The sequence below is a fragment of the Callospermophilus lateralis genome, chromosome 10, assembly GCF_048772815.1.
Source record: "Callospermophilus lateralis isolate mCalLat2 chromosome 10, mCalLat2.hap1, whole genome shotgun sequence".
NCBI lineage: Eukaryota > Metazoa > Chordata > Mammalia > Rodentia > Sciuridae > Callospermophilus > Callospermophilus lateralis.
The window spans coordinates 86860171-86932259 of NC_135314.1; the positions used below are offsets into that span (position 1 = coordinate 86860171).

A 72089-nucleotide genomic window follows, 5' to 3' on the forward strand; every position below is an offset into this window, starting at 1 on the left:
AAAATATTTCCAGTGTGATGACATTTGCCAAATCTTAGGTAACTTTCTTTTCACTCTTTTCAGTTTGCTGGACATGGAGTTTGAAAGTGAAAAATGAGAAATATTTTTATTTTCTGCATTTGTAGCTCAGATCTATATCCTTAATCTCAAGTTAAAATAATTGCCTGGTAATACCTAAGTAAAAGGGTGAGCACACTTACATAAATAAGGCATGTGATAATTAGAACTCAGTTTCTTGACTCTTTTCCAGGGAGAAAATAAAAGAACTTGGGTTCAGTCTCTGGCACTCTTTGAATTAGAAGTCCAATGTACCACCCATTGCACAACAGAGTCCAGTCATCCATACTCTTGAACATGGCCTTGGCATTCACCATTCTGACTCAAGTGCATGTTACATTCATGGTCTGCTTCTCTGCTGTGTCTCTCTGCATACATTTTTTTTTTTTTTGGTGTCTTTGAGCCCCTAAACCCATATGCTTACTTACTCAGCCTCTTATGCTTCTAGTTTTAAAAGGGTTTGTGGAATTTCAGATGCACTGGATAAGGTTCAACAATGAGACTGAATCCTTTCTCTTACATTGTGGGGGAGTGGACAGGTTCTTTCACAGATGTTTCTACCCTAGAGAAACTGGGAGCATGTAATTAACAGCTCATCAATTTCTTGACTTCTAACCCCATTGCTCTGTTGACAAGGGTGCTTTTAAATCTCTCTGGAACTGGGCTTAGATGGAAGACAGCACTCCATAGTGCTGAGGCTGGAATCAGTCCTAGGTAATACTGTAGGAGAGATGAGCTTATTTCAAGCATATTTTATTGCTTACACTGTGCCCTTCTTACTATTTTTGTCTCTAACTCTGTTTCCAATCTTAAGAATAGTCTCTGCTTTTATTATTCATCCATTGTAAAATAATTGCTTTCATTTCATGAGTGCTTATTGTGTGAGTGAGATATTTGCCAAGCATTTACATATCACCTCACTTTACCTTATGTTTAGATATTACTATTCCCATTTTCTAGTTGAAGAAAATGATGCAGAAATCATTTCCCCAAATGTCTCAGCTAATAAATGGCAGGACCAGGAGTCAAGCTCAGAGTTAGTGCCTGCATGCTTAGTCACTTATTTAGATTGACTAACTCTTATTGGACATTGTTTCATTCTATAAGTTTAAGACTTTGTATCCTATCATAACTTCCCTTGAAGCCCTGCTCTTAGGTTTCTGGGGTGATAGATGCCTCTAGGTACATTTCTGTGCTGAGAAATGATCAGCTGAAGGAGTCAGTGTTGCCCTGGACCATTGGCTGTTTTCTTAGCTGGCAACCGGAGACAACAGTAAAATGAATAGATCTCTAATGGTGGTCTTCCAGGTATTTTGTCTTGTGGGAAGATTCTTTAGGTCAAAATACAGAGAATCTATTATTGCCCATTTTTAAATTAATAACTCAATCATTCATTTACTCACTTACAAAACATTTATTGAGTCCCTACAATGAACCAGAATTATATTGGACTGGAAGATAGAAGCATAAAAACAAAACAAAATGAATAAACAAGTCCATACCTTTGAGAATCTTGCAAAGGTACCAGAGAAATAATTCAAAACCATGGTGTGATTTGACAATGTTTCTATAGAGAAGTGCAGTTACATATGGTGTTATTGAAGCATAGAAGATGACCAGCTAGATGGGACCTGAGAAAAAGATCAGGAATCTCCTCCTGGTTCAGATGAGGTTTGAGTTGAACCTTCAAAGAAGAGTACAAGGTTAGTCAGGTGTAGATAAGGGAGTTCAGAGAAGGGAGTCTCTGTCACAGAAGATGATAAATTCAAAAGCCTAAAGATGTGAAAGAACCTGGAACCTTGAGGTGGCCTTTGACAGGAATGACTGAAACGAAGAGATATGGGATGATGGTGGGATATGACATAAAGGGTCAATTGACCTTGTGATCCAAGTCAACTGCAGCAGCAAAATGTTCCTAGTTTTTCTTGGAGTGTAAGTCTTCCTTTATAAAGGCTGTCCCACAGTTCCTCTTTGAATGAAAATCTCCTTTGAACTTGCTTATTGCCTGCAAATGCCTGGATGTGATTATTGATATTCACCACACAGAAGCAGAATCTAGGGAATGACCACATGAAGATGGCTTTTGATTTTTCCAGAGGTTGCTGTCCTGGGGTCTGGCACTACTTTGATATGAGAGGAAAATTGCTGGCTTTTACCTGGTCTTCCAAAGAGCTCCTGTGTTCCAGTTTTCCATGGGGTTATTCTGAATTGACTTGAGTGGTAAATGTTGGTAGTTTCTGATCAACTCTTAAAATGCTTTCTTCTTAAAAAAGGAGACAGTTGCTAATTGCTAATGTTGGATAATTTGGACACGTGGCTTCTCCAACACTCCCAGTAGAATCTTCTAAATAGTCTTGGATGTTTGACAGGCTAACTTCAGGATTGTTAGCATTCAAAAGGTTATTCATTCAGCCAGATAGTATGGCATTTTCAAAGAGACGGAGAGTTGGAAAAGGGAAATCCTCTTTGTTGGTGTTAACACAAAGCTAGTCTGCTACAAGAGACCGCACATGGCCAAGCTAGACCTGGCTCCTGAGGTCTCTGCTGGCAGATACCTAGGCTGTATTTAGAGTGCTTTCTCTTTTTTTTTTTTTTTTTAGGAAAGCTTAAATTTCCCAGATAATTATGACTTTCTGGAGATGGATGTAAATGTAGCATTGGCATCAAGTTCTGCATCCGTCACAACTGTTGGAAAGGAAGGGATACATTTTATGTACATTATAATTCCCCAGTCTGAACTCCCTGCCTTCTCAGTATTGCTAAATGTTAGCTGTAGCAGCTGACTGCTTTTGGTTAGAAATACACACTGTTGATTGCTCCAAAATGATACTTCTGTCATGCTCAAGGATGGCACAGGGAGGGCCTGTTGTGTTTGCTCACCATGAGATAAGTGTCAGGGTTTGCAGCTGCCTGGTAGAAACTGCTGGCATTTTAATGCAGCAAATAAAAGGGTTGAGATTTGATGGCTCTGATTAAAAGAGGCTGATGAGTTTGAACAGATCTGAATCAAAGGTATATGGATGTTCAGGTACTGAAGTAACTATGGTGTTGCAGATGGTAGGTGATGTTGCAGATGGTCAGTTATGCTTCCTGTTGATTTATGTTTGGCAATAAACATCACTAGATTGTCTGAGGATGAATCATTTTCTTAAATGTTATGATGTGGGAAAAGCCTAAGAAGTAAGGAGAATGCATCTTTTCATTTGCTTCTTAAGCAGGGAATGGTAGCCAATTAGATATTTCGCAACCCCAAAGGATAAGAACTTGAAGAAAAAAAAAGAAAAAACTTCTTAATCTGACAAATAGCAATAGTTGTTTGAATTAAATTTTTAAAATTCTGTTTCACATGTTATCACTCTTCTCCCTTCCTTTAAACTAGTTTCTGTTTCCTATTAATTCTTTCCTTTTATCATGATATCAGGTGCCCTAACACCTTTCTCTGAACAAGCTTCTTGTCTCCTATTAAAACAAAGTATTCCCGCTTCTTCTACTTACTGCATCAGAAAAAGCTCTTTTTTCCCCTTCTAAATTATATAACTTATGAAGTCATAGAAAAATTGCAAATTAAATTCTAAGCACTGGTTTCTTTTGCCCCTTTACTCTCTCAGTGACACTTGTTTTTCTCCTCATATTGGTATTCTTTTTCCTACAGCCAAACTCTGCTGGGGAACTCTTCCAGTGTGAGCTTATCCAAGTTCCCTGTCAGGGTCATCTGCTGTTTGTAGTTGCCAGGCACCCCTTCCTCTGCTTTTCAACCATACAGTCTTCCTTTAGGGAATTATTTGATGCCCATCTAGTAGGGCTGTCAATCCCATGCCTTGACTCCAGTGTTTCAGAGGTGGGCCCTGTAGTGCTGTGCTATGAAGTGTGGCCATTAGGTGTTTACCATCCCTGGGCCATGTTTGGTGCTCCCAGTAGTGCGCAGGAAATGAAAAAAGACCTGGATTTTTTTTTTTTTTAAGACACAGTCTTGCTAATTTGCTGAAGGTTGACCTTAAATTCTATCCTCCTGGTTCAGCCTGCAAAGTAGCTGGGATTATAGGCTTGTGCCACTGCACCTGGCCTGGAGAACAGGCTTATTTGAGTTCTGATATTAATTCTGGATTTTTCTTCTGTGACTATAAACATTGGGATTTCGTGAACACATAGTTGCTGAGGTTCATTTTTGCTGGTCTGTGGAGATTAAGAATGTAACCAAGAGAAAAACAAAGTGGGCGGGGGAGAAGGAGAAAGAGAGAGATAGAGCGGGGATATTAACTTTTATGAAGAGAAATGTGTCTTCTACCTAAAGAAATTTCTGGTACTGCTAATAGTTGGTGGAATTGTGTAGAGGACTTTGAAGCCTTCTCCATGGTCCTGATAGACAACATTGATAACAAGACACAGCTTGCAAGGACTTGGGAATTAAATTTATTTAACTAGGTTGAAGAACAGTTCTAGAAACCTTGATTCAGTTAGTAAATTACTTGAGAGAACCACTTCTCTTTCTACCTAAATGGAACAATCATAAAGTCCCAGTAGAAATTTTACAGATTGACAATTTCTTCCAATTCCTTAACACAACACTGAAGGATGGTACCTAAGCTAAGATAAACACATGACAATTGTACCAACATTTTGTGAGGAGGACATCTGTACTCTTAGGTAATCTTACTTTGATTGTCATAAAGCCGAATAAGAACATGATGTAGAGTTTCGGACAATGTTACCTTTCAGAAAGCCAAAATGTACTTGAGAGGTGGTATTGGATTAAAATTCATGAAGCATCAGATTTATCTGGTTCATCAATTTAAATCATCCATGAATATTAGGTTGTGCTAGATATATCTTTAACCATTCAAAGTCGAGGTCATTTATACTACCTTCATCAATCCCCTTTGTGTCACTAATTCTGGCTGGACAGGTTTATTTTCCATGGTCTTATATTCTAAACCACTGGAAGTTGCTCTTTTTCCAAACCCTCCTTCCTTCATTTTTCAATAAAATAACACTCATAATATAAATTAGTGGCAGGAGTGTTGAGTTAATTTTGTGTAGATTTGGGAGGTAGATATTGTAGTGAGGCAGATTCCAATTTGTCATCAGTAAAATCTTCTTGCACTAAATGGTGGCCTCACCCCAAAATGGCAGGATTCAGGTTGAACTGCTATGGCTTGCGTAAGTGTCTCCCAAAGTCCTCTACTTTAGGGTTTTACCTCCAGGGTGGCCATGTGGGAAGTGCTGTGCATCTTTAAGAGGTGAGGTCTTGTGGGAGTCCTTATGTCACTGGGGGTATGCCCTGAAGGGGACTGTGGAACCCCAGGCCTGTCCTCTCTCTGCTCCCTGGCTCCTGATGTGGCAACTGAGTCTCACATGCATTCCTGCCATTGTCATTCTCTGTCATCCCTAGAGGCCCAAAGGCAATCCTGGTGCCACCAATCTTGAACTTCCAAAACCATGAGCTAAGTGAACCTTTTTAAAATAAGTAGACTGTGTCAGTTGTTTCATCATCATAACTAATAGGTGAACATCCCTATTGCTAGATTATCCCTGCTAATGATGTTGTAGAGGGGATTTAGGAATTGGTATGAGTTTTGGATAACATGATATTTTTGAACTATTTTAGCTCCAAGAAACTCTAAACTGCTAGTAGTTATGTGAATTCTATTAATACTACTTCCAAATTTTCTTACTGATAGTTATAATTACCATTTGGCAATCATCTATTATATGCTAGATACAATGCCAGGTATTTTATATTCATGTATTCCAGGTAAGCCTCATACCAAGTCTAGATATTGTCTTTATCCATGTGAAATTAGAGAACTGTTATTTTATGTATATATATATATATATATATATATATATATATATATATATCTTACCTTCTTGAACACCTTTATTATATATATATATATATATATATATATATATATATATATTAACACATTCTTTTTATTATCAAAATTGTAAATAGATAAAAAAGAACAGTGTTTTCTGTGGCTTTCATTAAAATAAAAGCATGTAGTATGCAGATTCATGGGTGTTGTTTCAACCCTTCTAGTGAATTAAAAACTCATTCTTTTTTTTAAACTTTATTTTATTTATTTTTTTAGTTGTAGTTGGACACAACACCTTTATTTTGTTTATTTATTTATTTATTTTATGTGGTGCTGAAGATCGAACCCAGTGCCTCGCACATGCTAGGCAAGTGCTCTACCGCTGAGCCACAAACCACGGCCCCCCCCAACTCATTCCTAATATAGAAGGTAGTGTGCATACTCTGTTTTATTCCTTCCAGGTGCTACAAATAGAGAAGGGTGGGACAGGTTCAATTTAGAAGTTGTCTATTCTGTCCCCATGCCCTTGTCAAGCTGGCAGAGTCTTCAGGCAGGTCCTGAAACTTTTGCAGTTCATGCCCTGGAGTGGTTATTGTGGAACTATGAGACTGTGATTGGCTGAATTTCTTTACAAGGGAAGAGGGAAATCAGTAGAAGTTGAGAGGAGAAGGATCAAGGTCTAACTTTGCGTCATCCCATTTTCCCCACCAAGATAATGAAAACTCTCTTACCTTCTGAACTTTATTCATTTCAGTATTTTGTGGAGGAACAGGGCGATTTAACTATGCTTATGCGGTAACAGATCATTCCCTTAACATTATTGTTTTGGTTCACGCTAGTTGATTACTCATCCTATTTTACTATCCTATAGGTCTCTTTGTTAATGTCAATAAAATTATTAGTGTCAAGATATTTCTCTCACAGGAATGCAGTAAGATGTTCATGGCTTGAATACTGAAAATAATATTTAGGTTTTTATAAATGCCCTGCATAAGTATTTTTTTTTTTTTGGTCTTAACAGCAAAGGGAAAAGTTAAACATGTTGGAACTCTAAATATCACATAGTCTACGTAACAAGTGTTTTATGATCACCTACACATTACCATCAGCTGGTAATGTGTAGCTTCACCAGTAGCTTTCTACAGAATCATATCTTTTTATTATAGCTATTTGCAAGCAGTCATTGGTGCATTCATCATTTCTGGGTTTTAATACAATGCCAACTCAGGGAATCTGAAATCAATAAAGTTTTAGATGGGATGTGCCAGTTGGATAATGAAAGTGATTTGGAAATATAGGCCTTCATAACATTTGGGGAAATCATTCTTGTTGAATAATGTGGAGACTCAGAACTCTGTTTTTGGCAGATGTAAATAAGGCTTTGAGCCCTAAGGAGTCAAGTGTCTTATTGGAAAGTCAGCAGGGTGGCTTTTGTAAAAATCCATAGATTAATATGTACAGAGTCTTGAGAACCAGAACTGTGCTCTGAAGATCAAAGAACAGTGTTCATTCTTCTTTCCACACTGCTGGCATGGAATGTCAGTGTTAAAAGGGACCAAAGTTCAGCCTAACTGCCCAACTTTACATGGAGGCAGTCAGCAGACTCAGAAGGTTGGTCACATATCTTGAACGATGTCTTCCAGTTCAATCTCTTTCTTCTTCATTCCTCTAATCCCTTCCAAACCTCAGAATCCCTCCATGTAATCTGAAGACCCCAAAGCTACGGAAATGCTTCCATAACGGGAAAATGAGGCGGCCAGTCTCTCTCAGAGTCTCAGCTCTTAGTATCTGTGACCTTGGGGGAGTGATTGAACATTTCTGAGTTTTAACATTCTCATCTGTAGGATGAGATAATACTAGAGCTCCCTCCAATAGGTTGTTATAAAGATTGAATCAGTTAAAACATGCAAAGCATTTAAAGCATTAAGCCCTGATCTTTCTCCTGGGTAACTATGCACACATCTAAATCACCCAAAGGGTCTGTTGCTGTATTAGGATTCAAGAAGGTACAGTTAGTATCTGTCTGGTGTCATTATTTTGAGATTCCTATAGTCTTATGTAAAATGCCAGTTGGGAATTTTAATAAAAATTCAGAGGAAAATTTTTTTAAAATCCCAACAATTTCACTCACACATATTTCACTCTTTGGATCCTTTGAAGGGAAGCCCAAGGAACACTAAAGTTTATAAATTTTCAGCCTCATTGACCCAAAGGTTTTCCTATTATCTTCACAATTAAGTTTTTAAAGTAGAGTAGGAATAAAGAGTTTTTCAAACGTTTAAAATATTGTGTACGTGTTTGTGTGTTAAAAAAAATAAAAGAAAACTTTTTAATATCTTAAAATATCTAGAATTACAAATTTTTGGACTGCCATGGATTTGCCAGCTCAGAATGCAAGAAGTATTCAATTCTTGTGATTAATGATTTTTTTTGAAAAAAACTTTAATTACACATCTGAAGTCCTGATCACACCCTAGGGATTTATTTGCTTATGAAAAGTCAAACTATGAATTACAATATTGCAGAATAATTTTCACATCATCAGATTATTTTTGCCATTCATTCCACAAGTGATTTGTAAAATTTTGCAATACCTAAAAAACTTTGATACTACATTACAAAAAGGTACTTAAATATAGATGAGAAAGATAGATGTTTGTCTTCTCCTTTTGATAGTGATATTAAATAAAAGATGGAATGTTTTTTATTTAAAACCAATCCCTCATTCCCCCACCCCCAATACAATAAGTAAATAGCAACGTGAAGAAAGGCTTCCTTTAAATCTGTTATTCAGTTCAAATGTGTGTTAAGAAAAAGGTCTATTCTGTGTATAAAATATAACAACAAAAAGGGGGAATTATAAATAGAAAAATAAAACATGTAAAGAAGACAGATATTCTGTGTACATATCTTTAAAGTTCTGACAGAGAACACTTGTTAGAGGACAGAGTACACATTCCTTAACTTAATAATAAATTCTCCAAGAACAATTCCAACATGTTAATTTACCACAGTAGATTTACCCATTGAAATCAGTCTACCAGTCTTTACCAGCAAGTTTCGTCTTAATTTGTACCACTGAACAGTTCAGTTGAGATGGAATAAAGATTTTCACACAAATACATTCCTACCACAGACGTTCCTGCATTGTACTGGAATATCTACCAACATTCACTAAGTCCAAGGGTAATGAATCCTTTGTCAATATCATCTCTTCACACAGTAGCGGGTCTTAAATGGAAAAGGGCTCTTAATTTTCTATTTGAATCATAGGAAGTAACTACAGAACTGGCTAATGAAAAAAGCTTATTTTTTTATTTTTATTTTTTGGAAATCAGTTTAAAAAATCTAAAGCTGTAAATAAAAAGTGATGAAAGAAAAGAAACTGGCTAGGTTTCCCTTCTTTTTTAGTCACATGATAAAAAGACAAGAAAAATGCTTAACACCCTTTAACTAGAAAATCCGGTCCCTTCACTTGCTACTGGGCTCAATTTTGATTAAGAGAGGGAAAAAATATTTTTGGCTCTAGCTTTAGTAAACAATAAATGATGAAAAATCTTGTCTTTATGAGATCTGATACCTCAGAACGCAGACCTTAGCACATTGATGTTGCTACATTCCTCCATATAGGTTGGCAAATAAATATCTGAGCCCTATTTTGGCAGAAGGAAGGAAGGACACACTAGTTCCAGCAACAAAACAAGATTATGAAAAGAACTGACCAACACAAAACAGTATTTCTTCTCCTGAATAATAAAGACATCATGTTTGCATATAGAACAGCTTTTGCATTATTGCTCTACATATAATAATATATTAAGGAACTCATAACAGACTGCACATTACAAACTTAAGGTTCTTTGGTGAAGAATGAAAGAAAACAGTATTTGAGCTTTAAAGAAAACAATTTCATCCATGTTTGCTTTTATCTATTGATCCGCTGGATCCTCTCACAGAGCAGGGAGAGGTACTGTGTGAGTTTCACCATGGCCACGATCACCACGCCTCCGGCCATCATACACGTGGGCCAGAAGAGTGAGTGGAACAGCACGTTGGAACTGTAGAGTTTGGTTAGGATGACGTTCTTCTGGTTTCCTTCCGGATCAAAATAGCAGGAGAAGTGTTGGTACTTCCTGAAGTTTTCCATGACGACATTCACCAGGGACATGGACTCTTCAAAGCTTTTTTCACACTTAGGTATGTAGGAGCACTGTAGAGAATGAGATAAACTGTTACTAAGATGTGTGTGTATGTGTGTGTGTGTGGGGAGACAGACAGACAGACAGTGGGAGGGGTAGAGTACAGCAACCAACTTAATTTATCAGTGAAATGACCACTGTGGTTATTCTATTTGTATGCAGACTGGTTCTTCTAGAAACCTACAGAATCCCTACACATTGCTTAAGGTGTTCCTTGATAACCCACCCATGCATTATTAAAGTATTGATTAAAATAAAATCAGGGAAATGTTAATTAGCTTGCTTTAATCATTCCATATCACATACCACACACACAAAAAGAAAATGACTGCAACTAGGCTCTTCCCCATAGCGAAGTGTGCTGGGTTGTAATTATTTCCTATTGAACATTCTTCTCCTTGGAATTAAGAGTGTAAACTTTTCTGGCTTTTGTCTGCTCATCAATTGTACCAATGTCCGATGTAGTTTGTTCTTTTGTTTGGGCATGGCTTCATTTGGTTCTGCTAAGTCACTTTGGTCACTGGTTACCATCTCTGGCCCAAAGTTTGACAAAGACACTTTCCCCAAAGCAGACCCAACCCAGTGTATCTTTCAACCATTCCTAATTTGAGAACTCACTGTGTCTTTCCTTTGATCTTTTCTCCTCTCTTACTCCTCTTGCAACCCCTTCTACACCTCTCTCCTTTCTCTTATTCGGCAGAATTCTCCCTTCGATCTTTTCCATTTGTGTCTCTTTTTCCTTCCTGACCCTCCCCCAACGTCCTCTCATCCCGACTTGATCTTTTCCTCTCTGTCCCCTCTTCCTCTCCTTCCCCTTCTCCTCTTTCTTCTCTGGATACAGAAGGAATTAAATAACTTTCTTGTAGTTTTTTGAATTGTATGTTATTTGAATACATTTTCCCGATTTAACGTGATCTCTAAAGACATGAAATCTCTGTGACCTGCTTTCTTTGTTCTGTACGTGTGCAGTGACAAAACTGATGTAAATGACGACGGTTTTTAAAAAGTTGGGGAAAAGATGATGTAAGCCACTTTTCTGGGAGATACAAGCCTCTTGGTTAACTCTTCTCCCCCTCAATGCTAAGCCCCTCTCCACAGGAAAAGATTCTCGTTTCTTGTTATATATATTATCAAATGATTAATCTTAACTTTCTGAACTAAAGTGATTTCTGACAGAATCACCACTAAACTATATAGAATTTTAGAAAACTAGGCCTCATTTTCTAAACACTGTTGTTTCAGTTGGAAAATTATCAGAATAAACTGACTTTATGAAAACCACCCATTTATTAATGGTGACCATAAATATTCACCTCCTTAACTAACAGTGAGACTGGTATCCTCAGTGTTGTGCCATGCACAACTTATACTGCTGTATTCAGAGACACGGATGAGGTGGGCTATGGGTAAATTTTGAGGTACTTTGATATGAGATTTGGGGTGAGATTCTTGAATTTCAGAATAGACCTGTACATTTCACAGGAAGAAAATATAAAAGAAATGAAAATGAAATGAAATGAGTTTCTGTGAATGGAGTATATTTGAATTACTCTTCCTCCCGACTTTGTTCGTGGGTACACAGGCATTTTACTTTGTTGGCTGAGCTGTAGTCATTGGATTGAGTATAAACAGTGGGAAGTTTCTTTGATTAGTTAAGAATGGAGCATGGCATGTCAGCATTATTATAGATCATGCTTAATGTGATGTTCTTGTAGCCAGGTTTGGCTGACACCTTGAAATTTAACCAGTGAAGAATAAGTGTGAGTATACACATCCCTGTGAGTACAGCGGAGTGCTGGTATTAGCACAGCATGAAGAGGCTGAAAGTATCCTCAAGAAACCAGAAGTTCACAGTGACTTATAACTAAAGCATGGCAATTAGCCTGTGACTGCCAGGAAGCAAATGCTCTACTAGGTGGATGCCTCTGGATCAAAAGGCTCTAAGGCACTTAAGGTGTGTGTGGGGGGGTACTGCTTTCTGTTATTCCAAGCTTCCCAGATCATGCCTTTAGTTTTAAAAATATTTTTTTGAAGAAGAGTATTAAGAAAAATAAAACCACAGAACAAATACGAAAAGCCATTTATTACTGAATTCAAACTGAGCCAATTTAGATCACAAATGCATCAGGTCTCTGTATATTTTGTGCCAATATAGTTTATAGTAGTAGTTTCAGTGGCTTAACAGTACTGAATTATTGAATTGATTTCAATAAAAATGGCATTCTATTAAAAATAGAAGTTTTTTCCCCTTTTCTTATGCTCTCATGAATTGATTTGGCTTAAGAAAAATTGTTTTTAAAAGAAACATTTTTCTGCCAAATGGCAATAACTCTGCCACTAGATGAGATTCTTCCAAATAAAACAAGATATAAACTACCATTGAGACCATCCAGCAAGGTTGTAATACAGGAGCTGCTTATTAAAGTTTAAAGATGTCAGGATCTGAAATGTGTGTGTATGTGGGCTGGCTGTTCCAAATCAGACCTGACTTGGGTCCCAGGGCCAGTGGCACATGTATGTGCAGCAGGCAGGTGCTTGGAGAGAGGACCCTCAACCCTGATGTTTTTAGCTCTTCCTGACTTCTTACCTGCCCCTTTTCAACTCACACAAAAATTGGCTTTTGCTAGACCATTAACTACCCATGAAAATTCTACCATATTTCAATCATCCATTTATTTTTCTTATTGATTTCATTTGTGATAATGAATGCATGAGGCAATGTAAAAACATCTTGACTTGTGTTTAGGAGATTTAGTTACTAGGTTACTGTTGTCAAGTTGTATGGCCCCTCAGAACCAATTTCATGTATATCTTGGGGTTGTTAGAGATTTCCTGGCAGGGAATCTGTGAGCATTAAATGATAAATATGCTATAAAGCCTTCATAAATTTTTATTATTACATTTTCTCTTGGAATATCATATATGTTCATACAGTCTTCTGAAATCTTCCATCAAGTGGCGTGTTCTAAGTTATGAAACCTCTAAGAGGGGAAAATTACTAGTTGTACAATCTCCACAGGGATAGCTCTGTTCAGTGGCTCTTGTTTCATGTTCCCATCTTTTTGTCCTGTTAGATTTGCAAAACATAGAATTCTACCTTAGGATTCTAGTTTTCTGTTTCTTTGGATTAAACTATCTTCCTGAGGCCTGTAGGAACTGGGTGTGAAGCTTTAGTTGTCTTATGATTTCATCAAATGTTAGGAAGATGCTATCATGTGGTTGGTGTAGAACATCTGGGATATATTTTAACAAATATCATTGATCAACACAGGTGGAAAATGTAATGTAGGTTGAAAAGATAAAGACCTTAGCATTTTTAAACCTTTTCATTTATTGGAAGATATGAGAATGGAAAGGTTTCACTTTTACACTGTATATGATATGTAAGAGAAAGGAACATTTTAGTAATTATTTTACATATACAAGTACATTAATATTTTCACCCTGGTCATAGGTAATTATTTCTTTTGTGCCTTAACATGTAACATAAACTTATCAAACTTCTGAAGCAGACATTCGGCAGAAGATTTAATTCACATCTCTTTTCTTAATCTTGACTTTTGTTAATCAAAACTTACTTCTCTTCCCCAATCTCTTAGATTCTTGAAAGACAGAAACTTATTTGGTATTGAAAGCCATATAGATGTCCCCTGGCATGGCCTTTCCTATCCTAGTTATGGAAACCTGTTATTGGGTGTTAAGAGTCTTCTGTGGTCAGTGAAGACCGAGCAATTATATTTTCTTTTCAGTTCTTTGGAAAATGACTGAAAATTTCCTTTTCTTAGATTCACTTCCAGAATCTTTTACATCCACAGAGTTTTGTGGGTTTTTCTTTCTCTCTCATGGTGGACAGAAGTTTTGACAAACTACCTGTTGGGGTTTTCTTATAAACACGCTTCACTGGGCATGTGTGAAGCAGAGTGACATGCCTTCATCCCAAAGATAAAAGATTCCAGGAGGGGAGGGAGCAGTGGGAGCCGGGTCTGGCTGAATAACCTCACTGTCAGGAAGGAGGGAATTATCAATTTCTCAGGACCCCTCAAGAGAGGGGTTTGTCTTTCATTGGCTTCTTTGTAAAAAAGAAAGTGTGTTATTTCACAAATGGATCAGAAGTTTAATGAAAACCAATTAATATTTATTGAGTGATAGTAAATATTGGGCCAATGTGCCTTTTAGCATGCTAAATTTAGGCATCAAAATCATAAGCAATGAGATCCCAAAAAAGGTGGGGTGATGAGATGGGACAGGAATGTACCTAAAAATGCCTTCATCAAAGCCTGTCCCCTCAGAGTAGATACAGATTGGTTCTAAACCCACCAATAGTCAGGGCATTCTAGTTCATGATGTCCTAGGTTAAACAAACATGTGAATAATGTTTTAATCATGTGAATAATATGTACTTTTCGTTCCAAAGTCATATGGGATTTTTTTCTAGTGTACTTAAACAATATACACATTCATGAAGCATATACAATTTTCCAGACTTTGTGTTCTATGCTATGGACATAACCCTAGATTCAAATCAATAAGACATAATCCTATATTCAAAAAATGAGCTCAGCAGCTGGTAGCCTTGGGTTACTCTGTCCCACAGGTATATTTTGAACTTCAGAGTTCTTTGAACATTAGTGATGAACAAATGTTGAGAGGGCAATTTGGGACTTTATTTTTCTTTCTTCTTATGAGATTTCCAGCTTTTTATCACTTTTTAAATAGTGAATCCTATCCTCCCCACTAGTTTAGACCTGATTAGTTTGCACTTGAAGTATTTGCTTGATTTTGGCAAGTGGGACTGTTGGAAGTGTTTGGTAGAGAAATGGAAAACAGAATTCATGCTCTGCTATGTAAGGTCATTTTTTCCTTTCCTATATTTTCCCAAAGTTCTTACATCTATTATGGTACTTCTATTTAATTTGGAGTAGAGAACTCGCTTAAAAGATGCAGAAATAAGAGAGAAGCTGTCTAGGGCCTTTGAATTATTCAATATCTGGAATAGCCTATGTAACAGAGCCCTAAGGTCTGCAATGCAGGGTGAGTCAGATATCTCATCTATCTTTGACCCTTTGCCATGGTCCTCTTGGTATTGGGAAGAAATAATTTCTTCTCCATGTTCAGAAACATAGGTTTATGGAAGCTCCTTACAGCATACCCTTCCTTTTATTTCTGCATGGAGGTAGGCTCAGAGGTCTCAGAATTCAGTTTTGGTGAATAGTGACTAACTTTGTCAATCACAGAAGTATCTCTGAATCACATGTAACATGTGGTTGTTATGGTTTGGATGTGAGGTGCCTCCCAAAAGCTCAAGTGTGAGACAGTGCAAGAAGGTTCAAGGAGACATGATTGGGTTGTAAGAGTCTTAACCCCATCGGGTAATTAATCCCCTGATAAGAATTAATTGAGTGGTAACTAAGATGGGTAGGGTGTGGATGGAGGAGGTGGGCTTTGAGGCATGGCTTTGGGGTATATATTTATGTCTGGCAAGTGGAGACCCCTCTCTGCTTTCTGAGCATCATGTGAGCTGCGTCCCTCTACCACACTCTTCTGCCCTGATGTCCTGCCTCACTCTGAGCTGAGGAACAGAGCCAGATGTCAATGGATTGAGACCTCTGAAACCATGAGCCCCTGATTAAACTTTTCTTCCTCTAAAATTGTTCTGTTCAGAACCAACAATAAAAATTAATTAAAAAAAAAACATAATGTACCAACCTAAGAGATGGTACTATATATATGTATGTGCATATATATGTATATATTATTGTGCATATATATGTATATATTCTTTTTATTTGCAAAATAAAAAGTATTAACAAACAAACAAAAAATAAATAAATAAAATTGTTCTGTTCAGGTCTTTTGGTCACAGCAGTGAAAAAGCTGACCCAAACAGTGGTCCCTAGCAATTTCAGCAACAATGTAATACATTTAACAGGCTAATTATGGTGATGTCAGAGATCAAATTTTAGGGAATGTTTCCCAACTTTTTTTAAACCATTTTCAGAATGAGCTTCTGTCTGTATTATATATTATATTACACTGGCTACACAACTGAATACACAACATACTTTCCCTGTGGAGCCACAGAATTATCTACACATAATTTGATTCTTTGCTTATGGTCTTTTACCTGATCCTATGAACCTCTTGGAACATGATGGAATGATGTAGATTCTCACCTACTCACCAAAATACACCAACAGAAGGATAAATATTTCATAGAATTTGGATTTTCAGAACTCTTTATTCTCTCAAGAGGATTCTCTGAAATTTTTCTCTTTAGGAGATAGTGTGATGAAGTAAAGAGACAGAGTTTTAATTCAGACCTAGTTAATTGTTAAGTGCATAACTGGGGAAATTCATTTTCTAAACCCAGCATCATTACTGTAAAGTAGGGGTAACAGTGGTGCCTACCATGTGTGATTGTTGCTACAATTAAATAAGTTAGTTTGTGTAAAATATTTAGCAATTCACAGTGCCTGGCACATTGTAAGCTCATGATAAAATTTGGCTATTATTATTTTAGGGGAAGTAAATGAGATGTTCTTAGTAAGATTTTCAGCATAGTGCTGGGTACATAATATACAGTGGGCACTTAATAAATGCTGGGTCTCTTATTTTCCATTTAGATTCTCAACTTTATTTTCTTTATTCCATATCCTAGCAATATTGTGCATCAGAACTAAGGAGCTTTGCATATAATTTCAGGATTTCATAGCATCCAAAGGCAAAGTTAAATAAAATGTAAGCAATGATTCTACCACCGTCTGGAAACATTTCTAGTTGTCACAACTAGCCTGGGGAGGCTCATCACCTAGTGGATTGAGGCTAGAGATGCTGCTACACATCTGACAATGTACTGGGCAGGTTCCTACTTCACCCTCACTGAAAACAAGGAATTATCCTACCCTAAAAGTCTATAGTGCTGAGTTGAGAAGCTTTGGATATGTACAGTCTCTGAATTTAGAGAAGCTATTAAAACTTTAAAATGGGTAGGAGCATGAGGGGTGATGCTGTTTGGAGTTATAAATAATTGGCTAATATATGAAACTTATCCCCTACTAAAATAGCTATCTTCCCTATGACAGTTATATAAAATATCATATATGGTATTATAAAATAACCAAAAAAGGTTATATTTTCATGTTTTACACCATACTGCATTTTGAATCCACCCTTAAAACAGATGGGCATTTTTTGAGAATCCCTGCTGAGCAAAAGAAGTTAAACTCCCAAAGAAGATCAGAAGGGAGGAATTCATAAGCAACAATCACAGTGAATTAATACTCAGCTACTGTTTATGATTCTAGTGACAGCCATGTGGCCAAGGGAGGCAGAGGCCCTTGAGCCCACTGCAGCTCCCAGAGACCATTAGTCAGCCAATGGCTCCATAAGAGCATCCAGCTTATCAGCTTAAGCAGCTTTCATTGTAATGTTGACAAGAGGCTGGGCACAGGGTTTAAAGGCAAAGAGAAAATATGAGAGTGTGAAAATTTAAAATTAAAATCCTTTTGAATGTCTTTCTACAAAGATACAGACAGCTTAATTGAATCATTTTGCCTCCTGGTGGCTCAGGTCAAACCTTGCCAGTAGTTCCTTATGTATCTCAATAACTGAGTTCAGAGGCTAGGGATGTAGCTCAGTGGTAGGGTGCTTGATTAGCATACAAGCATGAGGCTCTGGGTTTGATCCTTGACACCACAAACAAGATACAACACACAAATACATGCACACACACACACACGCGCACACACACACACACACACACACACACACACACACACACGGCTGTACCCATTTCTTTGTAACTGGGGAAAAGACCATTTCTGGTCAGGTTGCGGGAGGGTAACAGAAAGAGGAGGTTGACATTGAGAATGTTTTTATTTATTTAATTTTTTTTTTGCCAGAAATATCCTAAACATTCTTCATGTTGCACAAAGATGGTTAAATGACTTTGTGACATGAAGATAACTGCATTTTCAGAATGTATATTTCTGATTAAAAGGAGAGACTCTGCAGAGAATAAAGAACTGCAGGTTGAGTGTCTGGTGTCTTTCCTTCAGGAGTGTTTGCTAATTGTGGAAGGTGACTGAGTGTCTAAAATCCTAAATAGCACTTTTGAGATCCTTGCAGAGCTCTGGGTAGGAATTATTATTGAAGGCCTATCAGGTGGGGAACTTCAGGATCCCCCTATTAACTTTGGGGTTAGGTCTCTGCAAGGCTGCATCCTAGGTGCAAGCCTAGGAGCAACTTCAACCTGAAGTACACAGGTCCACACAGGGACTGCAGCTTAGATTTGAATATCTCAATTTATGAAGTTAGAATGCAGTGGTCCTAAAGGATCGGTGTCTCCAGGGGCCTACCAGAAACAAATGAAAATATTTTTTGGAAAAAATGACGTCAAGACATTGTCCCATGCTTAAACTTATTTTTGTAAATAATTTAAAAAATATCATCTCCAACAAACAAACAAAAATATCTAGAAAGCATAAGACAACATAAAAACATAAAAAGAAGAAAAAAATAGAACGATTACATAGGGACTTCAGATATTGGAATCATCAAAACAGACTTTAAAAAAACTACAATTTTACTTTTTACATAGAAATATTTAAATAGAAGAATTAGAATATTGCAGGAAACTAGAAATGATAAAATAAGTCTCAAGTGGATATTCTAGCACTGAAAATAAGAGAAATTAAGAACTTAATAGAGAAGACCTTAAAAGAGCATATTATAGGGATACTGCTACATCGATGTTCATAGCAGCACAATTCACAATAGCTAGACTGTGGAACCAACCTAGATGCCCTTCAATAGATTAATGGATAAAAAAATGTGGCATTTATATACAATGGAGTATTACTCAGCACTAAAAAATGACAAAATCATGGCATTTGCAGGGAAATGGATGGCATTAGAGCAGATTATGCTAAATGAAGCTAGCCAATCCCTAAAAAACAAATGCCAAATGTCTTCTTTGATATAAGGAGAGCAACTAAGAACAGGGCAGGGAGGAAGAGCATGAGGAAAAGACTAACATTAAACAGGGACAAGAGGTGGGAGGGAAAGGGAGAGAGAAGGGAAATTGCATGGAAATGGAAGGAGACCCTCATTGTTATACAAAATTACATATAAGAGGATGTGAGGGGAAAGGGATAAAAACAAGAGAGAGAATTGAATTACAGTAGATGGTGTGGAAAGAGAAGATGGGAGGGGAGAGGAGGGGGATAGTAGAGTATAGGAAAAGTAGCAGAATACAACAGTCACTAATATGGCATTATGTAAAAACGTGGATGTGTAACCAATGTGATTCTGCAATCTGTATACGGGGTAAAAATGGAAGTTCATAACCCACTGGAATCAAATGTATGAAACATGATATGTCAAGAGCTTTGTAATATTTTGAACAACCAATAAAAAAATGAAAAAAAGAACTTAATAGATGAGATTAATAGATGAACCTTGAGTCGGAGTTGAGGAAGGGATGCTAATCTAAGTAAATATCCAGAATAAAGCAAAGAAAGACAAAAAGAGTTAAAATACAAAAAGAAGAGTGAGACACAGAGGGGATATAAATGAGAAAGCCAAAATATGACCAATTGGAGTCCCAAAATGGGAAGAGAGAGGAAGTGAGGATGGAGACAATGTTTGATGAGATAATGTCTGAGCATTGACTAAGATTGACAACATCAAGGAACAGGGCAAGAAGCCTGGGAGCAAAGAAGACTAAATAAAGATAACCATGCACTTTGGCACACAGCTGTTAAACTGTAGAAAGAAAAAGGAAACGATCTCTAAATGGCCAAGATTACCTTCAAAGAAGCAGAAATTAAGCTGAGAACCAATTCCTGAACAGTGACAATTTCACCAGATGACAACAGAAACAAAAGAACAGCCAACTTTGAGTTTGGATCTCAGCAAATTCATCTCTCAAGAATAAAAGTGAAATGAAAAGTATTTTTAGACAAATGAAAACTGAGAAAATTCTTTACACCAGATACTGCACTAAAATAAATACTAATTAGAGAGTATTCTTCAGGCAATGGAAAAAAGATCCCAGATGGAAGAGCAGAGATAAAAGACTGAAAAAACTTAAAGTGGAAAAATATGGAGGCCCATATAAGTTAATATTTACTACATACAACAGTAATAATAATGTTCACATGAGTATATCTATATATATAATAAAAATGTTAATAATATGTAAGTTGAGAAAATAATGAGAATTTAAAATATTTTAACATTCTCAATTAGTCAAAACTACCATTGTAATCTCTAGGCTAGACACTAAAAGAACACTTGACAGATGAGGTAGTTTCTGAGAAAACAGAGGGAAAAGTAGGATCATAAAAAAAATCCAGTGAGGACGTTAAAAATATGTGCTGGAGTTAGTGGCGGTATATATATATATATATATATATATATATATATATATATATATATATATATATATGAAAAACCTCATAATCTTGACCCTATATAAAAATCAATTTGAGATAGATTGTATTCTATTTGAGAAAATAAAAATAATAATGCTCCTAGAAGATAATTTGGGAAGATGACTTAATGACCTCAAGGTAGGCAAAGACTTACTCAGTAGGACAACAGAAGTACTAAACAAAAAGAAAAGATTGACAAAATTTGCCTACATTGAAATTAGACACGTCTTTTATTGAAAGATATTGTTCTGACAAGGAATAGGACACATGATAGGAGAAGATTTTTGCTGCATATAACCAACAGAGGTTTCATATTTAGGCTTAAAAATTCCTATAATGAGTATGAGGAAGAAACAACCCAATAGACCAAGGAGCTGAGGGACTTGGATTGACACTGCACACAGGAGGATATCCAAATGACCAATGATTAAATGAAAACGAGCTCGACAAAATTAGTGATCAGAACCAGTAGGAGACATCAACACACTAGTGAAAGTTAAAGACCACAGATGATACCAAGTGTGGTTGAAGATTTGGAGTGATAAAAACACTCATACAGAGTTGGTGGGAATATGAATGCCTATGAACACTTAGAAAACCATTTGTCATTATCTATTAAACTTTAAGATATGTAGACTCTATGATCTAGGTAGTTCATTCCCAGGTTTATACCTGTCAGAAATATGTCTGCTCGAACATGAAGAGACATTTATGAGAATACCTAGGGCGGTGTTATTTGTAATAGCCCCAAACTGTAATTAACTCAGAATGTCTATCAATAGTACAATGAATGAATTGGCATATTCATACAGTGGAACATAGTACAGACACAAAAATGAACCACAACCAAACAGAAGGGCTCTGAAAATACACTGTGAAAAGGAAGCCAGATATGAACAAGGTTTTCTATATGATTTCATTTATATAATTTTTTTAAAAATGAGGCAAAAATAAAGCATAGAATTTAAGGATATACGTTTGGGTATAAAACTATGAAGAAAAATAAGAAATCAGTTACCATAATAGGCAGGACAGTGGTCATCTCTGGAAGCTATTGAGAGAAGGTAGAAAGTGTGTTTTGGAGTGCAGGAAATGTTTAATTTCTTTACTCTTGTGGTTTTTACAGGGGAGAATCTCTAATACTTGAGCTTTATGTTTTCATTTCATGCCTGTTTCTGGTTGGGTGTTATAATTTCCATTTAAAAACAAACAAGGTAGTGGGGCCGGGTGTGATGGCTCATGAGGATGAGGCAGGAGGACTGCGAGTTCAAAGCCAGCCTTGGCAACTTAGTGAGGCTGTAAGAACCTAGTGAGAGAGCCTGTTTCAAAATAAAAAGGGCTGGGGGTTGTGGCTCCGTGGTTATGCGCCCTTGGGTTTAATCCCCAGTCCCAAGCAAACAAACAATAACAACAACAACAACAAAAAACCCTAAGGTAGTGGTGCAAATAATCCAAACAATGACCTAGAACATTCTGACAGGAGAAAACCTACTGATCTTAAATATATAACTAGGACTTTTAATGGTAGTTTTACTCCCTGTTTATAGCCTGGTTAATGCAATCTCAGGGCTGCAGTGATCCAATGTCAAAATGAGAAAACGGAAAGAGTTCCACTTTTTGGTGCTTATTCAACTTTGGCTCCTTTTCAATTCCTTGGCTATTTGAAAGTTTTATAGGTATTCATTATTACAGGTCAGCTTTGATTTAAAAATCTGACTTGAGGGGAGATCTTGAAAAACAAACACCTTGTGAGGGTGTTTGCAGCACAGATTTAAGATTGCTATTGTTTGTGGATACTACAAATGAAAGAAAAATCAGAAGAAACATTTTCAAATAACATTCTTTGAAATATTCATTAAGGTGAATCCTCAGAGATATTTGCAAGAATTCTCTGAAGTTTTTGTAACTAAAACACAGGGTGAATTTCTGATATGTTGACATGTATTCTACTTACTCTCTCTGTTCTAGTATTGAACCTCCAAGCCATTGTACCCTCCACATAACTAGAAGCTATATTATTTCAGTCCTGGCAATTATAATGAAGTTTTTATATGAAAGATTAGAGCACATGAGGACTGTACTCTGGGAATAAGAGCCTATTGTTCTATTGGAGAGTGATATTAGATTGTCTTGGCATATGAACGTATTCTGTACATCTAAATTGCTACTATAAAATCCAAAACTCAATATAAGTTAAAATTGATAATGGCAGGTTGGTTCTCCTGAAACTTACTGGTTATCCCAAGTTTTATTAATAAAAATATTATGTTGAGCTTTAACACAATATACATTTGCTGAGCATGATTCCATCAGTGCAGCCAACCTCTATGAACACAACATACATGAAGAAACACACACACACACACACACACACACACACACACAAATACACACACACACACTGTGACCATGGGTTGAAGATTTATCCTGTGCTAGGTACTGAGCGCTGTTCAACACTACATCCTGTGTTCTAATTCTCACAATGACCTTGCAGGGTGATTATTTGTTATCATCTTTTTAGAGAAAAGGAAACTGAGGCTCAAAGAGGTTAAGTTATATCCTCAAAGTACAAGAACCAATTGATAATGATTGTGGAAAAACAAAATATAGCAATGCAGTTTTACCCTTTGGTTCCCAGGTACATGGCAAATACTTAGTTTTTGATATGCACATCTCTAACTAAGCTCTATTCCTACTTTGAAAGACTCAGCCTGCTGGCATAAAAATAAAGAAAAATTTATCCTCCCAAATGGAAGTGAAGGCAAAAATCTGCATTACCACAATATGGGGCATGACTTGTCTATGGCTTGCACAGAGAAAAAGTATTTTCCAGGCCAGAGTCAAATAGTGAGTTTTGTGAATGGAGGCGGCCAGGGCCTACTTCCTGGTGATATTTTCCTTTGAAATGCTGGCAAAGGGGAACTTCAGAGAGAGATGAGTGGGGCACGGAGCTCTGTGGGGGTGCATGATATAATGTGCCAAGCTCTTACCTTCTGATTGATTTTCATTGTCTCCTCAGTGTGGTAGAGAAGGAGCTTTTCCCCGGAAGAAGTCAGGTTCACGTACACCTGGAGGCAGGGGTACTGAGAGAGTTTCCAGCAGTCTGGCCCACAGCTGAAGGAGCAATTAAATGTCTCCGTGATGGACGCATTCAGCAAGGTGCATTGAGTCTCTTCAGTCCACACACTACAGAGAAAAGGAAAGAGTAAGCAAAAGACCGAGATTTACTGGCAAGGAAGATGTGAGCAGAGGGGATGGTGGCTCAGCTCCTGGGCTGGAAGTCTTTTCCAAATCTATAATACATCCATCTGCATAAAGTTTATGCTTTTGAATAGAGCTGCTTTAGGCAAACTCTAACATAGCATAGGCAAACTTTGGAATCTGAGAATTTTCTCAGTGACTTCCATTGGACATAATATTCTCCAAGGCTTGATTGGTTAGTTATTTTTTCTTATTGAATTCCACGGGAAGCACAAAGTATATTTCTAAATAATGATTTGTGCTCGCCCTGTATTTCTGCATGTATAACTTCTTGCCTTGCACCAGTCCTTATCTCTGCTACGCCTCCCTTGGTGCTTTCTCCACCTGCACCCCCTCCTCTGCCCAGTTTGTAGGCAGAGAAGGTGTAAGGGCAGAAGAGAGGAAAAAAGGGGTGGAGTGGCTTGGGGTCCAACTTGACAGATGGAAGTCAGAGATACAATGCTGTAAGGTCATTCTAAAAAGGGGAAAAAAGATAACCCCTGGATTATGCGAAGAGAAATTACTTATTGAATCCTTTGAATTCTAATTGATGTTTCACATAAATTATCTCCTTTTGAAGGTGAGTGAAACCAGGGTCAAAGAAATCAGGTAACAGGTGCAAAGGCATGTAGCTAATAACTGATAGAAGTTGTGATTCTACATAATCCAGTATTTCTCTAAGTCCTGGCTCATTCTATTATGCTGTGCTGCCTCCCCATAAAAGCAGTAGAAAAGAAACCCATCTGTGCAGACTAATGGGTTAATAAGGATGTCCTGAGGTCTCTCAACTGGAAAGAGTCCACCTGCCCATTGGTCATCTTTCATTTTAGAATGCCTTTACTTTTATGATCAAGGTTAACATTTGTAATTAGCAAGTAACACACCAGCAATCAATGCTTTGCTTCTGGGTATAACTGATTACCATAGTGATTGGAAAACAACATGTTTTTGTGAAGATTAATACTCTTTCCTTTTGACATCCACAGCTCCCTGCACTTTTGCAAGTGTGAAGTTCTATGCCAGAGGCAGGATACTGCACCTACTCTCTTCTGGTGTGGCAAACTATATTTTCCTGGAACATGGATGGTCATATTTTGCTTATACAATGAGGAAAAAGTCTTGGATGGTTCCAAGCAGATGTGAGGATTTGAAAGAGGGCTTGGAATCAACGAACTCGGGGGGCCTGAGGCCTCAGCGTTTTCATTGAGAAGGAGCACAGCTGAAGGCCATCAGAGAAACAGAGCAGAACAGCCACAAATGTGAAAGATGATGCCTTAATTTCAGCAAATTACCGTATTTCAGCTAGATTTTTGTTTCTAAAATGAAGCTATTAATTTAGATTGAGAAATGAATGCCCCCAAATGGTTTTCTTTTCTTTGGGATTGAAACTTTAATTTTTTATTTGAAAGGGTCTTGTTACTTTAAGCTGAGCTGTTGTGAGACTTCCCCCTTTAGTTTTAGTGATGCTGGACTCACCTGAGCTTCATGTCCAATTCATGGACAACAGTGAAGCTAGAGATGCCACTGGCTAGCTCAGGAGAGAACATACCAACTGTCTCACTATTTATTTGCCTCCCCATCTATTTAGTAAATCTAGGGGCATTAAATAAAAAGGGTTCAAAATCTGTTATTTTAAAAGGTCGATGCACAATAGTGTTTTTGAACCTTCACAGTACAGTAGTATCCCTTGGGGGAGTTTTAAAAGATACTAATGAATGGGTTCCACTTCAAACCAGTTTAATCAGACTTTCTGGGATGATGGTGGGGGCTGGGCATCAGCACTTTAAAAGTTTTTGTGAGATGTGCCATTGAGAAGTACTGCTGTGGAGGGAGAGAGAAGGGCGATGCAGGGTGGAAAAGGAATGAAGTGGGAACAGACGTGAAGGAGCAAGAATAGGGATGCTGAGATGAGTGGGTTGTGCCTTTGAAGCTAAGGCTTGGCCACATGCTAAAGCTATGTGACATTGGACAAGTTACCTCTCTTTGAACCTCAGTTTTCCTATTTTTTTTTTTTTTGATGAGGATATTCATACTTACAGTGTAGTCATGAGAATAAAACGATGTATGAAAAGTTTTTGGCAATAATAGGCGGTTTATACATAAAAATATCTTCTTCTTATTATTAGATAGCATTATTAAAATATTATGTGAGGGGCACTTCTGGAAGTTCTCCATAGGAAAGAAGGTGAGGAAGATGACCTCAGGGTTGACTGAGCAATGAGGGTAGAGACAAATGACAGTATCCCAACAGCACAGTGGCATTACCTCTGCATATATGAGCGCAGGAGTGTGATTCCCAGAAGGAAATACATCATGATGGAGCACACCATCATGGCCAGTCCCAGGAGAATGGCTCGGTCCTCTCCAGCCTTTAGTGCTGTGACTGTTTTCCTTTTGTCCAGGAGGTCGTGGTCCCTGATTTTTTGGTAGATATTTCTAAAGTTGAAAAACAATGCAGTATTAAATAGAGTTCAAAGTTAATCAGTATGCCCCTGGAGAACGGGTACGTTTCTACCCCTGTCTTGATGGAGCTGAGAGACCCAGAGGACACTTCTGAACCTGCCTGAGTGCAGCTGGATCCCAGCATGTGAACCTACCCCTGTAACATACACATGCATGGGTGCGCGCGGATACACACACACACACACACACACACACACACGTGCACCAACATGAGCAGAGAGGGACCCTCCTTATTTACCTTGGGGCTCACATCTAATGGTAAATTAATTTTCCATCTTTCCAATTCTAGAGAAAGAAAGCAATTCTTCAACCTTCAAAATAATGCTTTGGGTTCATTGACTTTACCATTTCTCAAGTCATCTACCGTTGATATATTTTGTAATTTCTGCATACCTAATTCAAATAAATGGCAACATAAATCAGAAATCTATCAATTTAATCATGCTATTCCCCCAGTAGGGATAGACAGAAGCTATTTTGGTTAACATTTTTCTAGAGCTTAGGGGTGCTTAGGGCTCTTTTGGCTTGAGATTTATAAGCAGTGTGAAGATGTGGGGTGGTGATCCTGCCTACTTTTTCTTATATGAGTAAATACTTGAGCAATTTAGAAAAGTTTTAGTCAAATTAAGGCAAATCAAGGCTGGTCTTCATAACTTTGAACAGTTTTATTAGTACTTTTAATTGGGGTTTTAGAGAAGCAACATAGGAACATGAGCTTGAAGTCAAATTGTGTCCTGTTTGAATCTGTTTACTAACTGTGAGATCAACAAAACGTTCCTTAGCCTTTTCAATCCCCAGTTTCTTGCAAAGTAGCAATAACATTTAAAAGCGTTGTAATGGCTAAATGAGATGAGGGTAGACAGATCATCTTGCAAAATGACTGATGTAAAATATTTAATAAAGGTTCTCATTCAAAAAATGGGGTGGACATAAAATCAATAAAGATATCTCCAACCTAAATAACACTACAAATTAAATGGACCTAATGGACAACTACAGACTATTCCACCCCAAACAGCTGAATTTACCTGTCTCTTAGCTGAGAATATAATAGTTTCCAAAATATATAATATTCTAAGTCACAAAACAAATCATGGCAAATGCAAAAAAATCACATAATCCCATGTATAATATAATAAAAGAATGAAACTAGAAATCAACAGTAAGAAAAATAGAAACCACATAAACACAGGGAGATTGAACAAAACTCTCTTTAATAAAGAATGGATCAAAGAAGAAATGAGAATAGAAGTCAATAAATTTTTAGGAATAAACAGGAACAGAGATACAAAATATCAAAATCTCTGGGACATTATAAAAGCAATTCTAAGAGGAAAATTTATAGCACTGAGTGCATACAGTAAACAATTAGAGAGATCCCAAATAAGTAAGTTTATGCTCCACCTCAAGGCCTTAGGAAAAGAACAAACTAACTCCCAAACCAGTAGAAGACAGAGATAATTAAAAACAGAGTCCAAATCAATGCGATTGAGAACAAGAAAATACAAGGATCAATGCAATGAAGAGTTTGTTCTTTGAAAAGATAAATAAGATTGACATACCCTTATCCAAACTATCCAAAAGAAAGAGTGAGAAGAAGCAAATCAACAATTTCAGAGATAAAAAAGGAGATATCACTACAGATCCTTCTGAAATCCAGAGGATTATCAGAAGCTATATTGAAAATTTATACTTCAGTAAACAGGAAAATCTGGAAGATATTGTCAAATTTGTAGACACATATGATCTGCCTAAAGTGACTCAGGAAGATACAGAAAACCTAAACATACCAATATTAAGTAATGAAATTAAAAACTGCAGTTAAAAGCCTTCCAAAAAAGCAGAGCCCAGGACCTTATGGATTCTTAGCTGAATTCTAGCAGACCTTTACAGAAGAACTAACACCAGTCTTTCTGAAATTATTCCATGAAATTGAAAGACAGGGAATACTCCCAAATACATTTTATAAAGTCAGTATAACTCTGTTAATAAACCAAACAAAGATGCATTTTTCAAAGGAAAGAAGACTACAGACCAATATCCCTGATGAACATAGATGCAAAAATCTTTAATAAAATATTAGCAAACTCCATTTAAAAACACATAAGAAAGATAATACACCAAGTTCAAATGGGTTTTATTCCAGGGATGCCAGGTTGGTTCAACATATGCAAAAATCAGTAAATGTAATTCTTCACTTAAATAGAATTTAGAACAAAAATCACATAATCATTGCAATAGATACAGAAAAGACCTTTAATAAAATCCAACACCTATTGAGGTTAAAAAAACGAGAGAAGCTAGGAATTGAAGGAACTTACTTCAACATCATAAAGGTCGTTTATGACAAACACAAAGCCAACATCATATTAAATGAGAAAAACTAAAAACTTTTCTTCTAAAATCAGGAACAAGAGAACACTGTCCATTTTCACCATTCCTATTTAATATTGTCCTCAAAAAACTAACCAGAGCAATCAGACAAGAAAAGGAAACAAAAAGGATACAGATAGGAAATGAAGTTGTTAAATTACAATATGATTCTATAATTAGAAGACCCAAAACTCCACCAGAAAACTTCTAGATATAAATGAGTTTAGCAAAGTAGCAGGATACAAGATCAACACCTATAAATCAATAGCTTTCCTATACTCCAACAGTGATTCAACCAAGGAAGAAATTAGGAAAACCATCCCATCCACAATAACCTAAATACACACACACACACACACACACACACACACACATATACATATATCTGGGAATTAATCTAAGGTGGTAAGAGAGTTCTATAATGAAAATTACAGAACACTGAAGAAAGAAATTGAAGACAACCTTGGAAGATGGAAAGACAACCATGTTCTTAGAATCAATTTTGTCAAAATGACCATACTATCAAAAGCAACATACAGATTCAATGCAACTCACATCAAACTACCAATGACATTCTTCATAGAATTAGAAAAAATTATGAAATTTATTTGGAAGAATAAGAGACCCAGAGAGCTAAAGCAATACTAAGAAGGAAAAGCAAAGCAGAAGGTGTCATAATACCAACTGAAATGATACTACAGAGCTGTAGTAACAAAACCAGCATGATATTGGCATCAAAATAGACATGAAGACCAATGGAACAGAATAGAAGTCACAGAGACAAATCCACATACCTATACCTGTCTGATATTTGATGCAGGCATCAAAAATATATCTTGGAGAAAAGACAGACTTTTAACAAATGATGTTGGGAAAACTGGAAAGCTGTATGTAGAAACAATGAAATTAGACTCCTCTTTCTCACCCTGTACAAAACTCAAATCAAAATGGATCAAAGACTTATGAATTAGACCAGATATTTACAATTGCTAGAAGAAAAGATAAGGTCCATACTCCACCATATAAGTGCTGGTACCAACTTCCTTAACAAAACTCCCTGAGTGCAAGAAATAAAATTAAGAATCAATAAGTGGGATGCCATCAATCTAAAAAACTCCTGCATAACAAATTGTAAATGGGTAATAATGAGTATAATACATTCCACTATTGTCATGTATGTAGAAAAAAAAAGAGTGTGAAGGAGAGAGCCTACAGAATAGGAGAAAATCTCTGATAGGGGATTAATAACCAGAATAAAGAATTCAAAAAACCTTAACGCCCAAAATACAAATAACCAAATCAATAAATAGGCAAAAGAACTACACAGAAACATTTCAAAAGAAGACACACAAATGGACAACAAATAAATGAAAAAATGTTCAATATCTCTCACAATCAGGGAAATGCAAATCAAAACTATATAAGATTTCATCTCACTTTAGTCAGAATGATATTGATCAAGAATATGAACAACAATGAATGCTGATGAGGTTGTGGGGGAAAAGGTACATTTGTGTATGGTTGGTGGAATGGTAGACTCGTACAATCACTCTGGAAAGCAGTATGGAATTTCTCAAAATACTAGGGATGAAATCATCATATGACCCTGCCATCCCACTCCTTAGTGTTTTCCCAAATGATCTAAAATTGGCATACTACAGCAATACAGCCACCTTAATATTTATAGCAGTACAATTCACAATAGCTAAATGATGGAATCAACCCAGATGCCTGTCAATAGATGAATGGATTAAGAAATTGTGATTGTTATAATGCACACACGATAGAGTCCTACTCAGCCAAAAAGAAGAATGAAATTCTGACACTTGCCAGTAAATGGATAGAAATGGAGAAAATTATGCTAAGTGAAATGAACCAAACTCAGAAACTCAAAGATTGCATGTTTTCTCTCGTCTGTGGAAGCTAGCATAAAATAAAGGAAAGGGGGAGGAAAGGGTAGGATAAAATAAAGAACCAATTAAATACAAATTAATAGACAAGGAAAAGGAAATCTTGTAGAGGAAGGAGAATGGGAGAGGGGAGGGAAAAGGAGGGGATGATGAACTGAAATCAATTTCCACATATGTATGAGCTTGTTAGGATGAACCAAACCACTATGTACAACTATAAAGCTCTTATTAAAAAAATGGAGTGGGAGCTATGGCTTAATGACATGAATATTAGACCATCATAAAATTTCTACCATTCTTCAAAGACTATCTGCAGGACAGAATGGCAAGGAAATTAATAATATATAAAGCTTAGGAATGGAGGAATGGATTTGAAGCAAGCAGGAGAAGAAAGAAAAGGTGAGAAAATTCTGGAGGTGTTGGTGCTTGGGGAGATGTATGAGAAGTGGGGGTAGGAAGTCAATGCTTGGGAATTCCAGAATTCCTGCTGATCAAGATACAGCTTGGGCACTCTCAGTTCCTATTTTGGTAGGGAGCTTTGCATTGCAGGGCAGTGGGAGTAGGAAAGCTGCTGGCCTATTGGACCTGGAAACAGGGTGAATGGTACTGAAAACTGAGAAGAAGCTCTTAAGCAAATTTTTAAGCTTTAAACAAAAACCAAAATGCACAAGACAGACCACATTTTCCTTTAATATTTTTATCACTGTTTATTCATGTTTCTTGGAAAGAAACCAGAATAGAATCAAATGTGGAATTTGCAGGGGAATAAGAGACGTCCATTGTTTGTACAATTGTGTGCACATTTAGGGTTATATTTAGCTTTGTGCTTCAGAATGACCTTACCGGTGTTTATGGCTCATATCTGTTCTGATTGGCTGGTTTATTCTGGAATGATTGTTAAATATTTTGGTTCCCTGTATAAAGAATGTGTATGTATTTTATATATATATATATATATATATATATATATATATATATATATATATATATATATATATATATATAAATATATAGAAGGTTTAAAGGTAGAGTATTTATTATTTTAGTTATCAGTGTACAAAATTAATTGTTATCATCATTAAAGTTCTCGTCATGAACTAGTTTATGCAAATCTTTCCTCCAGGAGTGGGCATTGTGTGGGAGCAGCATCCCAGCTACCTAGATGTCTTCATTCATCATCTTTTCATGGCCTGTTCTTCCTGTCTTCCTGCTGCCTTTACTCACTCTAGGCTGTTTGTGATCATTGCCAGAGACTTGGAAAGACCACATTCTTCATCCTCCAGCTCCCAAGCCCAATATCCTTGGATTAGCTGGTCTGCCCTGCTTTTGACTTCCATAGACTGGCAACCATCCACCTTCTGTCTCCCATTCTTTTTTGCGATTTTCTTTGAAAATTGTACAGTTTACATCAAAGCTCTTTAAACTTGACCTTTTATGAACTTGACAAAAAAAAAAAAAATCAGTGCGCCCATTAGCAGCTAAAGCTGGTGAGCAGGAAGACTTCTGAAGCAGGTAAAGATAGGTTGAGACTGAGTGGCTTCAAAGATCTGCTGTAAAATAATAATCTGATGTAACTTCACTATTATTTATCAACATGTATTTAACTCTGATGGCTGCCATTGAGATTCGCATTTCCTGCAGATGGAAGCCATTGAGGAGAGAGCAATAGTCTCACAGTTCTAGGGTATTAGACTGTCACACAGCATTTCTTATGTCACTGTATACTCATAAAATAGATGAGGAATAATCAGTCAGTATGTCACCAGAGCAAGAAGCATATAAAAATGATTCAAACAGGTAATTTAAAAACAAATTGCAATTTGAAAATGGTTAACAAATGCTCTTCATATACTATGGAGCCAGCGGGTGGGGGGAAGTGACTTGTTTCCATATAGCTCAAAGTCATCTGGGAAATCAGGATATTACCCAGTGAAATGAAAATGGTGAGTGGGGTGAGCCACATCCAAGGAATCAATCAATCAATAATGATTCAATTAAAGGATCCAATAATGATTGGATTAAAGGATAAACAAAATGAATGAATGGATAGTTTGAAAGACCAAAGTGTTTAGATGTACAGACTTATCTTGAGTGCTGGTAACTTCTTGTTTCTGGGGATATGGCTTTGGCCCAATTAGAAGACAGATATAAAAATAATATCAACATATGGTAATAAGTTCAACGATGAAATCACTTACAGTATTCCCAATGTTTAGGGAACAGGATAGGGAGTAAGATTTGTGGTTTGGGAAGGCTTCCTAGGGTGGCATCTTAAACAGACTCTTCAAGTTTGATTTGGAATCGATGCAATGAGACCAAGAGTTGAGGACAGTCCAGATGGAAGGGATCGCATGAACAACTATTATGGAGACTATCTGAAACTACAAGTATGTTAGTATCCCTGGAGTGAGTGTGGGTCAGAGGAAATGGGGCAGATATGTTTGGAAAAGTAGTCTGGTCAGGAAAGGTTCTGTAAGTCTCTCTAAAGAGATTGGCGTCTCTCCTGTAGTTAAAAGGGAAGCTGTCAGTGGATGACATGATCAGAATTGAGTTTCAGGATGACCACGCTGGCTGCTGTGTGGAGATTAAATTATAAATGGGACAAGACTTAAATAAGAGAGAAGAATTGGGAGAGATTGTAACAGTAATGTTGGTGAAGGATGATCAGGGCTGGATCCAGGATCACGGTGGGCTGGAGAGAAGAGGATGTTTGCAGAATATCTTAGAAATAAAATATCATAATTTGGCAACTGATAGAAAATAGAAGCTGATAAGGGAGTGAGTTTTAGATCTATGTCTCAGTGCTTGACTTGGACAACAGGGGAGATGATGGAGAGTGGTAAGGCAGAACCCTTATTTTCCTACACTTTGCAGGGTCCAAAGAGAGTTCCCCTGACCTTTCCCCTATTTCTGACCTTGCTAAATAAGGAGGGAGAGGATGATTGCACATTTATAAATTCTCTTCCCCCAGGTTAGGTGTCTGGGGCTCAGGTGGAGGAGTAGCTAATTTGATTGATGAGATAGGTGATACCCTGATAATTGGGGGACTAAATCTCTCTATGGGGTGAGTTTAAAGTTCATTGCTCCTGTGTGGCACAACCTAATATTATTTTTTAAAAAATTATTTCACACACTCCTTTGCCTTTCAGTGTCCAAGTAGTGAGCCCCAGTTAGGGAAGGAAGTGTGCATATCCTAAGTGTTAATGGGTTAGTGAAGTGGTCCCTATCAAACCCAGTTGTCTTCAATGGTAGATAGAAGGGGCATGTCCTGGGCCTCAGGCCTAAGCCTCATCCTTCCTACTAACAAGTCTTGGGTGTTGGGGGCTACAGTGCCACCAATATCTAAGCTGATGTTTCATCTTCTTTTAGCTCTTCATGTCTATGCTCTATGAATCAACTTGAGAGGACAAGGGACTGTCCTTGGTGTGAGAAATAAGGGAGGGAATGTCCGGACAATTTACAGAAGTAGAGAGTTCAAGAGGAAGAATGAGTCTGGGTCATGATTATGAATTCAGTTTTGGGTGGGTGTGCTATTAGTAGGTATAGAGAAGGAATTTGACTTTATAAGTTTGAAGTGGATCTAGCCTTGGTGTGTCCCGGCAAAACTAAACTTAAGCTCTTTTGAAGCAGTGTTGGCTCCGTGATGAACCATGAGTCGATATGAAGGATAAAGCGAATGTTCATACATATTGACAACAAATAACAGATATACACAGTCTTTGCTACATACACAGGGAACATTCTGCCCAAATCCTTTTAGAGAATAGGAATTATTAATAAGTCTTACAAGTTCAAGTACAACAAAAGTCTTTGTGATAAATATTCTTGTAAGGAAAAGATTTTCAAGTTGGGCGCAGTGGCACATGCCTGTAATTCCAACAACTTGGAAGGCTGAAATTGGAGGATCACCAGGTTGGGCAACTTAATGGGACACTGTCCCAAATTAAAATAAATAAATAAATAAACAATCAAACAAATAAAGGAAAGAAAGAAGGCTGGGAGTGCAGCTCGTGATAGCACTACTGGGTACAATCCCCAGTGTTCAAAAAAAAAATTTTTTTTTTCAATTATCCAATAAAGTTTTATTTTCACCCTGAGCAATAATCAGCAGAGTACAATTTTATTTCAAACACTATATTTGGGTACTTTCTTTAAATTTGATATTTGGACTCATTCTATAATTCATAAGCACATTAGTTATGAGGACACGCATGTGCGCGTGCGCGCACACACACACACACACACACACACACACACACAGGATATAAAGAGTAGAAAGTCCCATAAAGACTCTTTGGCTCTTTCTTAATCATGCAAAGTCAGATTCCCTTGGTTTCTGTTTTACTGGGAGAAAGGTATTCAGGTGAAGGCAGGGCAAAGGCCATTTATGAATTCATTTGTTAATTTGTTAGTCAACATGTTAAGTCTTCATAAAAAGAACCACAAGCAGCTCAGTCCTGGGGACAGGAAGTGAAGAAGCCTGATTTCCTGGGATTGCCCTGTGAGGTATTAATCATGACAAGATCTGGTAATGAGGCTGATTAGAGAGGTGTACAAAAAGGGAAGAAAAGAAAGCCAATATGCTGAATGGCTGATTCACAAGAAGTCAATTTATTGAAGGATCAGTTCACTAAATGAACAAAATTTATCTATTTTACCCTACTTAGAGATTTAACAAAGATGTATTTTAAGCATTATTGTTTTCAACATAATACATGAATGTGAATAGTGTTTCCTATGAATGTTTTAAGACTATATTTTAAAAATGCACTTAATCATCAAGTATGTTCTTACTAATGTGTTCCTCTTAGCAGTATTTTAAAATTGGCCTGATTTTTTTTTAAAAAAAGCTGTTTCCTAGTGGGCTTAGTTTCTTTATAAATATATTATTAAGAATATATTTATAGATATCTTTCTTGAGTAGTGTGTAAATATACTCTGCTAATAGAATAAACATTTAACATTTCATTCAGGAGCCTTTTAGTTTATACTGATTTCTTTTTTCCAAATCCTTTTATTTCTTTATTAAATTATTTATTTATTCGAATTTGTTATACATGATGGCAGAATGCAATTCATTCCATATTACACCGATAGAGCACAATATTTCAAGTCACTGGTTGTATGCAAAGTATTTTCACACCATTCGTGTTAGGCATTTGCTGTTTTGGTAACACTTAGGCATCATTCAGATTGTTGTGGCAATTTCACATTTTGACAACTTTGATGGACTTGTCAACTTTATCCATTAACCAAAATTTGTTTCATTTACCTATTCACTAAGGATATAGTAGCTGATTTGGGATGGTAATATTTAACAGTTTTTTGAAAATTCAGTCAAGTTTTTATTTTGTCCTCATGACATCAGTTTACTGAATGTTCAATTGGTGTCTGGTCTTGTTATCAAAACAGGGGGGATTTGGATGAGAATGGTGGGACCTTCTGCTGAAGGAATGTTGAAGAGTAAAACCAGCAAAACATACAGTCTGGCTTGCTGATCTAGAGAGAGAGGAAACCCAGGCAGAGGAGGGGAGACCAACAGACACAGAGAGTGGGAGGGCATGGCCAAAGTGGAGGTTCAGGGAGGAACAGAGGACAGAGAGAAGATGGGACTGGAGACAGAGGGTGTCTGGAACACAGAGAGGGAAAGGTAGAGGAGCAGAGAGATAGAGATAAGAGGAGTCCCCAAATAGGGGCCCTTTGAGGCCTTACTTGCATTGGCTAACCAATTTAATGTGGGTTATGATAGAACTATGTAGAGTCACAATGGTCATACAAAATTTTTGGTTCGTAGCTAAATTTAATACAGTCATCAAAATGATTAATTGGGAATGGCTTTTTTGGCAAATTGGTTTTAGACACATTGACTATCGCTGCATTAGGCATCCCTCAATATGAGCATTCAGAGGATCCATGGCAGAGGAATTGGCCCAGGGCTATGGCTATAAGCATGAAAATGGTTTAGAAGACTGTCACTTGGGAGCCATTGATGTAAGTGGTAATGGCTGAGGGTCCTGTGAAAGATGTAATTGGGCCTTGGATGAGCAAATAATTAAGAAGAGGGGGAAGATCTGGGAAAAATTTGAGTAGGGATACTTGAATGTGATTGGATTCCAGGATCTGGTGGGTGGGGGATGGCAGGCAGTTAGCTAGTTAGAGAGGAGCCAAGAATAAAGGATGTGTATGTCACCAGAGACATTAAAATAATTTAAGCAAGTACAATAATTAGATTTGTACTTCAGGAAGATAACTCCTGTTAGTGTTTGTGTGTTATCTAGAAAGGTTTATATCTCGAGGCAGAGATTGATTCTGAAACTCTTCTAGTGTTTCAGATATTAGTTAAAGAGGGATTTTTAGAAAGAAGTGGCAGAAGAGATGAGCATTTAGATCTGGACATCATTTGTGTCCAGGATCAACTATTAAACACTGTGGGTTTTAATGATCCTTTCTAGCTAGTCAGAGAAACAAAGATGGTCTGGGTTCAAGAATGTGGGAAGTGTAAGAAGAGAAGTCTGTGAAGGATCCTGACACTGTCAGAGAGGTGAGGGGGTACCGGATGGGTATAGGAAAGAAAACTAGAGAAGATATGAATTAGAAGTAGAGAATTAAGTAGATATAAAATTACTTGGCTGAGAGCTCTTCAGGAACTTTCACATAATATTTAATATACTGAATATTGATATTTATGTCTCTATGGCCCAATGAATACTGAGCTGCTTAAGAAATAGAGACAGACCCCATTCATCTTTGTAGACTCAATCTCTTGCACTTATTAAGCTTATAAAATATATTTTTATTTGGACTGAAAATAACTACCATAAGCATAGATCGTGAGGTAGCCAGCATAGGGAGGCAGAATAGTCAACTAAAACCAAATAAATCAGAATCCATGGGTAGAACAGGCTCCTGGCTTCTTGCTTCCCATCTGTGTTCATACCAACAAATTTAGTCCTCTTCCAGAAAAAATTCAATCTTTCTAGGAATCAAGAGTTCTAGTTTCCAGACTTCAAGGAGGGTCTCCTTCTGTGGGATCTCATGAGGGCAGACTGCAGGGCAATAGATTACTGGATCCCTTCTGAGCTGAAATGAGTGGAGCTGCTGTCCATTTATGGCCCAGGAGACCCCACCTGTCATTTCACACGGCAGAGCATCACAGACATGGTTCTGCCTTCTGTTCACTTTGGTTTCCCACTTTCCTGAGATGTGCTTCTTTGTATGTTTGTCTTTATCTTCTAGAAGTTCCAGATTTCATGGATGTTCCTCAAGTTAGTTTATATTTAGGGTCCAATTTGATTAGTTTAATTATTATCCTCTTTTCACTCTTTGAACCTGCATATTCTATTGGAAACAATGTGCTTTTGAGTTTGAGAACTAATGACAACCATTCTTAATACAGTCATTAACATGAGGTTTTTTTTATTTGGTCCATAAATTTAATGTTATTGTTTCCAATTAATTTGTGGGGCTTTCCCACAAATTGTAATATTATGAACTTTATTGTATGAATAGGACACTAAAGATGAAAATGAAAAATTGGGAGTTATTTTTTAGGCCTTTTTTTCTTATCAGATCACTTCTGCAATGATATCTCCCATATTTTAATTATTATTTATTTTTATCTGATCCATTAGCACATTAAGTTTTTATAAAATGTTTTAGCATATAATATAGAAAGAAACAGAAAATTATATGAATTGTTTAGATAAATGAGGGTATCTTTATAATCTAAAGAGCCTTTCAGAAGCATTACCTTTATTTTGACCACATTATATGATTTCAGTGCAATAATGATAGAAACAAATAACAAAAATAACTAGAAGGACTATATATACAGAAATAAAAATATAGCACAAAGAACTCATAGATCATAGAATAAAATCTGATAGAAATTAGGAAGTATTTAGAATTGAATATGGAAAACACTATGGATCATCTGGTAGATGCAGTTAGAGTCATAGGAAGAGAAAGTAATTTTAAATGTTTGTATTAGAGGAGAAAACTTGAAAATCAACATGCCAGGCATCCAACAAAGGAGGTTATGAAAATATTAGCAGAACATACTAAAGATAATAGAAGGAAGTAAAAATGAGTGGTAATAAATGTATTGCTATTTGTTGAAATATGATTTAAGATAGATTTCTAAGTCATTTTATCCCTTGGCAATGGGCACCGCACGCACTTACTTGTTTTTCTCTGGTTGATCTGTCTTTTGTTACAGGAATCTGTCCCAACTGTCCCAATTATGAACTTACAGAGTTCAGAAAAAAAAGTCTTTCTCTCCTTCATAGGGGAGACTAAAATCAATGTAGATATTAATCTTATTCAATCAGAAAAAGACTTGATGAAGAACGGTGGAATGTGATGGACATCATTATCCAAGTGCATGTAGGAAGACTTGAATTGGGTGTCAACAGACTTTATATACAAACAGAGATATGAAAAATTGAGGCATATATGTGTAATAAGAATTGTAATGCATTCTGCTGTCATGTATTTAAAAAAATAAAATCAATAAAACTAAAAAAAAGACTTGATGGCAGAAAGATATAATTTTGCCACAATGCATTAATAGAAATGTGGTAAACATGACCTGAGAAGCTCATCCTCAAATTTACATGAAGTGCAAATAGTTAAGAAAAGAAAATGAACTCCTGATTAAAAAAGAATAAGATAGATGTCTTATTTGATAACATATCAATATGTAAAAAAAAAACTCAATTGTGGTATTTGTCTTAGGTAGATATAATACCTGAGACAATAATAGAGCAGATTAATAGACCAGAATAGAGATCCAAAAACATATCCATGCACACATGGAAATGTAATATATGATACATGTGTGTTTTTAGATCAATGGAAAAATAATACATTGTCCAGTGACTGATGTTGGGGCAATTGGTTAACTCTATATAAAAAAATTTAGATGCCTACTTCACACCTACCACAGAAGCCAATTCCAGATGATTAAAGACTTAATTATAAAAGGTAAAGCTGCAAAATATTTAGAAAATGGTATGGGAAAAATCCTTTTGAACTTGCTTAACAATGAAATGTTCAGAGAAGAAAATGTATTACTTTATATTGTTGGGCTTGGGGAATGGAGGATGAGGATAGAAACTAGTGTGGTGCATGTAGCAGATGATCAGAAAAAGGGCTGGCTTAGACTCCAAATAATAAAAACAAGTAAAATTGACTTCAACTTCTTCTGAGCAATGAAATGTTTTATTCAAAATTTTCAGTGAGATTTTTCCTTCCAGTTACTTGTTCTGCCTGTTTTTAGGCTGGTTTCTGATGTTGCACTGTCTTAAGAATTCCAGGAAATCCAATATCCTGACAAGTTTGTCTCTGGAATCAGGAAAAGGCTGTATGGCTGGCTAGCCCCTCCTGGCATTGCTTTAGGAGCATAGTGGAGAAAAGAGGCACACACAGAAGCCAGGTTTGCAGAAGGAAAAATGAGGGTGGATCAATCACTAGCAATGTGAGACAGCACTGCCAGACGATCCTGTTAATTTATTTCCAAATAATTTAACTTGAAGACTGTAATTGTCTTGATTCATTATTGGCCATTATCGTCATGATTACTGTCACCAAAAGCAGCTTTTTTTTTTGGTGGTGGCGCTGGGAATTGAACCCAGAGCCCCAGGAATGCTAGGCAAGCACTCTATCGCTCAACTGCAGCCCCAGCTTTACCACTGAACTACAGCCCCAGCCTAACCATCAGCAGAATGACAGCTTCTGCTCAAAGTCAGCTTTAAAATCTGAGTCTTATCCTTAAGAATCTGTGAACTACGCAGTAAAGATGAAGATGTAGTCAAGGAAGAGGCATGGACCAATGATCCAACATTCACTTAGAAACCCCCGCTTAACAAAAGATTCCATTGCTTGTATTTGTTGGCTATTTTTTATCTGTTTCTGTTAACTTTGTACGACAACCAGGCAAACCAATTTCATGAGCTTTTGCCCTCCTGTTCCACAAATAAAGCTTGCAATTTCTTTATAGTCAATATTTTAATTACTTTAAATCCCATAGTTACTGAGATCATCTTTGAAAATAAAAAAAAAAAAAACTAAAGCAGTTAATTTGTCATAGAATCTTATTGATGCAGAACAGTACGCTAAGAATTTGTTCCTTTTAAACTTCATCAGTATTGCCAGTATATCATCATATGTTTATTATCTTCTTTGATATATAACTTTCAACTCTATTTTAACACGATGATGTTCTCTTGTGAGTTTGGCTGTTCAATGTTGCTCTGCATTTCTCATTTTTGACAAGAACCTTTGTAAAGCTGTGGGGGTGCAGGAGAGAGAGTTTGAGCTTGGTTTCAGATTTGGATTCTATCCTAGTTGGTTGTTGGACCCTTAAAGTTATTTCAAAACCCTGACCCTACACTTTCTCATCTGTATAATGGGCATAATAGCAGGGTAGTTTATGTAGAACAAGCAGTACTCAGTAATTTCTTCGTAAAAGAATATCAAAATGTATTAAAAATATTTTATGAAAGTAAATAGGAAGTGAAAGGATTATATTATAGTCCACCCACTCTGATAAAGCCTTCAGAATTTTAGGAGGACTGATCATTGACAGTCACAATATTCCGGTGGGGCAACAAAACCCTAGGATTTGGTTAAGACCCCTGAATTGTAAAACCAACTCTCTTACTCTTTGGCACTTTCACTGATAATAGCCTTTTAAACAAAACAACAACAAAAAGGAGAAAATTACATACAAAATGTGAAATTTTAAAATGACACTTGAAACTTTAAAATGTGACGGATTGTGTTGAAAGATGATTCACCTTGAAAGCAAATGAAAAATAATTTAATTAAGCATTGAGAAAAAGCAGGCGAAAACCTAGAGATGAATAAAGAGTGAATTTTCAGGGATCTGCTTGTTGTCGTGACGAGCCGTGGGACTATGTGCAAACACTAGTTGCCTTGTGGGTTGTAATTTTACTTAAACATCACATAATTATTTTTCCATAATTAAGGAAACATAACATATTACAAAGCATTTGGGAAATAGAGAAATGAAAACTGTTTTCCTTCCGGACTTTTGCTTGTTATGTGCTTTCTGAGGATGCAGTGATTGTTTATATGCAATTTTTAAACTTGTATTTTTTTTCCAGTTAATATTATGCTGAAGCCCTTTAAAGTGCTAATCGATATATTACAGTATTATGACTAAACTTGCTTTTTATTGTGACACTGAAGTGGCTTCCAAAATTTTACTTGAATAATCATTGTGAACAACTTTGCTTTTGGAAGTTTTCAAAGGAATTTTATCTGTAGGGTCATTTGAGTTTTAAGGGGAAAGATAATCCCTCAAAACAATATTCAGCTAAATCTCCCTCCGGTCCTTCCAGGGCCCAGCACCATTTATCTGCCTGATGTGCTACTTGCTTCAGCTGCTCTGTGCTGGTAAAGGAAGTTATGTTTAAAATTTAGTTTCACCTGAACCAATTGTACAAGGTCAATGGGGGAAGAGAGATGAGGAAGAAGAGAACAAATGGAGAGAAACTAAATATTTAAAAATGCTTCTAGAATTTTATGGAAACATCTACTCCTTCAACCCCAATAAGACGGTTGGACTGATCTGCAGATGCCACTCTTTCTCTCGTTAATGCTGCATTTTGCCCCTTTGTCTTTCTTCTTGCTCCCTCATTCCTTCCCTGCTTCCAGGTTATCCATGCAACGATTCCGAGAGCTCTTTGAATTTGTCTTGTCCTCTTTGAGTCCTCTCACAGTTTCTGCTTTCCTTCCCTACCACATGTCCAGTGCTACAGAAACAGGATTTCTTCACATCAGCCAGCATTTATTGAGCATCTACTGTGTGCCAGTTAAGGTACAAAGGTCTGGAAATTCGACAGAGAGTAAAACAGTCTGTTCAGGTAAAGAGGATGATGGGGCTGGGGGAAGGGTAGGGATTGTGGTTGGATATCAAAAGGCAGAACTGTAGTTAGCTAAGAGTGGCGTGTGTGTGTGTGTGTGTGTGTGTGTGTGTGTGTGTGTGTGTGTATGAAAGTCAATTCCGACAGGGGACAGCATTCACAAAGCCATGTGGTGCATGCAACATCAGAGGAGAAGGCAGGTCGGTGTCTGAAGCCCTGCTCCTTCAGTAAAGAGCCCATCCCACATCTCAAGACACAAAGCTCAGTTGCCTAGTGTTTCCTGGTCACCATCCTCTCTGCAGCCAGGTAAAACCTGCTGACAAGTGCCCAGGGTCCCAGTGCAGTTACCTTTTCTCATCGTGTCTGTAAGATGAGGAAGTCCGGCCACTGGTCCATATGAACATCTTAGAAGATGGTGGTCCAGGGTCTCCTTTCCTTGTGGTGGAAGTCCTGGAGGAATGGCGAAAAGACCTAGAAGAGGTATGCATCATGGTTAAATCTATTCTTTTGAGTTCTGGAACTTTGTATTAGCAACCAATAGCTCTCAGTGGATTGACTTTCTTAAACAACACCAGGTTTTTTGATGCCTCGGGGACTGGCTCTCTATGCTGGCTGCACAATGAAATCAACTGGGAATCTTTTTAAAAACACACTCATGTCTGGTCCCTCCTTCAGAAATTCGCATTCCATTTTTTTTTTTTTTAAAGCTTCGTCATTATTTCTAATGCTTTGCTAGACTCAAGCCACTGCTTTAGGGGGCTAATGGTTTTGATGTTAAGATCCTGTTTCCTGTCAGGCGCAGTAATCCCAGAGGCTCAAGAGGCTGAGGCAGGAGGATTGCAAGTTCAAAACTAGCCTTTGTAACCTAGTGAGGCCCTAAGAAACCTAGTGAGACCCTGTCTTAAAAGAATAAAATGGGTTGGGGTTGTGACTCAGCAGTTAAACGCTCCTGGGTTCAAATCCCAAGTACCAAAAAAAAAAAAAAAAAAAAAAAAAAAAAAAAAAAAATCCTATTTCCCCTGTATTGTATTCTTCAAAATATAATATTGGTACAGTTTCATACTCTATAGTATGTCATATTTCCCTTAGAATTTTTGTTCAGAGTTGGTTACTAAAATTCTACTGTCCTTTCCTCTCCAACATTTTCCCTTGATGCTGAGATGTGACACAAACTATCATCTTTTAACTGTGCTCTGCCAATGTTGTGGGTTCAGCTTCTGGCAGTTAAGATGCTGTCTGATAAAGTCTAGCAGCAGTGGCTCCAGATACTCAGTGGCTCCTAGAGGTCAGGTTTATAGACTCAAGAGGCAAGGAATTATAGGAATGCTGTATTCTTTTGATTATGTCTTGACTTTGGGAGAAGTTATTTCATCTCCAAATAGCACTAAAGAGTTAGCTATTATTATTATTATTTATTTATTTTCTACATAATAATAACTTTCTGTAGAGGAGGAAATATGAAATATCATAGATACATTAATCAAATATAAGAGTTAAGATGATATTTGATATGGTAGTGTATTCATATATGAACAAAGGAAAGTTATGTCTGAATCATCCTACTGTCTTTCCTATTCCCATCCCCTCTCCCTTCCCTTCATTCCCCTTTGTCTAATCCAAAGTACTCTGTACTTCCCTGCTCCATTATTGTGGGTTAGCATCCAGATATCAGAGAGAACTTTTGGCCTTTGTTTTTTGGGGATATTGGCTTATTTCACTCAGCCTGTATTCTCCAGTTCCATCTGTTTATCAATAAATGCCAAAATTTCATTCTTCTTTATGGTTGAGTGATATTCCATTGTGTATATATACCACATTTTCTTTATCCATTCATCTGTTGAAGGGCACCTGGGTTTGTTCCATAGCTTAGCTATTGAGAATTGAGCTGCTATAAACACTGATGTGGCTGCATTACTGTAGTATGCTGATTTTAAGTCCTTTGGGTATAAACCAAGGACTGGGATAACTGGGTTAAATGGTGGTTTCATTCCAAGTTTTCTGAGGAATCTCCATACTGCTTTCCAGAGTGGTTGTAGCAGTTTTAGTCCCACCAGCAATGTACAAATGAAACTTTTCTCCTATATCCTTGCCAACATTTATTGTTACTTGTATTCTTGATAATTGCCATTCTGACTGGAGTGAGATAAACTCTACATCATGTTCAACCACAAGAATGGGATCCTAATTAGAATAAGTTATACTCCATGTATATATAATATGTCAAAATTCACTCCAGTGTCATGTGTATCTAAAAAGAACAAATTAAAAAAAGATAAAAAATTAAATGTTTATGAACTCTAAAAAATGATATTTGATACATTTGAATAAAGGAAGGTAGAAAGGTGATTCCTTCACAGGTGCAAATCAATAGTGTCTTTCTTATCAGTTAAAGCACAGTATTAATGATAAATGTGAGACTAGAAATAATATTGGTGACTGTATACTCTATTAGCTACTATATGCCAGGCACTTTGCATCTATTAGCTATGCACACATCATGAGAGGCCCGTGCAGATATCCATGTTATGCCTATACCACGAAAACCCTGGAAGGTGAGCAGTGATATTATTTTCAAATTATGAGTGATGCTCTCAAGAGATTCAGATATTTGCTTACATTTAGAAGAGGTGGAGCCAGGCTTCAAACCCATAGTTGCTGGCCTCCCATTCCAGCCCAGTGCTTTTAAGCTGTAGTATGCATTTGAATTGGGGCTCTGTGCCAATGCTGATTCTGATTCCATGGGTCTGTGGCAGGGCCCAAGGTTCTGCATGGGTAACACCCTCTACACTGGGCAAAGGCTTAGGGTATGTACTCAGAGTATGTCATTGGTTATAGGTCCACTTCATCACTACCTAGCTGTCTGACCTTGAGAAAGTCACTTAACCTCTCCAGGGCTGAGTGTTATTTTAAATAACTTTGTGCCATGGAGAGTTTGAAACAGATAACCTTTAAGTTTGTTCTTAGCGCCAGTATTTTGTGATTCAGTAAATTGAAGAATGAATGTAAGCATATATTAAGTCATGGTGCATTGACTTTCTGAGAACAGGTCCTAAGAGTAGATCACTGTCTACAACCCTTGGGTCAGGACCAGAAGGTTAAGGCGCAGGAGCTGTGGGAGGTAGCAAAGCCTTAATAGTCAGTAAAGATGCAAGAAGTTTTCCTTCTCCCTTGGTATCCCAGGGAAATGAAGGAATGAAAGGACCACCTGACTGGATAACCTAGACAGTTTTAGGAAGATTTAAAAATGGAATCTTCTATCTCTTTAAATGACATGAATCTGAGTTATTTAAAGTTATTTATGTTCCTTTTTGAACATCTTTAAAATATCCAGTAGAATAGGGATTAAATGCGTTATTGAAACCAGTTAGCCTTTGGGGCACGAGAATGATTTTAATCTAAGTTGACTGAGTAATTTCCTAAGAATGAGGATTGGTATAAACTCTCGGAGTTTTATTTTTTTTTGACATGGACCCTTGTGGAATCTGATCACATTAGTTATTCCTTCAACGAAGTGGGGGTGTGGGATAGACAAAGAAAAACAGCACAATTTGAGCGTAGGTAAAGCAATAAATTTCTAAGCACTGTCCTGCTGCTGGCTATTAGCCAGAATTTAACAGACACACCATAGAATTGTAAATGGTTTGAAATGATTCAAAGCGAAGGGTTTTAGCGATTTCAGTGTATTTAGGATACTTTTCAGCTGCGAGCCATTACTGCAGTGCTGAATCTTGGCTCTGTTGTTTTAAGATGATAGACAAAGGGGAGATGAAAGATACATTTATTCTAATTGACTGTCTAAATCTCGTTGGGAAGGACTTAACATCTCCTCAGGTTACTCCAATAAGTGGATTTGGAGTTTCTCCACTGCAGTTTTCTTTCATAAAGACAAACTTTTATTTAAAATTTGCTAAGTTCATTGTTAATTAAGATGAAAGTGAGGAGCTGCTTTAAGGACAACAATATAAAGATTCTGCAGAGGTTGAGGAAAAATTTCCAGGCTTCAAAGAAACTCCCAGAATTTAAAATATGTTAATGGAAGCTGGTTTGGAGATTTCTTCCTAGCTCAAAGGCAGTCCTCTTGAACTCCTTAAGTAATTAACTCAACTCTGCTCACTTTATAAGACAAGGAACATTTCATGTGAATTGTGATTAGGAAAGTGATGCAGAGAAACAAAAAAGTACTTGAGGAAATTTTGCAGTCTGGAATCCTAGAGTGAAACAGAGACCTGTTATGCTTGTGGCTGCACAGGGCAGTGGGGCAGGTGGAGACATGGATCTCAGGCCATCACTATAACCCATCTAGGAATGGGGTGAATCTGGCAGAGCCACTACTGTATGATGAGAACATATCTGAAAATCAGAAATCCTGACATAATCATCAGTGAGTCTGTGGTGAGATTTCTTTGTCTCAATAAATTATAAAGTGTCCCTCTGATGTCTCGGCACACTCCTTGCTAGCTTCTGCTTCCTTGATTCAGCTCCTGCCATTTACTCAGCCGCCCCCCACCCCCCACCGCCGTTCCATTATATGGTGAAGGAGCTATGCTGTTTCCAAGCCATCTTGGATGTCCCTTCTTCTGCAAAGCCTTCTCTGACACATACAAGCAGCTTCCTCATCTCTGCTTCTGCTAGAGCAAGGTGCAGTTTCTCCTGCATGTGCACAAATCTGCCTTCCCTGCTAGGTAGGCTGAGCATCTCCAAGGCAGGTCTGTCCCTTACACACCTATGGTACAATGCAGGACACATAGCAACACACTGGTTGTGTTTTCTGACTTGACCTCTAAGTATCTATCATATCTATAAGTGACACTGGTGCAGTGTACTGCTAACCCATCCTTCCTGACCCTTTCTTAGCTTGGGATGTTATTCCTTTTTTTAACTCCTCATTATTCCATTTCTTTCCTTCTCCCGAATGTCATGTTCCCTCTGTTCCTTTCATTGAGTTGGACAGCAAGTTTCTGTTGCTTGCTGAATTATCACTCAAAAAGCCCTTTGGAAAGGGCAGCATGGCCTAATGAGAAGAGGAGCAAGAACACAGATGGGGCTATTTGTTTGTTTGCCCTGTGGCATCACCACCTACCATCACTGTGATATTGGACAAACCAATTTAACATCTTTGTGTGTTTTAGTTTCCTCAACTGTAAAAATGGGAATAATAATACTTGCCTTTCCGGGTTGCTCGGATAATTAAATGGAACAATACATGCAAAACAACCTAAGTAGATCATAGCACATAATAGGTACATACTAAACATTAGTATGCTTCTTCTCCCCCACCGATTATTATACTTAAAAACAGATGGATTGGATTTTTCTCTTTGTAAACAAAATCCAATTAAGCCTCTTGGTACTTGTACATTGAGAGTATTGATTTTTTTTTTCTTTCTTTGGTCCAATGGACCTGGTAGCTGTCAGAGGAAATATCGAGATGATAAAATCTGCAGTACTTCCTCTTTAGCCTAAATTCTGATACCCATCCTGAGCAAGAGGAGCATGAAGGTAGTGCCTCTGAAGGCTGGTGATACATTAAAATCACCTGGGTGAACTTTTGAAAAATATTGGTGTTGGGCTCATCCCCGAACAATGAGAACTTCTGTGGGTGGATCTCTGACTTTGGTGTGTTTTTTTAAAAAGCTGTCCAGGTAATTGTGATGTGCCACCAAGGTGGGAAAAACTGCCACAACTTCTCAGGTTCTTAATTCGCCTAAGTGAAATCCTTTATAAATAGCCCTGTCTCTAGAAGCTTCCTCTGGAGAGCAGTGGTTCTTCAAGTGCAACTCTGTGCAGTGGCTTCTCGATTCCTCTCAGTGTTGGACCCCGAGGTGACAGCTGCAAGGACGAGTGAGATACGAAAGAGCAAAGTAGATGCAGTTTTCTGGTGTCAGTGGCCTTGAGCTATGCATATGGGAGACTCTTAATGCACTTTCCTTTATCGAATGAGAGCAGGAGCCAACAGAACTATTTAACACATAATTACATGCCTAATCTTGCATAAAATTGTAACACTAATGACATCACAGTGGAAGCCCAAAAGGTCACTCTGAGCACAGAAATTTAGGGTTTCTTCTGATGTGTGAGATTTTATTTTGCAGACAGCAAATTATATGTTCTCCCTAGGAGTCGAGTTGTTTTGGCTTCAGGGCTTTTGGGGGGAGAAGCCAAATGTATGGTGATAATTTTAGATCTAGTGATTTAATTTAGAAAACGTTGGTACTTATTATGAGCAGTTTTAAATGCCATTTGGATATTTTCCTCCAAAATCAACTACACACTTTACCTTATTTTAGTTCATTCATTTGTGCATCCATTTGCCAAATATTTATTAAGTGCTTCCTACATGCCAAGCACTGCACTGCATACCGTGGGTGCCAAGACATTCAGTCCTGTGTCTAAGCAGTGCATAGTCTATAGAGGAGTCAGAATAACAAGTCTATTCTAGATACTGGACCTGCTCTATTCAAGACTGCTATAACTTCTCAGTGGGAATCTCAAATTGTTCCTTTTCTTTCCACATGTTACTTAACCTCTCAACACGCTCAATTTTATATCATTGGTCATTTCCTTCTAAAAATGCTTTCCATTCTTGATAAAGAGGATGATACTTTCTTGGTTCTTCTTATTCTCTATAGACTCCTATAATTTCTTTTGTGGGTTCTTGTTTTTGACTCATCCCTTGACTGTTGTTGGTGTCATTTGGGGAGCTAGAAAGTACCACTGGACAATGACCACTGGACAATGCCTTATAACAGGAATGAAGAAGGCCTTTCTCCCCATTTAATGTCTAGGAGACAGAGTAGCCAGGTCATTTGCTACCATTTTGCAGAGGTAAGGAGGAAGTGCATTGCTGAATCCTGTTGCCTCTTTGAGAAGAATCAAATAAGAGAATAAGTCATTTTTTAGACTTTTATTGCAGATTGCCTTTCATTTACTGGGGTAACTGTGAATGGATTCCTTGACTAGAGGTGAGGTGCTGGTCACTTGTGACCCCTGTCACATGTGACATAGATCAACTGTTGTTCGTGTGTTCATGATGTGTTTGACTTCAGTTTCAGTAGGACGGATGTTAAGTATTGTACCGGCCCTTTAGCCTGCTAGTGTTTGGCTCATTGAGCTCAGCAATAGGCTTCTTCTTCTTCTTCTTCTTCTTCTTCTTCTTCTTCTTCTTCTTCTTCTTCTTCTCCTTCTCCTTCTCCTTCTCCTTCTCCTCCTCCTCCTCCTCCTCCTCCTCCTCCTCCTCCTCCTCCTCCTCCTCCTCCTCCGTCTCCTTCTCCTTCTTCTTCGCCTCAGAGGCTCAGGGATTCTAATCTTCCTTCTGTCATTGAGTAACCCTTTAACTACAGGAAAACACTGTCATGCCCCCAGCCTCACTATCTGCAAAAAGGTGACTAATGAGTTAAACCCTATCCATTTAGTTGATTCAGCTTTTATTTTTCCAACAGATATTTGTTGAAGACGTCACTCTGTGGCGAGCACTGAGTTTGGATTTTGGGATATAGTGATGGACACAACAGGTAATGACCCTCATTTTGGAGAAAACATGGTCTAGAGTGGGAAACAGACTGGTTAGACAAATGTGGATGGGTATTATCAACAAAAGACTGTTATGCATGTTTGCTAGATAGTGAAGTAAGCTTTGCCTCATGTCTATAGTCATGTGTCGAAGGGAAATGATCATCTCAAAGTTTAGTTGACAGAGCTTTGAAATTAGTGTCAGGATGAAATCCCAACTCTCTGATATAGTGATAATGTAACATAAATATATTGTTAAACTTCCCTGAGCTTCCTTTTCCTCATCAAGAAAACAGAATAATAACAGATATCATACTGGATTGCCATGTGGATGATTTGAAATAATATATGGCATTAAGTAGGCACTCAGTAAATGTTAGTTTTTTCCACTTTTCCCCCACAATTGTTCATACTGATATATCAAGCCATTCTGTTTGATTCATTTTTACAAAAAGAAAAAAAAAACACTTTGCAGAAATGGAGAACACATTTCCACATGGTCTTAATTAGTCCACTATTCCATAATTCATTTCTTAATGAGCTTTTCAAGTGGATAATCACAACTGATATTCAGTTTCATTCCTTCCATGCTACGTATTTAAAGCTAGTTTAACTGTTAAACATTTCACTCTATTGGGCATCACACATGCACAGCTGGTGTAAAAAAAAAAAAAACAAACCTGCTCACAGCTTAAGTGTGCCTTTTAGATTGCTACAAATGACAAATTCATGCTGAAATTATCCATTCCTTCTCAGTGCCCATGGCTTAGCTCTTCTACTTCAATTGAGAATCAAGGGAGTTAAACTATACTAGCTCTTTATAGATAAGAACTGGAGATGGCAACAACACGCATAAGCATGGGAGTCACTTTTCTAGACCTATATAAATAATGCATTTACATGCGTTATTTCATTTAACACAGAGTAACTCTTGTGAGAGTCCTTTCTATTTACCAGACAAAACTGATATTCAGAAAAGCAAGTAAAATTTCCCAGACCACATAGCTATTAAGTGGTGAAGCCAGAATTTTAGTGCAGCCCTGTTCAAGTGCACAGCAAACGATCTCTCTCACTGTACATTTTTGCTAGGCCCACCAAGTACCAACATCCCTATCAAAGAAATGCTTGCTCAATAATAGTGGCAACATTCAGCTTATTTATTCCTTGAATATTGCATTTTGCATTCACATTACATTTAGAGAGAAAGGGAAGATGAGATATGGTAGAAGAATATGGCAGCAGTGACCAGAAGGCAAGAAGGTACAACACGGAGAAGTGGGCCAGGTCCAAGCTCTGCTTCTCGCTTTGTGTCACCTGGGCAGCTTCCTACTACCTGTCTACTGCTGTCTTTTCTTCTTTTTACATTTAAAATTTTTATTTGTTCTTTTTAGTTACATATTACAGTAGAATGTATTTTGACATATTATACATTCATGGAGTATAACTTCCCATTTTTGTGGTTGTACATGATGTGGAGTTACACTGGTCGTGTATTCACATATGAACATAGGAATGTTATGTCTGATTCATTCTACTGTCTTTACCATGTCCATTCCCCTTCCTTTCCTCCAACTCCCCCTGTTCAATAAGTTGAAACTGTACCTCCATATTGTTAGTCAGCATCTGCATATCAGAGAGAATATTTGGCCTTTGGTTTTTGGGATTGGCTTATTTCATTTAGCATGATAATCTCCAGTTCCATCTATTTATCAGCAAATACCATAATTTCACTTCTCTTTATGGCTGAGAAATAATCCATTTGTGCCACATTTTCTTTATCCACTCATCTGCTGAAGGGCATCATAGCTTAGTTATTGTGATTTCAGCTGCTACAAACATTGATGTGGCTGTTTCACTATAGTATGCAGATTTTAAGTCCTTTGGGTATATGCTGAGGACTGGGATAACTGGGACAAGCGGTGGTTCCATTCCAAGTTTTCTAAGGAATCTCCATACTGCTTTCCAGAGTGGTTGCACCAATTTGTAGTTCCACCAACAGTGTATGAGTGTACCCTTTCCCCCACATCCTCAATTCTTCATAATCTGTTTCTTTTCTTTTATGTTTCATAATGTATAGCATGTGTATGTACATGCAATATTTATATATCTATGCTAATATCTGAACATATGTAATATAATGTATTCAAAGTCTCTGCGACATGGAAGCATTATGTATATTCTATTATCATTACTTGGGAGTGGGTTAAATACATACTAGATCTGGAAAATAACTGGGTCTGTGTAACATACCACAGTTCAACATGTTCAGTAAACAATCATAAATGTGGTCTTTAGTTTTTCATGGAGAAAGGAGTGGAGGAAAGGTTAAGCCCTGGAAGTAGCGTGAGCTCTGCCACGAACTCTTGGGTAATTGGCTCACTGTTACACCTATTCCTCATTCTAACATGAGGGAATTGAAAGAGATGATTCTAAGGTTCCTTTCCTTTGAAAAATTTCATTTTGTTCTGCTTTGGAAAATTGCAATCAAGGTCTGCTCCTTTGACTTATTTGACTTCTAATCTGTCTTTGGTTAAATATAATTTCTATTTTACGTTCTGTTGATTTCTTAAATGAAGTGTTTAGTAATGCTCTTGGGAAATCTAGTAAAGTCAAGGGAGGGGAGATTAAGCACCAAATGGGAAGGCAAAATGAAAACCCTCATAGATCTTGTAAATGATTTCTATAGACCCACATTTCTGTACAGTTTGGCATCTAGGGCACAAATCTTGTCCTGTTTCATCATCTCTTTGACCTTATTTCCTCTACTCCCTATTCTCCATTGGCTCTGAACCCTGTCACTAATCCAATTGTTTAACTGTTGCCCTCTTCCAAAGGGGAGCTAATGATCTGATCATGGAGATTTCAAGTGTTGTATCAACTTGTGAGGGAGATATTTTGGGGCCAGGAAAATATGGGTCACAGACCTTGCTCTGTTCCACCGTGGTAGTCATTGGGTGAACTATAATTAAATCTGTCCAGTCTCTCCCAGTAGTGTCTCTGCACCGACTGCTGATCATATGCATAAAGCTCTATTCCTGGAGGAAACCAGCATTATGAACGTGGTGTTCTCAGCCTCAAACTGAGTCATCTAGCCTTTTAGTCTTGCCAACTGGACAAAGATTGCTTTGATTTATCCATGTCTTTTATTGCTGAGTGAAATAGTGGTAAGAAACCAGACCTCTGGAGTTGAAGATGACTGAATTTGAGCTCCATTTCTTTCCTTTGCTCTCAATATTGCTCTGCATCAAGTTAATTAACTTCAGAGTCCCAATTTCCTTATCTATGAATTGAGATATTAATGCAAACTTTAAAATTTATTGTGAGAATTAATTAAAATAACAGTCTTAACATTATTTACAGCTATCTTATATGCAGCTATTTACACATATGTAAATGAATATTTGTATATGTTATAAATAAATGTTTGTTTATTTATATATGCCAATATACCCTGTGTCAAATTAATATACCATTATCTTGACTGAAGGGAATTGAGACAGAATTCAGAGAAATCATCAAATGCTAGTATTTTAAAGCTGGAAGATATGTCAGAAATATTCTGGGCCAGATGCCAATACTAGAGTAGGTATTTTTTTTTTTTTCTGGATAGTTTTTTTTTTTTAAGGCTGCAGGTAAAAAGCCCTTTGGAAGCAAATAGGTCCAACAGTAAAAGCAGGCTTTTGCAATGCAAAGGGCACTGAGCAGGCAAAGAAAAGGCACTTTAAATTCTACATCTTGCTTTGCTTCAGTGCAAGACTGTATTTAAAGATATAAGGAAAAAATAGTAAAAAGAGTAGTAGCTCTCTTTTGATGGCTACTCGTCAAAGAAAAATCTATTCAAATGGCTTGAAGTCTATGGTGAAAGATGCTTGAAAATATTAAATCAGATATTTAGTCCTTTTAAAAAACTGTTTTCATAATTATATGGAAAAATACCTGATATGCTAATGATTTGGTTTCCAAGGAATCTCTATTAATGATATAAATACCTTGGAGTAGTTTGTTTAAAGAGCTTGCATTTCCTACATTTTGTAGCATATAGATTCTTTTTTTTATTAGTTGCTCAAAACATGACAATGATCTTGACATATCATACGTTTGCATTTGGATTCTTGTGTTCTAAATCAGGGACTTAAAATCCAAAGGAAACCACCTAAAAAGATGAGTATCTGTCAGAATTTGGGAACCCGATTTCTCCAGAAGGTCAGCCAACTTAGGAAGAGGTAGCAGGGATCAAGGAAACAGAATTTCTTTTACCTCTCACTTCCACTCCTTCCTGCTTTATGACATGTGCTGAATTAATTAACCTCTCTGAATCTCGATTTCTTTATCTGTAAAAATGAAGGCTTAAATATCTACCTCTAACAATTGTTTCACTAGTGAGCAAAAATATATGTTATTGACCTGGGATAGGCACAAATGGATGTAAATTCTCTCCCCAAAGGAACAGATCTGGTCAGTCTATTCAAAACTTGCCACTGGGAACCAGAAGAGCTGCCCCTTCTGTGGTAGGGGAAGTAGCCAACATGTGAAGTTGTTTTCTTGGGAAGATTAAATCAATCCAATAAGAAGCAGTTACTGAAATTGGTCTTATGTTACAAGGGTGCCAGGTGCAGGAGGGAATGAAAAAAGTGATCTTGGGGAGAAGTCTAGAGGTGGCATTACTCCCCGCTGTTCCTCATGCCCTATCTTGTCAGCCACCAAACTTGTGCAAGTATTATCTTAACAGCTGTAGAGAAGCTCTGTCCAGTAGGAAAATAATGAGAGCCACACATCCAGTGCTCAATTTCCTAGTAGTCACATCAAAAAGAATACATTAAACAGGAAAAAGTCATTCTAATATTCTCCAATATTATCATTTCAATATGTAATAAAACAAAAAATCATTAATTATATAATTCACTTTTTAAAAACTACGGCTTTGAAATTCAGTGCATATTTTATACTTCTAACATACTGCAATGCATACTAACCACATTTGAAGTGTTCAATAACCACAAGTGTCTAGTGCCTGCTATTTTAGACTTCTAGAATCTGTTTTCTGTCACTATATCAATTTTAGCAACAACAAAAAAATACAAAAACAAATCAGTATTTTCATTTATTGAGTACTTTCCATGTAATGGGTTTTGAGTTTTATATGCATTAAAGTGATCATCCTATGAGGTATGTGTTATTTCTAACCCTCTTTATAGATGAGAATGCTAAGGCTTAGAGGGATTAAGTAATTGGCCCTGAGGTCATGCTACTTGCTACTTTTTAAGTGGCAGTCAATGGGATCATGCCACCTTTCCTGAATTATTTGAATAGTCTCCTAACTGGTTGGCCTACCTTACAGTAGAACATTTTGACAACTGTGTCAAGATAGCCACTTCAAATTATAAGGCCATTATTTTATTATTATTGCCTAATAATTTATGCAAAAAAACATTCTTGATCTTCAGCTATTTTTGATCCTAACCTCCTCTTATTATATCTATGAGAAATCTAAAATCACTCATTGCATTCCCAACTCTGAGTTTAGAGTAGAGGGTTGGAGTAAAGTGCAGAGATGGGATGGACACAGGTTCTAGAACTAGAAGGGAGGAGTTCAAACATTCCCAAAACAAGGGAATGATAAATGTTATTTAAGAAGGAAATGCTTGTCACCCTGGTTTAATCATGACAATGCTGTATGCACAACATATCCCTCAAGCATCTACAGCTATTAGCTTAATGTTCTTTTTATTTGTAAAAATTTTTTAATATTCTTAATTGGTGCATCATGATTGTACATACTGGTGAGATTTATTGTTACATATTCATATATGCACACAATATAATAATATAATTTGGCCAATATCATTCCCTAGCGATATGGTATTTTTAATAAGTAAATTGCACAGATATGATAGAGAAGGAATATATAAATTTTATGTGACTTAAAAGACACGTTGACCAATTACAATGTATGAACATTTTTTGGATTCTAATTTATAAACAGTAAAGGAAAAAAAATCATGTCCTCTTCTGTTTCTCCTCTTTATCTCTCCCAATGCAATTCTTCTAGATTTTTCCCCTAAAATATGTATCTAGTCAGTTTGCTTGTTTACGAATATTCATTGATGGCTTCCAATTTCTTGGGATTACCCAAGATTTCACAGTGCCCTATTTCAAGGAGTGAGTCATAAATGTGAACTTTAGGGCAGTTTTCCTGAAAGAGGTAGCAACTGGTGGCCAAAGAGAATGAAAAACACTGGGCAGATTTTCTGGAAGAGGCAAATGAGCAGGTTCACTGGCATGAGCATTTTGTGTGTGTGTGTGTGTGAGATAGGAGCTTGGAGCCTTTTGAAATGGAGGGTCCATGTGGTGTAGCTGGATGTCTGAACAGCCATGAAAACCAAGTCCTGGCAGAAATTTGGAGCAGTAGGTTTCTTCATTGCATGTTTTTGCTCTGTAAGTACAAATAGAAGATGAGGAGGTTCGCTTTTAAAGCAGTGATCCTTACTCCTTTATCACCATGCACCGTCCCTTGTATTTCACTCTGTGTTCGAGATCTTGAAGATCAGGCTTAGTACTGGGCATTCAGAACCAATGAAAGCAAAACTAATAACTAAACAACTAAATGAGAACATCTCTTTTGTGGAGGTGATGAGAAAGCATCCAGTATCAGGTCCCAAGAGCTGGTTTTGAGGATGCTAGAGCTACAAGGAAGGGACACTGTAACTGGCTAGTCCATTGTCAGTGGATAAGTCCAGGTGAAAGAAGAAAGTACAGGTACAAAATCTAACATTAGACTGTAGTCAAAGTCCAGTGTGTTTCTTGGGGTGAAAGGTGGTCCAGGACCATCAAGAATGACACACTGGCTCTGAGATTTGAGACATGCTTGGCTCTGTGAGGCAGGGAGTGAGTCTGGAACAAGTGAGAAAGAGGCTGTGGCATGATAGTGCACGCACGCGTATGTGCATTTTATAGGGCAGTGAGTTTGGCATCCGACTGCTCTGGGTTTGACTCTGCTTTCCAGTTTATTGAACACGTGGTATTGGATTGACCATTAAGCTTGCCTTAGACTGCTTCCTTATTTTTTAAAATGAAATTATTATTGGCATATAATGAACATTCAACTGAGTGGCTCTTGTTAATAGATTTATCTCAACATTTCACTTTTGTTAAGGTCAGATGATAACCCTGTTTCTTTTTTTTCCCTGATATTTCTTATCCTACTTAAGCTGACGCTTGGGATCAAAATAAAGCTCCTTTTTAAACTTCCTTTTGCCATATTGCTTTCAAAACATGTTAATGAATGGAAATGAACACTGCAAGCAAATTGTAGAGGAGGAAAATGATCATTGTGTTTTTTCAAGGAACTGCTGTACGAAACAAAAGGGAAACCCAGCTGCAACAGCCAGGGCATTTGGTGACAACTGCCCATCATGAATCATGGGTCAGGGAATTATTTCAGATGGTGTGGTATGAATCAAGATCTAGAATTTACCCTTCACTTGGTACTGAGGGAAACGAGATGACTGATCAACCCAAGCTGGTTACATAAATATTTAAGCTTTTTAGAATTTACTGAAAGCAATCAGTTACTATAAGTGCCTGTTTGCTGGTAAATGACTTAATAAGCCCTTTGTCATCTGGAACTCAAAAGACCCTTGGAAATTATTGTTCCCCTCTGCATCTGTTGTTTCAACCCTTTTGGAATATGGTCAATGAGGGGTTATCCAGTTATTAAGTACCTCTTGTGTTGAGGAACCCACCCTCCCTGGAGGCCACCCCTCCCATTGTTAGACACTGTGGTGGATGGAAAGTGTTTCCATAATTTGAGGTGGAATTGGTCTCCCCAGAGTTCCATTATTGCTCCTGATTCTCCATGCTGGATGGATTTCCAGATGGTTTAGAACAACTGTAATGTCTTGGCAACACTTCTTCACTGTGAACTGCCTGTAAGTTCAACCATTTTTCACACCATGTAGTTTCAATTTCTCTTCTTATTATGGTCACCCTCTGAAGCCATACTTCATGCACATTGTCTCTCCTAAAGCATCATGGGCATTATGGCATTTATCATTTAATGGTACTGTACATACTTTAGTTAATTTAGTTGCAACACAACCCCTATAGTACAGATACTCTTCATTCCCAGTCTACTTATGAAGAAGGTAAAGCTAAGGAAGGTTAAAAAACCTGCTCAAAGCAGTAAGTGGAGGACCCAGGACATAAACTATGGCATCCCACATTAGGAGTCCACACTCTTAAACACTGTATAATTTTATTTTTCTGAATATAGTACCTTAGTGTCATCTGATTAGTGTTGAGGATGGGAAAACTACTATCTTTTTATTGATCTTGAGATCACATTAGCATTCCTGGCTGGTATGGTTGAGCAGGTATATGCAGGGAACTGAAAATCAAGAGTCAGATTCTGAATTTTGATACCTGCTTTGCAAAAGGCCATAGAGAGGTCCTAGGTTTTATCTTGAAGAAAATGAAATCCTATCATGTGCTAATCATTATTGTTATTTTAACTGTCTTTTCTTTGACTACCCCCCCCCCCCAAAATAGAGTCTGGCTATGTTGCCTGGGCTGGCCTTGAAGTCTTGGTTTCTAGACATCCTCCTGCCTCAGTCTCCTACGTAGCTATGGCTAGGGGAGTGCATCACTGTGCCTGGTGCATTAATTATTATTTTGAAATCCATTATATTTTTTTAAACAGGGGAGTAGGACATGTAATCACATTACATATCTGAACTATTACTCTGAAGGCAGTGTTGGGGATAAATCAGGTAAGGATAAAACTACAAACAGGGATTTGGATTGTGATGGCAATCCAATGGAAGCCCTGATGGGGTTGGGGATGAAAGGGAATGAAGAGATCAGGCGGTGGGTGTTTGGAAGGCGCAGAGTCAGGACTTGGTGAATGATTAAATGAATGAATGAATGAATGAATAAAGGAAACAATGATAATGAAGAGAAGAATTTAAAATGACTCCAGGCTTCTCACAGGGAGCTGGTAGGTGGTGGCATCACTTGCTAACACGTGGAATGTAGTGAAGTGAAATGGAAGGTGCTATGGAGCAGGGTTTGGCTGAAATGAGTTGTGGGAGAAGCCTCGGGGTGGGTGGGAAGGATGAAGAAAAGAAGGAAAGCATCCAGAGGGGGCTGCAGGCAGTGGGCACATAGAGGACTCAAGAGAAAGCTCTGGGCTGTGGAACCCTGGGATGAAGCATCAGTTAATGGATGCTTTGAAGATTACAGGTGAAAGGAAGTTCCATTGACTAAACCTGCTATGGTGGGTGGTGGTCTTCCTCCAGGTTTAGACAGCATGCTGTGGTTTGGCTTTGTTCTTGGGAACCCCAAAGGATAAAGTCCCTGAGCTGTCCTTGATGTCTTCCTGTGTCAAAATTCAGGGAAAATGATTCTAATTTTCTTTATCGCCTTGTCAGCTGTAAATGAATTTGCATTTACATAGGGAATAGCGTGTTTGACAAGAACCATATTCATCATATCAAAATGTCCCCCCAATATTCTAGAAGGGTGGTCATTTGGTACAAAGAGGAACATTTTTTTTTGCATTGTATTGCTGATAATAGTGATTATCTCTCAAGAAAAAAAAAACTTCAATTTTAGAAATATAATATTTTAGTGTGAAAATGATAGTTAAAATCTATTTTATCTACAACATAAATGTTAGGTCATTCCTCTTCAATACTTTCTCTTAAGAAAAGTTAATTTCCTTTTCTTTATCACTTAAATAGTCTGTGGGCTTTTCATTTACTGATACATTCATTTATGAAACATTTGTTGTATAACACAGGTATTAGAGACTCTTCTGAATGTAAAAGATTAATTGCCTCTTTTCAGATAGTATCAGGAATATGGGAAGTCTTAAATCAAGTGCTTCAGTACAACCATGTATTGGTGAATTGGCAATGAATATTAATTGGTAAACTGTTGGCAATGTTTGATAGTCTACTTATTTTCATGTAAATTATACATTGGTTCTCATTCCAGAAAGTCAAAATGCTATTATGACATAGCTCTAAACTTTGGATATAGAGTCAGGCTGCAAATATCACAAGGCATAAAGAAAAAAAACGGACCTGGTTCTGGTAGTTCTAGACCTGCATTTATGTAAAGATGGTTCTGGGAGGGCCAGTAGCCTCTGTAAGTTGAAATCTTTTGATACATTACAAAAGAGTTTGTAGGTAAAACTCAGGTCAATGGGACAAGGAAAACACTGAGATGCTAGATGGAAGGAACTTGTACCATTTGACATTTAAAATTGTGCAGCTTATCCACGACATTTGGGCTGTGAGTTTAGTTTTGAGCTATTTTTCTTATTGCCTGCCCATTATGGATATATCCTCAGTGGCAATGGGGGAGAGAGAAGGGTGGTAAAGTCATGTCAAGGTTGAGTGGAGAAAAGGGAAGTTCCTGCACTTCCAGAAACACTTGTTGGCAAGCCTGACACTTTTGTCTCCGTTCCAAGTGGAGCTGGGTCCCTTGGTGCCTTCCCTGGTTTCAGTTACCATGGGTCTGGGTTGGTGTGGACACATCTCCCCTGGAATAGAAAGGAGGGTAGAGGACTACGTCCCCACAAGGAATCCAACCAAGCTCATCTCTCTGTCTGTTCACCAAGCCCCCATCTCAGAACACCTGATTCCTGGAATTCCAAGTTTTTTCTAACTCATGTGTTCCAGATTTCATACATTTCTCCAAGACCATGAGTTGGAAAGAAGGTAACATGTGTGTATCAGAGACCTGAGGAATAGAAAATTCTGTATGATTGCTTTTCCTATCCCGCTCTCCCTGGCTTTTCTTACCCTGTCTCCTTAAGGTTCTGTCTGAAGAAAGGTGTAGAAATGAAAGCTAGGACTGTTTCTGCTGAGATCTGAATGTCCCCCAAAATTCATGGGTTGAAATTTACTCTCCAATATGATAGGATAAATGGGATGTTGGGTGGTGATTAAATCTTAGGGTAGGTCCTCATGAGTGGGATGAAGGCCTTTATAAAACGGTCTCCTTGCAAGCGTTGGCCCTTTTATGGGCTTCTGTTGTCCACCATGTGAGGATGCCACTGTGAAGAGATGCCATCACCTTAATCTTGGACTTTCCAGCCTCCAGAACTGTGAGAAAATAAATGACCTAGTTTGTGTTATTTTTGTTATAGCAGCCTAAATGGGTAAGATAGTAACTTAAGCAGAAAATCCTGTATTAAAATGACTTTTAGTTTCTATTTTTGAATGGGGACACACTGAACATTTGATCTGTGGCTGAGGTGACCATGTAATGGCTTTCTGTGGGTAAATGAGAACCGGTGAATGGAGAACTCCTGACCTTGTTCAGCTCAGCAACTATTTCAGCAAGAGAAAATAAGGTAGCATAAGCTTTTGGGTGAATGTCCTTGAGGAATTTCTAGAGTCCCCAAAGGGAACACTGATATGTATGGTATGAGTTACTGAGGAGAGCAGGGAGGAAGCATATGTGGTAATTTCCAAGACACACAGTCTCCTCACTACATTCCAGTTATGATCACGCCCTGAGTGAAAAGTGTCCCATTCTGCTAAATAAAACATTTGACTGAACAAAGGAAGTATACCCTATTTATTATCCTGGACTCAGATGTTTTTAAAAAAATTGAGCCTGATTATAGAGCATTTACTGCTATAAAGGAATAATCTTCCATGCAAATACAAAAAGAGTTAGCAAGAAAGCATTGAGAGGAGTAAATTGTAAGAAAATAATGAATAGGAAATAATAAATGTTTACTGTGTATTAAGATTGTAAATCAGAGTTCTCTAGGATAATATAATGCATATGGACACTGTTGGAGCAAAGGGAAGGGGGGACAGCAGGCTTTCCTCTCCTGATTCTATTCCTAATTCAGAAAAGATCAGACATGATGGGTGCTTGGAGCCTGCCTGGGACCCTAAGATGCTCTTGCCTATGCCAAGTTTCCTCTTCCCAAGTAGGAATATGTAAGGGGGCCATTAGCACAAAATGATGGATACCTTCTCTTTCTGAAACTGTTGACAGAACTCAGAGCTTTGAAGTCTTCGAAGTGACAGAGGCAAGTACTATGGATTCTGCTGGCTTTGAGTTCAAGGGAACTAAAAGGGGAGTTCAGGCCAAACTAATTTCCTGATCTGGTATAAGATATGGTAGCTGAGGGCGGTTAAGCAGAGATGGAAAGTGATTACCATTGGCATGGCAAGGTACCTGCTGACTCCTGTATGCTCTATTTCTTTAAATCTTGCCTTGTAGAGTCATTTTAGACAAGTATATTGAGCACCTACTATACGCAAAGCACTGTTATCTCTGTAAAGAAATTTAACATTTATAAAAGAGATCTTCATAAAACTTCTGGGTTAGACAACAGAAAATTGTAGAAATAACCATTTTGGCCTAAATAGATAGTAATGACACATGGCTCAGCCTAATATATTGAAGTGAGGGTAAGGAGATAAAGATAATAAGACTGTGAATAGGTCATGTCAGTTGTTGATAAATGCCTTGGAGAATATTACTTGGGGTAAGAGGGTGCTGTGAGAGAAAGATGATGGTTTACATATCTGTGGCTTTGGTAATAGACTGACATTTTGCTGAGAACCTGAGGGAGGTGAGAGATTGAGGCATGAGGTAAGGAAGCTAAGGGTTGCAGACTCAAGGCAGAAGAAAGACATCTGAATACTCTGACGGGTTAACGTACTCATGTTTTCTCCCCCCTTTATAGAAAAGGAGTAATCCAGGTGCCAACAAGACATAAAGGCTGAGTCACACAGACCTGGGTTCCGATTCTGCTATTGAGCAAGGATGTGAGGTCTGTTTCCTGGAAGCCTCAGCTTCCTCTCTCAGATAAAGCTAATAAAACAATATGGAGTGTTAGCTGTGATTAAATGAGATAATGCATGTAAAGTATCTCACAGTAAATGTCGTATGTAAATCTTGGTGATAATATAATGCATATGGACACTGTTGGAGTGCTTGGCTGCTCTCCACAACACTTTCACATATTTTAACTGATTTTAACTTTGGGAGATTTTTTTTTTAACTGAGAACCATTTTATGGTGGTTTGTTTTATATGCAACATATAAAATTAGACAAAAAGTAGACAATCTGTCTCACACACTTTCACTAAAACCTTGTGACATTTATGAACTAAATAAAAGTAATTGAGTGAAAACCATGGTAGGCCCTATCATCTGGTCATTGAATTCTGTAAAACCAACAGTTGGTCTCCACCTTCTGCTAGCTGTGGGCCTGAGCCTGACCAGTACTTAGGCAGTGTCGAGGTTAACTTGATGCTCCTGACAGTTACCTTTATGAGTCATTAAAATGAGAGGTCTGCCTTGACTGCTGTCCCCAGGTACCTGCTGATGGAACCTACGTATTGTCTTCTGATCCTCAGAATTTGGGCCCTGAGTTGTTCTTGTCACAGCCTCTCTCAGAGTCACCTGCCTGGTGACCAGGCCCTCTAACTAGGGTAACTATAGCATTTGATGCCCAACCTAGAGCACCTCTGAGACTGAATGAGGAGCTATAAAATCATGAAGGGACATCCCTATAGATAAATCTTGTACCACTGTGTTTGGATTTTCATAGGACAGTCTGATTTTTTTCTGTTGTTAAACCATTGGTACTTCTCTTCACTCTCCAATTGTCATGATTGGGGCAATAAATTGTGAAACCCACTGAGTTACAGGTAGATGTTTTTATGTTAAAAGTTAACGTAATTAGAGACTTAATTCCTACATCATACTTGAATCTAAGTATATTCTGGTTCATTTATATAATGATTTATTTTGATATCAATAAAATTCTGGTTACTATGGCTTCATAGCATATTTTAATATGCTGCAGAAGTAGTCCATTATATTTTTTTTCTCCATCAAAAAATTTTCAACTCTTTTGTGTGTTTTTCTCCTTAAAAAACTGTAGAAATAGCTTGTCCCTTTTACGGTTTAAAATGGGTAGCAAAGTACAGTTTAATAGGAAGAATTAGTTCCAGTGTTGTCTAGTACAATAGGGTAACTGTAGACTACAACAATTACAATATATTTTTAAAATACTTAGAAAAGAAGGGTCTGAAACTTCACCAATATATAAAATAATATAAATGTTTGAGGTGATGGAAATGCTAATTACCTTGATTGGATCATTACACATTGTGTACATGCATTAATTATCATTCTGAACTCTACAAATGTGTATAATATTAGGTGTCAATTAAAAACCTTCATAATTTCAATTGGAATTTCTCTGTATTTTGGGGGTGTTAATTTGGAGAGAATCAACATTCCTTCCTTCCTTCCTCCCTCCCTCTCTCCCTCCCCCTTTCTTTCTTTCTTTCTTTTCTTTCTTTCTTTACCAGGAATTGAACCTGGGGCACTTAATCACTGAGCCACATCCCCAGACCTTTTTCTATGTTTTATTTTTAGACATTGTCTCACTGAGTTGTTCAAGGACTCATTAAGTTGCTGAGGCTGACCTCTAACTTGTGATTCTCCCTCCTCAGCCTCCCAAGTTGCTGGTATTATAGGTGTGTACCACTGTGCCTAGAGAGAATCAACATTTTATCAAATCAAGTGTTTATTTCTTGCCTTCCTGTCTAGGTTATTATTAATGTATACTGTGGGTCTGCCCTTCTTCTTCTCTGTCCACCTTTAGAGATACCTCACTAGTAGAATTCATTGCCTCTTCCCAATAGTTATTATTTTCTCCCTGAGCTGGATCTCTTTTGTTTGCACAAACTGTACCATCTCTTGGTGTCTTCAGCAGGGCCAGACTCCAGTCCTGTGCCACCCCAGCAGAAGGGTACTGTTCTTTCCCATTTCACCCTGGTGCAAGAACTGGTCATGTAGGGACCACAAGACATGATAGAAATACTTTCATTAAGCAGTGCGAGCTGTTAGTATTCTCAGTGAACCTGAAAATGCATTTGCATCCTATATACTTTAATGGGAAAATAATGGCCAAAAATATCGAACGGGTCCAAGGAGTTCAAGGTAAATCAGAGATCATACACAGCAGGAGTGGAGCACTAAATTGATAAGGTCAATGAAGGAAGGCACATTTGGAAAACTGAAGGAGTCTTGCACCACAGGTGGCAGGCTAATTTTTAACATTATCCTGCAGGTCAGTTGAATGTTCAGAACAGCATAAATGTCACCAGATCGGGTGGTGTCTGTGGGGCTTGTTTTGCTTGAACTTTACAGCCCCTTGGGGTCACTGCATTTCGCTGTCACTTTGCTGCTCAATGCTAGGGTATCATTCAGCATCCCCATTTAGTTTCATTCATGCAGGGGTGAAAAAAAAGAGCAATTCTTGAAAATGAAAACAAGAAAAAAAAAAACAGTGACGAGTCAGGCTTAGGTTTTCATTAGCTCTGTGAGGTAGGTTGTGGCTTTTTGATTACTCTTATTGTTTAGGTGAGGGGGATTAAGACACAGGTCAGTAGGATCTGCCAGGAGAAAATGCAAATCTGCTGCCTGAGAGGCAAGTACTCATTGCCTATCCCTAGAAAAGGCAGAGCTCCTTTAGGGAAGGGAAATGGCCAAGCAGGTGTCCTGACAGCAAGGCCTCTTGACCTTTGAAAATCCATGCCTCCTGCAGTGCACTGCATTCTATTTTCCGCCAGCCAAGAAAATGTTGTCAAGTTTTGCTTTCTAGAATATATATTACTGACAACATAAACACACGCAATATGCGTTCCCCCCTCCCCGCCCCCAATGATTTGTTTGATTTAGGATCACCATTTCGAGTGTAGAGTGTAGTCTTCAAACTGCTCTAAAGATTTTATGACTTTAGAATTCTCAAGGGTGCTACAATTTGCAAGGTAGAAATCACAGAGCAAGTGTGCCGAGCTGGGAAGATTGTTGAGCTCAGCCTTACAGGGTCTGCGGGGAAGCTGTGGAAGTCAGGTCAGGCAGGAACTTTCTAGGCAGTTGCTTTAAGCTGCTTGGGGTTTAGGGAAACTGCATAGATGGGGTGCTGCTGCAGTCCTGGGGCAACAGGTGGCCCAGGCAGCAAGGTTTGAGGACCAGGGAGAAATCAAGTCTAATAAAGAGTTGCTGAAAGAAGCTTTGAATAAATGGTTTTGTGGGGGAGGATCTGCCCATGCTTAAATTTCTATCTGTTTGTAGAGGGTATGGGAAAAGATATCATTCCTGGGAAAGAGACTTGGTAAAAGCCAGTTTGCATATCAGCCAAATGCATATACTTACAGCCAATGATGTTGCAAATGAGCAGATCAAAGGACAGAGTCATGTACAATGATTGGCCTGATAAAAAGTGTATATGTGGCTAAGGAAGTCTTCATCTCAGAGAGAAAGAGGCACAAACCTGCATTTAACACTCAGGCATTGGGTTGTAAACATCAGATTGGTCTTGGTTGACATTTACGGTTGAAGAGACAGAAGGTGGAAGGGGATCACTTTGTCACAGCTGCAGCATCTGACCTCAATGTGAGCACAAAAAACGAATCCGTGGTCCCACTCACAGGGGCTGTAGATGGATGGAGAGTATGTGCCGGGTACTGGCTCCTTGCACAAGTTCCTACCTTCATCATTTCTTCAAGAGTTTTACACAAATTATTGCTTTTTAAGAGTTCAATTTGTGTTTCCTCTTACAACATCATTTTTCCAATGCAAGCCACAAGATGGACCAGATTTATTTAGGCTCCAGGGAAAATTTATTGCTTTTATAAACATAAAAGAATATTGTAAAGTTGGAATCTACTCTTATTGTCTATAGGTCCATTATTCTCCTATTGACCCTTGAATCATCCTGAAATCATGAATTTGACACATCTTTCCCAGTTCATGTTCTACATATAACATAGCTTTGGGTGTTTCTTAAATGTACATATATACATGCCGTTTAGAGTGTACACTTTTTTCATCACATTCTTTTTTTTCATTCAACATTATGTTTTAAAAGCTACAATTTTGATACACATTGGTTCAATCATTTTAATGCTATTTCTTTGAGTGATAATACTTCGAATTATATCCAACAATTACTTATTTATCTGATGATGGACATTTAGATCAGGGGCCCTCAATCTTAGCACTAGTGACATTTTGAACCTGCTAATTCTTTGCTTTAGGGGACTGTCCTGGGCATTGTAGGATTTTTAGCACTGTCTCTGACCTCTACCCATAAGATGCTGGTAACACTAATCATGACAATCAAAAAAAAAAATGTGTTCGAATGTTTCCAGATGTTCCCTAGAGAGCAACCCATTGGGCGCTTTGAAAACCACTGCTTTAGATTGTTTCTAATTTTTCACAATGACAGGCAACTTTATTCTTGATCCTGCTCCTGGTGCACATACATCGGCATTTCCTTAGGGTAAAGATCTAGAAGCAGAATTGGAGGTTTCAGAGTTTGTACACTCTTTCTCTCCAACAAACAGCATAGTCCCTTTTAAAAACCATTTATGTTTTTATCTGACATCACATCTAATCTATAAATCCCACATATCAAATCAAACATAAAACTGTACACATAATCAATAAGTTATGGAAAGAGATATTTTTTATGTGTTTTCCTTTAAAACACTTAAAATCTAGCTGGGGAGATGTGGCAGAAGACACAGAAAATTAAATAACAGAATATGAAAATAAAAAAGCAATGCAGGTTAATCATGCTGAGTTGTCACAAAGTTGAACTAGGTTATCAGTGGAATCCCATGTATGAAAATTGTTTGTGATAGAAATCTGGAAGAGGGAGATGTCTCCTTTATCCCTGGGTGGGAGGTGTGAGGGAAAATGGGGAGGTGGGACTTGAGATGGATCATTTACTTCAGTAAGATTTTGACAGCAGAAAGGAGAGGAAGAATAGAGAGGTAGATATGGAAAGGTGGGAAAACATTAGATGTATTGCAGAATTGGTGTACCAGAGAAGAAAGAAGGCCGCAGATTCAGAAGGAAGGAAAAACCCTATCTCTCACCCTGCACAAAATTCAACTCAAAGTGGATCAAGGACTTAGACACCAGAACAGAGACCCTGCACCTAATAGAAAAAAAAGTAGGCCCAAATCTACATCATGTTGGCTTAGGAACTGACTTCCTTAACAAGACTCAACATATGGGATGGGATCAAACTAAAAAGTTTTTTCACAGAAAAGGAATCAGTCAAGATGTGAAAAGAGAGCCTACAGAATGGGAGAAAATATTTGCCATCTGCACTCAGAGGATTATTGTTCAGGATATATAAGGAACTCAAAAACTTAACACCCCAAACCGCCAAATAACCCAATTAATAAATGGGCCAACTATGAATCAACCTCCTTATATCAGAGAAAACATTTGGCATTTGATTTTTTGGGATTGACTAACTTCACTTAGCATTATCTTCTAGACAAACTCTAGATAGGGCAAAGGGGAGGTAAAGGAAGGGAGGGGGCAAGGGGGTATAAAAGATGGCGTAATGAGATGGACATCATTACCCTAAGTACATGTATGAAGACACAAATGATGTGAATATACTTTGTAAACAACCAGAGATATGAAAAATTGTGCTCTATATGTGTAATATGAATTCAAATGCATTCTGCTGTCATATATAATAAATTAGAATAAAAAATTTAAAAAAATAAATGGGCCAAGGAATTGAACAGGCGCTTCACAGAAGAAAAAATACAACCAGTAAACAAATATACGAAAAAAAAAATGTTCAGCATCTCTAGCAATTAGACAAATGCAGATCAAAACTACCCTAAGATTTCATCATACTCTAGTCAGAATGGCAAAGATCAAGAATACAAGTAACAATAATTGTTGGTGAGGATGTAGGGGAAAAAGTCCACTCATACATTGCTGGTGGGACTGCAAATTGATTCAGTATGGAGATTCCTCAGAAAACTTGGAATGGAACCACCATTTGACCCAGTTATCCCCCTCCTGGGCATATAACCAAAGGACTTAAAAATCAGTGTACCAAAGTGATTCAGCCACATCAATGTTTATAGCAGCTCAATTCACAATAGCTAAACTACAGAACCAGTCTAGATGCCCTTCATATTTCAAAAAGAATATGAAAATGGATAAACAAAGTGATATATATATATATCATGGAATATTACTCGGCCATAAAGAGAAATGAAATTATGACATTTGCTGGGAAATGGATGGAACTGGAGAATATCATGCTAAGTGAAACAAGCTAATTTCACAAAGCCAAAGGCTGAATAATATCCCTGATATATGGAATGCTGACTCACAATAAGGGAAGGAGTAAGGAAGAATAGAAGTACTTGCATTAGACAAAATGGAATGAAGGGAAGGGAGGGGGAATGAGAACAGGAAAGACAGTGGAATGAATTGGACATTATTACCCTATGTGCATATATGAGTACATGACCAATATAATTCTATATAGTGTACAACCAGAAGAATGAGAAGTTATACTTCATAAATGTATAATATGTCAAAATACATTCTACTGTCATGTTTGACTAATAAGAATAAATAAAAAATACATAAAAATAAAGAGATTATAAAGTTTGACCCAGGGTAAAAAAAAGAAAATGGAAGGAATGAAGATGGACCTGTGGGAGGAGGATGGGTGACCAGTTGGGAGGCGACTTGAATCACTTTACTGGAGTAAATACCCTTAAAAAAAAAAAATCTCTTTTAAGGCTCTTTTTTTTTAAAAAAATAAAGATAAAAGGAAGAATATGAAAAGACAACAAAAAATGGGAGGTAGTTTTGTTTCATAAAACAAAATGAGCGAGCTGTAGGTCTCCGCTCACCCACTCACCCTGTATGTTGAAGAGGAGGCTGGCCTGGCTGGCAGGTGGTGGTGGGCGGCTGATGACATTACTGGTCTATGGTAGCCACAGCAGTGCCCTCTGAGAAGGAAAGAGTGGTCTCTAGGAGCTCATGCTCACTCTCTCATGCTGGCACGACTGTGTTTTGGTGTCTACTTTACCAGAGGACACAGCCACCATTACCTGATTAGCAAAGCACCGTTTGTGAGCAGTAGGGTATGATTTAGGTTAAATGTGTTTACACTGTAATTTAGTCAGAATTCCCACACTACATTATTCATTCCAGACGTGAAAGAAGAGTGATAAATTCTCTATTCCATTTTCTCGCTGTTCTAAATTTAGTTTATTGTTCTCCTTGATTGATTTTCATAAGGTCATACAAAGTGTTCCAGTTTACTTGTGTTGGTACAGTTATCAGAGCAAGCTAAATAACTACTTAAATATCCTTTGCTTCTACTTCTATTTTCTACTGTGGCAAACACAATGATGTGGGTCAAGGGGGAGACTTTATTCTTTTTTTGGTAAAGTTTAGTTTCTATATACGCACAACTCTCTGGGTAACGCAAACATAAAAATTCCTAGTGTTCATAATGTGGATGGCTCTTGTAATCATTCCAGTCTTAAGAGGATTTTTTACTGGGCATTAATACTCAAAATAATTAGTTGTTCTGATCCTCCTTCTTTGACCCAAGAAAGTAATATATTGTGATGGTAAGGCATTAAAGATGTCTGCTTCTTTGGGTGACAATTCATAAAATGTCAGTTTATATAATTCACTGTGTCACCATGCCCCCTGTTACAATGAGTTTATCTGCACAAAGATCAAAATAAGCAAAGTTGTTAGTTTTTAACAAATGGGTTGTAGATTTTATGCTTGCCTGGCAAAATGATAAATGGTACAATGGAAAGAGCACTAGACCATTTAGTGTCTAACCTTGATTGCTTAAGTTTTCTTAAGCCTTGATTTCTTACCTATATAACAATCCTTATCATGGCTTGCTTTTTATAGTGGTTTCCTGCTTTCAAATGAGGTTAAAGTGACTATAATCACGCGACTGTTGATTCAGCTGTTATAGTTTCCATTTTTTCAGATAATGAAACTGAGACACTGAAGGGTTTTCTGAGACACACCGCTAGAAAATGGCAGAAGTATAACATTCTGTGAGGTTTTTAGCTTCCAAATTGAATATGTGTTCCATCACCCCACGGTGGTGTGTTTGGCTTCATTCTGTTTCTGGAAATTGCTGAGGATCCAAAGACATGATCTGAACTTCCTGTGTACCTACCCCCTGCCTTCCCTGTTCACCTCAGGAGCCATATTGAAGGATATGGAAAATGACAACCCACAAGACAGTGTGACCCAGGAGGAGGGAGGGAGAAAGAAGGCAGAACAGTCATCCCTTCCTAGTGACAGTGGGTCCTAAAGGGAGAAGGCAGATACTGAACTCTGGGACCAGGACTTTCACCCTTTCCCACTGCCAATGAGTCCTGGAAGGAGAAAAGTAAATAGTGAAGCTCTGGGTAACAATAGACCCTGAAGACAGAAGTCACACATTAAAAAAAAAAAAAGAAAGAAAAAAGAAAAAAATTACAACTTCTTTCCTGAATGCCCAAACTGACACATTCTGTTGAAGAGATGAAGTCGTCTGTCAGTGTAACATGTAAAAACCCAGACTCCTATGTGACTGGCTGCCATTTTCTACCCAGAAAGTGAGCCCCTCCAATGCGTGACTCTGCTGCTGAATAAAAGGAATAGCTGATCCAGGAAGTCTGCTCCCATTCTGGTTATTTTTTTGCTTTCATAATGGTGCCCAAACTGTTTTGGTTATTCTTGCTTACGTGTATCATCGCCCATATCAGTATCATTTCTGAAATCTTGATTTTGAACGTCCAACTCTAGGTCAGTAGTACTAACTTGAAACATATATTGCAGGATTCTCTGTGCAATAGTTTTTCCATATCTCTGAATCCTCCAGCCCAGTGATGCTGCTGCTTGTCATCATCCATTCATCTCTCACTTCTTTTCTTTGTTTCTTTCCTTGCCTAAATTGGTTTCATGGTCTTTCCTTATAATTCTTCCCTTACAGACACCCCCAGCTCCTTTTTTTTATTTCCCTTTCTCTGTTCTTGTCTGACTAAACCCCAACCTTGGGTGGAAACAACCATCCATGTTTTCTGAGTCTGTTCAGTAGCAGTCAAACTCACTGAAGAGAATCACAAAGCCTGACTTACAGGTTTCATGCTGAAGAATGACTATCAATTTTAAATGGCACTCAAACACGGCCCCTGCAGTTCCCTAATGAGTTCAATTTCTTTCTCTTTGGGAGAATTCCTATTTTCACCTCTCTTGTCAAACCTCCCATAGTTTCCTGTTCTGTAACTCAAGATCTTGCCTCTCCACTCATATCTGTGTGTCTGCTGACATCTGTTCT

At 37.6% G+C, this 72089-nt stretch overlaps 1 protein-coding gene across 1 annotated transcript; it reads right to left on the minus strand.

Annotated features, from left to right (window-relative positions):
* Positions 1 to 9801: 9801 nt before the first annotated feature.
* On the minus strand, positions 9802 to 42792 carry Kcnmb2 (potassium calcium-activated channel subfamily M regulatory beta subunit 2). The gene is made up of 4 exons (XM_076868754.2): positions 42737 to 42792; positions 26017 to 26187; positions 23502 to 23697; positions 9802 to 10086 (listed from the first exon to the last, which is right to left on the minus strand). The coding sequence occupies exons 1-4, from the start codon at positions 42790 to 42792 to the stop codon at positions 9802 to 9804; spliced, it is 708 nt and encodes a 235-aa protein (XP_076724869.1).
* Positions 42793 to 72089: the final 29297 nt, after the last annotated feature.

Coding starts and splice junctions, on each gene's coding strand:
- Kcnmb2 (XM_076868754.2), bottom strand. CDS start 42,792: ATGTTCATATGGACCAGTGGCCGGACTTCCTCATCTTACAGACACGAT. Junction 26,188..42,736: donor TACAGACACGATGAGAAAAG/GTAACTGCACTG, acceptor TTTCAACTTTAG/AAATATCTACCAAAAAATCA. Junction 23,698..26,016: donor CTGCGCTCATATATGCAGAG/GTAATGCCACTG, acceptor TTTTCTCTGTAG/TGTGTGGACTGAAGAGACTC.